This window comes from Octopus sinensis, linkage group LG5, assembly GCF_006345805.1.
Source record: "Octopus sinensis linkage group LG5, ASM634580v1, whole genome shotgun sequence".
In the NCBI taxonomy this organism is placed as follows: domain Eukaryota; kingdom Metazoa; phylum Mollusca; class Cephalopoda; order Octopoda; family Octopodidae; genus Octopus; species Octopus sinensis.
The window spans coordinates 26,461,271-26,533,359 of NC_043001.1; the positions used below are offsets into that span (position 1 = coordinate 26,461,271).

The window sequence follows — 72,089 nt, forward strand, 5'->3', positions numbered from 1 at the left end:
AGCAGGTATCGCAAAGCTTTTGGCAAAATTTGATGCAAATTCTTTGCTTAACTTTCTCTGTCAAGGTCAATGCGACCATCACACACTACATGCCTTCCTTCCAAGCACTACTGTAAACAGCAGAAGTGAGCTAGAATGTTAAAACTTAATGCGAATGCACAGTAGAGTTCAAGGTCAATCTGTGCCAAGCGACTTCACTCTGTGTGCTTCAGCTTCATTACTATAGTAACAGTCGGTCACAATCGGTTGGTGCTTTTTACATGTCACCAGCATGGGAGCCAGTGATTTTTTTCCTATGACATCCTAATTATATGTCCATAGTACCAAGGCTGTGACCTCTCAATTGGGGAATTAGTGACTTGACTTGGAGAGATTCCCTGATCTCCAAGTTATGCAACCTGTCAAGAAATGGTGCTTTAGAGACCCTTTGGAGGAATCCCCTTTTATGCTGATTGTACTTTCAATTTGGTTGTTACCCAGCATTCATGACCATAGGTGAGGAGAGGCACAAAAACCAAATTGAAGATAGTTAGTTTGGCTTTTTTAATCAACTCCTCCTCTTCTGAAGATCAAATAATGGAGCTAGAGCAACTAGAATTCTAGCATTCTTTTCAATTTCCTGTCTCCCATCATTTGTGAATTTGGGCCTGAGATACTTAACCCTTTTGTTACAATATTTATTTTGGGATGCTCTGTGTTTCTTTCAATTAATTTTAAATATGACTAAGAGTTTAGTAAAATAACTTAGTTATCATTAAGCTAATGTTAGGAACATAAATTGTGACTAAGGTTTGGTGGAAAATTTTAATTCAAAACTTATGAAAACAAGACATTTGTACTCAGAATCAGAGGCAATTTCAGCCAAGTTGATATCAAAAAGGTTAAACTTTTTCACCTTGTCTCAATGGTGTTCCACTCCAGTACATGCTAGAGATTATATTCTGATGAGCCAAGTAACACCATGTCGTCTGCAAATATCAGCTGACTGATCCTACACTCACTAGTTGTGATGCCATTTGCACAATGGCTGTGCATGACAATCCAGTTTATAAAAATTATGAAAAGGAGAAGTTACAATATACATTCCGGCTATAGTCCAACACCCATGTTGAAAGGTTTCAATATAGCACCATTTACCCAAACATAGACATCTGGGCATTCGTAAAGGGAATTCATGGCAACTAGAAGTTATCCATTAATCCCAAACTCCTGAAAACCCCTCCACAGCATGTTCCATAGCACGTGGTCATATGCCTCTTCAAGATCTACAAAGCAAGCATACACCTGTGGCAATATAGTTTATAGATGGCGAGCTGGCAGAAATGTTAGCATGCCAGGCAAAATGCTTAGCGGTATTTCATCAGTCTTTATAAGGCGGTGAGCTGGCAGAAACATTAGCACACTGGGCGAAATGCGTAGCTGTATTTCGTCTGTCGTTATGTTCTGAGTTCAAATTCCACCGAGGTCGACTTTGCCTTTCATCCTTTCGGAGTTGATAAATTAAGTACCAGTTACGCACTGGGGTCGATATAAGCGACTTAATCTGTTTGTCCTCTCTGTGTTTAGCCCCTTATGGGTAGTAAAGAAATAGGTATTTCATCTGTCTTTGTGTTCTAAGTTTAAATTTCACTGAGGTCAACTTTGCCTGTCATCCTTTTGGGGTCGATAAATTAAGTACCAGTTGCGTACTGGAGTCAATCTAATCGACTGACTCCCTCCCACAAAATTTCGGGCCTTGTGTCTAGAGTAGAAAAGAATATTCCTATGATTTCTCAAAGACCTGTCACAGAGCAAATATTTGGTCACTTATGTAATCTATGGAAACCAGGTTAAACTCTGGCTTTATGGATTCTAGAACTCACAACAGACCTCAGAATAATGGCACATATAGTCTGTTTACAGACCAGAAATAAGTGGTAATATCACCTATCTGTTACCATAACATAAACAGAACTTTAAATACCTTCTTTTAACCATATTTTAAGAATCTAACATAGTTTCTATTTCTGATTATGTGAAGGCTCATATCCTTGTGGCTAGGGTGTTGCCCTCATGACTACAAGATCATGGTTTCAATTCCTGGACTAAGTACTGCATTGCATTTTTCAGCAAAACACTTTATTTCCTGCTGCTCCACCCCACCCAGCTGTAAATGACTAACACTGTTCTGGACTGGTGTCCTGTACAGGGGGAATGTTGTAATCTCAATCAGTTATACACCATAGAAACCAGGTAAGTGACCCCATGATTCTTAGGACTCATGACAGTAATATCCAGGGGACTTACTACTACTGCTTCTAGTTTTGGTTGGTCAAATTAATTATTTGTCGTATGCTTTAAATCTGTTTCTATATCTTTTCTGGTACTCATTAAAGCAACTATAGTCTTTCTTCCTTTCAATCTCTCCCCCTCTTTTCTCTTATTCTCTCTATTTTATTCATTTTGTGGCTCACATTTTCATGTTTTTTTTCTATTTCATTTCTTCACCTTTTCTCTGCTTCTTTTGCTTTCTAGATACTTATTTGACTTTACCCAGACATAAACTAAGACTTAACTGACCTCCTGTTTATAGTATTACCTAGACATACAAACACATGTACACATACATATGTATATAATCACACTCATATATATACAGGGTGTCCCAAAATTAAGGCAACCAACTTGTTTCAATGTGGTCAATATTGTTATATTTTGGATCCGAGTGTTGCAATGCAATGGTAAAGGAAATACAATTATGACACTACCACATTTATTCAATATGACCACCTCTGTTTTGAATCACAGCCTTAAATCTAGGTGCAAATGTTTCACACACAGCATACAGTGATCCTGGTGCAATTTTGCCTTCAGAGCATTGAGCAAAGCATGAAGAGTGCTTGAGACCCTCGTCTTCAAAATGGAGCATACAGAAAAATCCAATGGTTTGAGATTAGGGCTTCTATGAACAATGGAATGTTTTTTTCTGAAACCAGTGGTTTGAGATCAGGGCTTCTATGAATGATGGAATGTTTTTCTGAAACCAGTGTTGTGTTGAAGCTGTGGGAAGGTGCTAAGTCCTGCTGGACGCTCCAAGGTGTGCCTTGAAAGTATTCATTCACCCATGGAAGCAGTTCAGCTTCCAGAATGTATCACTGGGTGTTAATTTTAACACCCAAGAGCACAAAAATGAAGGGAGACCTTCCAGTGGCTGTTACAGCTGCCCAAACCATAACTGACTGTGGATTTTGATGTCGATTTACAAGTCTACCCTCAATGGAGTCAGATACATTCCAAAATCAGTCATTCTGGTGGATTACTGTCTGTTCGATGTCAAATTTCTTTTCATCAGTGAACATCAGGTTGGGCAGCAATCTGACAAGGGATAAGATGGCTTCTCTCAAGTCTAATGACCATATAAACTTGTGTGAGCTCATGATGGAGGATCATCTTGCAGGGGTGGGTCCTGAGATCCTCTCTCAGCACTTGATATATAGATGTTCGGCCTACTTTTGCTGCGACAGCCAGTTTTCTGACAGAACGATGAGAATTTCGCTGTATCTTTCCACTGGTATTTTTGGTAAGCTGAGGGGTCCACACACTTTTTTTTGGCTACATCCAGGTCGATCAACAGTGGAATCAGTCTCTTTAAATTTCTTGACAATTTTCTATACTGTTGTTCATTTAATTTTAAGCTTTTTTGCTATAGCTGTATTACTTTTGCCTCCTTTATGGAAGGCTATGATTGTATTTCAGTCTATAGTCATTATTGAATTTATAAATCTGAATTTATTTAGTCTGAAACAAAAAGAAGACACACTAAGCTTTTATAATGATGTATAATTTTCATATTTTATCACATTTATTGATAGTTATGAAAGCTTGAAACTTCGGTTGCCTTAATTTCGGAACATCCTGTAATACTTACATATACATACATAAATATCAATGAAAAATAATAAATATATATTTCGTTTTTGGATTTGGCTTGCAAGATTCTTTATGTGAGTTCGTGTGTTGAAGCATATTCTGTTGTGTCTGGGGAGAGTCATTTTCTTTTTGTGCCTTAACACACACACAGGTAAAATTTCCACTTATTTCTTATTTTGGATCTTTTCGGTTTGAACGGCAGTTTTTTTCTAGCGGTGTCATATGAAATTGTCACCCATAATTATGACCCTAGTATCGATCTATTGCATTTCAATCTGTTTTAGAGTTAGGGTTAGGGGTGGGGGGAAGGGTATCTTTTTTTCTTCAGAAATGTAAATAAACCCAATCTGTTTCTTAAACGAGGGACATATTCATATGGCACAGAATGTTTTCACCTCAATAGTCGTCATTGATTGGTTGAAATTGCAGAAAAAACAACAACAAATATCTTACAAACTATAGAATTTTCTCAATAAAGCCAAGAGAAAAAGATATTTTATAAACACATTCTACCAATATACGAAGTTTAAAAGTGTTTAGTTACGTGGAAATTATTTTTAAAAATTGCCGGTCAAACCGAAAAGATCCGGATTTGGTTTGTAAGATTCTTTATGTGAGTTCGTGTGTTGAAGCATATTTGGGGAGAGTCGTTTTCTTTTTGTGTCTTATAATTTAACACACTAACCGGTAAAATTTCCACTTATTTTTATTTTCCTAAAATTTTCGTTGAGTCTTGCAACCTTTTCAATAAGGAAAATAAAAATAAGAAAGAAGTGGAAATTTTACCGGTGATTGTGTTAAATTATAAGGCACAAAAATAGAAAATGACTCTCCCCAGACACAACAGAATAAATATATATATGTTGACCAAAACAAAAATACATCCACATTCAGATGAACGTGATCAAAAACTCTACAATACAAACCTACCCAGATAAAAAGTCAAAAACTTAATACAAACAAAAGTTTATTTAAATAAAAGTAACCCTATCCCTCTTTTCTTCCCCTGCTTATTAGTTAACTCTTCACCACGACCTCTCGTTTTATACCTCCTACCACCTCACAAAGTTTTGATTACACTAACAACTCCTACTCCCACTACCATCTTTATCTTCTCCCTTTGCTGAAATTTTTCTTGCGCTTCGAAATGTAAGCGACATCAAATCCACTGTCATAATGTCTTTCCCTTTCGTTACCAACCCGGCCGTAGCCGGCCGTGATTTTCAGCACAAATCTCGTTAGTACATTCGTGAAAACACGTGATTTCACTTTGTAGCAGAAGAATTTCTCCGTTTTTGACGGGAATTTTTCAGATCTCTTTTCACAGTGCTGCTCTTGGAATGGACCTGGAGCATCTTTTTAACCCGCCCCATCTTCCTCTCTCCCGACCAATTTTGGTTGAATTTGTTGGCATGATGATTTTTTGGAGTACTTACGCACTTAAAACTTTTCTGTAAAAAAAAAGTAAATATTTTTAGACGATTAGGTGTATGTTTTAAGGGAGATTTGGCTGTTGTTTCTAGCATATCCCATGACCGATGTTTAGGGTTCATAAATATCAAATTTTCAAAAAAATTTTTTCGATAGCATAAATGAGTTTATGCTTATTAATGTGGAGAAAATATTGAAAAACATCAATTCTTGTCAGAGCGAGAAAGAAACGAGGAATGGAGTTGTGGGATATGCCAGAAAGAATAGCCAAATCTCCCTTTAGGCACACACCTTTTCATCTGATTTTTTTTTTTTACCGAAAAGGCTTCTAAAGTTTTAAGTGCGTAGTCCCCCACCAAAATCAGTTCAGAGAGGGAAAGATGGGGAAGGCAGTGTTGTTAAAAAAAGCCATGTGTCGAAAAAATTTTTTTTGTTAAAAAGGTGCTCCAGATCATTACCGTGAAAAAAAATTTGAAAAACATCAGTTGTCAAGTGGTGGTGAGGGAACAAACACACACACACACACATACATATGTGTGTGTGTGTGTGTGTGTGTGTCAGGCTTCTTTTAGTTTCCATCTGCTAAATCCACTCAGAAGGCTTTGGTCAGCTTGAGGCTATAGTAGAAAACGCTGGTCCAAGGTACTATGCAGTGGGACTGAACCTGGAATCATGTGGAAGGGAAGCAAGCTTCTTACCACAGCCACCCCTGCACCTATATGTCAATGAATAAAAAAGTTATAGTTGTTTTATGAAACCAGTCTAAATCTCTCTATATATAAAGGGTAAAATGTCTGTGTGTGTATCCTTTATACAAATCCACAATTTTTCAGTTAGAGGGCTCGCACTTTCTATGGTCATTCAAAACCGTCCAAGGGTGGTCGTGCACATCTTTACATTTCCCCAGTCACCCCGCAAAGCCATTAAAAAATCAATAGAAGTGACTCTTTTGTGAATTTTCTGTCCAAAACCCAATCAAAATGCCTGAAAAGTGATACACCAATTGAATTTCCTAGCTGTATGTGATTGGTCGGAGATTTGGACAGTACTCGTTCATGATTATTTTAGAATTTAATTGAAACTCATAAGGGGTGTATTTTAGTTAGAAATATAGTAATGGAAGGGTTATGCGATTCAAAATGGATATTACCATGGTTGCAAAGCAGTCAGTCCACAGACATATTACATATTACAGGTGTGGCTGTGTGGTAAGTAGCTTGTTTACCAACCACATAGTTCCAGGTTCAGTCTCACTGTGTAGCACCTTAGGCAAGTGTCTTCTATAGCCATAGACCGATCAAAACCTTGTGAGTGGATATGGTAGATGGAAACTGAAAGAAGCCTGTCATAGAGATTTAGGGATATCTTGACCGAGAAATTTGATGATAGGGAAGAGGAGCTAGTCCCATGACATAGAGGGCAGCTGGGAATTTCTGTGAGACAGCTTGCTGAGTGCCACAGACCAAATCTGTGGCTGGTGCAAAGTCTCTTCCAGACCCAGGGTAACATGGTGGTGGAACAATATTGTAGACAGGGCCATTAGAGCAAAGAAACAGGTCTGGAAGATTGGGGGTAGCAGGAGACTGTTTCAGAGGAAGCTAGGAGACAGATATATATAGCCAAGGCAGTAGCAGAAAAGAAGTTTGCCAATGTTCAGCGACATGAGGACCAAAGGACTGAAGTATTTCAGATTGCAAGACAGTGCGTGAGAGAAAACCATGATGTCATAGGAGAGAAATGTGTCCGCAAGAATGATGGTGCCCTTGCGTTTAATGATTCTGCTAAGAAAGAGGCTTGGAGATACCATTATGAAAGACTGCCAAATGTGGAGAATGAATGGGAGAAGGTCTGTTGAAGGTTGACCTAATTGAAGGACCAGCTACCCGAATCGACAGTACCCTGGTAGTTAAAGCAATTAAGGATATGAAGACAGGGAAAGCACATGGCCCTTCAGGAATCACTGCTAAGATGCTTAAAATATCGGGCGGTATGATCAAGCCAAAGATAAACCCCTATACTTGGCTTTTGTTGACTTGGAGAAAACCTTTGATAGGGTACCCTGATCCCTTATCTGGTGGTCAATGCAGAAACTGGGAATAGACGAGTGGTTGGTAAGAGCTGTACAAGCTCAGTACATGGATGCTGTCAGTAAGGTGAAAGTTGGCAACGAGTATAGTGTAGAATTCCAGGCAAAAGTAGGAGTGCACCAAGGATCAGTCCTCAGCCCCCTCTTATTCATTATAGTCCTCCAGACAATAACAGAGGAATTCAAGACAGGCTCTTTTATGCTGATGACCTTGTTCTAATACCCAAGTTACCTCCAGAACTAGAGATGAAGTTTAGGGTGTGGAAGCAAGGTCTAGAATTGAAGGGCCTTAGGGTTAACCTAGCAAAAACCAAAGTCTTAGTAAGTAGGAAAGCTGAAAAATCACAAACTCCTTCAGGTAGATGGCCACAACTACAATTTCCATTTGATTTTGATTTTGATGCACTTAACTCAACAGGTCCCCTCAAGCACAGCATGTTGCCCTATGATCCAAGGTACTTTTGAGTGGGCTGGTTATGTAACACTGGTGTAGGTTACAGCTGTGAACTCATTTTATTTGCCAGGTCTTCTCAGCCACAGCATATCTCCAGAGATCTAGATCTTTTGTCATTACCTCTGTGAGACCCAACATTTGAAGGTCATGCTACCCCACCTCATCCCATGTCTCCCTCTATCCCAGATTCCTTCAACTGCTTGGGAGTGGCACTTCTTCCTACAGCTCTCCTTATCCATCTATAGTACATGACCATACCAATGCAAGCGTCTCTCTTGCATGTCACATCTGATGCTTCTTATGTCCAACATTTTTCTCAGGGCGCTTACACTGTTGTGTGTGCACACTGACATTACACATCCAGCGGATTATGCTAGCTTCATTTCTTTCAAGCCTACACGTCTTCAGCAGTCACGGCCCATGTTTCACTGCTGTGAAGCATGGCAGTTTGCATACATGCATCATACAATCTACCTTTCACTCTGAGTGAGAGGCCCTTTGTCACCAGTAGGAGTAGAAGCTTTCTGAACTTTGCTCAGGCTATTCTTATTCTAGTGGTAACACTCTCTGAGTATCCACTCCCACAACAGACTTGGTCACCTAGATAGCGGAAGCTATCAACCACTTCTAGTTTCTCTCCCTGGTATGTGATGGAATCTGTTTTCTGAGCATCTGTGGTGTTTATTGCCCCTATGCATCTGCTGCGCACACAAAAGCTATTTTCTTGGTTAATCTTCCTTTGATGTTGCTGCACTTCTTGTGTGCATAGCTTACACTGGGTACATCTTATGGAGTTTCTACCTACACCTTTTCTACAGATCGAGCAGGGCCACCTACCTGAAAGGGTGTGTGATGTGTTTGTCTTCCTATTTACTAGAACTTTGGTCTTTGCAACATTGACTCTAAGGCCCTTTGATTCTAAACCTTGCTGAAATTTCTTCTCTAGTTCTGGTAGCAATTCTGCTGAGGGCCAGATCATCAGCATAGAGGAGCAACCTGTCTTGAATTACTCTTATTGCCTGGAGGACTATGAATAAAAGGGATCTGAGGGCTGATCCTTGGTGGACCCCTACTTCTACCTGAAATTCTTCACTATACTCATTGCCAAGCCTAACCTTACTAACAGCATCTCTGTATAGGGCCTGTACAGCCCTTATTAACCATTCATCCATCCCCAGTTTCTGTATCGCCTACCAGATAAGGGATCAGGGGACCCTGTCAAAAGCTTTCTCCAAGTCCACAAAAGCCAAGTATAGGGGTATATTTTTGGCTAGGTATTTCTCCTGCAGTTGCTGTACCAGGAATATAGCATCAGTGGTGCTTCTACCTGGCTCAAAACCAAACTGCATCTCATCTAAGCAGACTCTCTCCCTAATTAGTTGGGCTATGACCCTCTCCATAACCTTCATCATCTGATCCAGCAGTTTGATATCCCTGTATTTATTTCAATCTAAAGCATCACCTTTACCCTTGTAGCAGTTGACTATGGTGCTACTATGCCAGTCATTGGGTATGACTCCATCATGAAATACCTGGTTTACAATATGGGTGACTAGGCCATAGCTCACACCACCAGATGCTTTAAGCATTTCAGCAGTGATTCCTGATGGGCCGGGGGCTTTTCCTGGTTTTATACCTTTAATTGCATTATCTACCAGGGTACTGTCTATTCGGATAGCTGGTCCCTCTACTGGGTCAACATTTGGCAGGCTCTCCTCCTCCCATTCATTCTCCACGTTCAGCAGTCTTTCGTAATGGCTTCTCCAAGCCTCTTTCTTTTCTGAATCACTAAAAGCAAGTGCACCATAATCCATGCGGGCACATTTCTCTCCTGTGACATCACAATTTTCTCTCATATCTATTTTATTATTAATTTAATTTACAAATGGTAAAGAATAGAATTGTTGGCTACAAATATACAAAAAGCAACTGCATTTCATATACAGGAATGATCAGAGTACCTGTAATTCAATGCAGAACAAATATCTCAAGGGATTTAATTTACAAAGCACTGGACTGGTTTTTAGAAAAAAGTTTTCTCAATAATAAAGACAGGCGCAAAAGTGGCTGTGTGGTAAGTAGCTTGCTTACCAACTACATGGTTCCGGGTTCAGTCCCACTGCGTGGCACCTTGGGTAAGTGTCTTCTACTATAGCTTCGGGCTGACCAAAGCCTTGTGAGTGGATTTGGTAGACAGAAACTGAAAGAAGCCCGTCGTATATATCTATATATATGTGTGTGTGTTTGTCCCCCCAACTTTGCTTGACAACCGATGCTGGTGTGTTTACGTCCCCGTAACTTAGAGATTCAGCAAAAGAGACTAATAGAATGAGTTCTAGGCTTACAAAGAATAAGTCTTGAGGGTCGATTTCCTCGATTAAAGGCGGTAGTCTGGAATCACGTTTGTGATGCAAACTTCTTAATTATGGAACTATGTCAGTGCTTCATTTCATCTGTATTTTCCCTAAACTTGTTTTATATATATTCACATTAATGAATTATATATCAAATCTTAAAACATTAAATCACAATAACAGTAATGAGTAAAATTGATGTAGAAATAGAAAAATGTAATAGATGAATATTAAATAAACGCAAGCATCTTTTTAATTAAAACTGTGCTTTATTTTCAAAATCCTCCACAGCGAAAATTCATCATAAGATTCCAGAGGTTATATTGTTTCACAGTCCAGTTATCAATTTATAAAATGACAATGGATTAAAAAAAAAAAAAATTAATGTCTCTTATACTTTGGCCAGAATTTTCTTATTCTTATTACATCTGAGAAATGTTTCTTGAAACTATATACCCTTTTGAAGAAGCAGAAAGACTTGGAAGTAAATATTTAACAAAAGAAAAACTTCGTATCTCCTTTATGGCATTTTTTTGTCATTTCTGACAGAATTTTGACTTTGATTTATATTGGGAGAATGAATTTAACTGCATGAGTGTTTTCTTCTCTCATCAATTTTTAATTGGTAATGAACCCCAGAATTGACCAACTATCTGCTTACATATTACCATCTGGACGATATTCCCTTGTGAGGCTTTTTTTTTTTTCCTGATGAAATTTCTCTTTCTTTCTGTAGACAGGTACTTGCTCAGTTGTCTAAGAAATGGTTTTCACAAACCAACAATAATGTTGTTTCCAATCAGTGTGATTTGTAACTTTACTTTTTGCTTCCACCCCACAACCAACCTTTCATCAATTCACGAATACCACCAGTCTTTTGTTCAATCTTACCATCCAAGGACGGAAATGAAATATGATTGAGAGCCAGGTCAAAGAAAAGAGGTCTACAAGGAATGGGCTCAAATTCTGGGGGGAAGGTTACAAGTTTAGGATGTTTACTAACTAGTGATGGATCTTCAAAATACTGCTCAAGTCTCTCCATAAGAAGCTGTAAATAAATAGAGAACATAAAATTACAAAAATAAACTAGAAACTTTTGTTTATAATTTAAATAAAATTGTAGCAAATACATGCAATGTATTATATAGTACTGAATATTTGCACTGAAGTGATATTTCACCCATAATTATGGGTAATTTAACAAGGTTTTGCTAATTGTATTTCTGAGGTGAAGTGGTTTGATGGGTAAGGTGTAAAAAATATATTTATCATGCCTGTCAAAGCAGTAGGTATGGGGCTTGCTTTAATTAGTTATGTAATAAAAAATACATACATTTTATCTACAGAATATATTTTCTCAAATATAGAGTGTGGCATGTACTTTAGTAATACAAGCCAAATATTAATATCTTGCTTAGAAACCAGGACAAAAGTGAAAGAGAAGTAAAGTTACTTAGTAGATATGATATCTTATAAAAGTTGTTGCATTTAAATTGACAAAAAATGTTTTGTTGTGCATTGGGTATCTTTAATTACCCTTGTCTGTCTCAGTCCTAGCAATTGCAGAAAATAGTAACTTGATCCCTGAAAAATGTTTCTTGAGATCAAGGGATAGATTTACCATTCATCTGATTCAGTCCAAGAAACCTAAAGCAGAAACTGCAACTTAGAGGCCCCAAGGACTTGAAAACATTTCCTAGGAATAATATAGTTGTCTGGACAGCTATTCATCCATTTTTTTGAATAAGGATGGGGGAAATATTTAACATTTCTAATACCTAACATATAAAGGAGAGTAAAGAATATAATATAAATTACAGTTTGACATTAATGTTTCTGCTGTTAAAAAAGAGAGCTAGTGAATAGCATATATAGTATTTTGGCTGTCCTTGTTTGTCCCCTCTATGTTTAGCCCATTGTGGGCAATAAAGAAGTAAGAAACTGAGTAGGTTGCTTTGTAGACTCTAACAGATGGAATCCATGACATAGGGAGAATTTTCCATTTTATTTAGAGTGATACTATTAGTTTAGATAAAAAAGTTAACAAGAAGCCAACATAAAAGGCTTCAGAAAATATTGAAAAGAGTTGCAGTATAGCAAATAAATGAAATAACATTAACATATAGGCAAGGTGTGGCCATGAGCCAAGATCTAAACATCATAAGCAAACATAAAATCTGTAAAAGTGTGATCTGTATACATCCATTAAAGCTTTCAATGTGTATTATAAAATTACATTAATTTAGAGTTTATGTAAAAATAAGAATCATTCAGAAAACAATAGTGTAATAAATATACAGAAACTGAAAGTTTTAAAGATTTATACTGAATAATGAGGGAGAAAATATAGAAAAATCTAATGGCCGTTTTTACCTTCTTATTAGAGACAGCTTTCACTGGTTCAGTAATTCCAGTATTCCCAAGGATACTTGAAGCATGGCAAGAATCCCTCATACAAGATGCTTCTTTTTCCAACTCTTCAATGTTCATTTTTTCATTCTAATGAAGTAATATTGAAAATTTACAAATTTTTAAAAGCATGAGATGAAGATTTCAAAACTGTAAAAATTATACATGATCTGGAATTAAGTTTCATTGTTAAAGAGTGACTACAAGACTAACAAATGGAAAAACATAGTTTTGATTCTTCTCTTTTTAAATCTAATCATTATAAATGATGTGCTTCCAATGTTGATTTTTAGATAATGAACATCATATCTGTTTACTTCACCGCATAGAGAGCATTTTCAAAATTATATGTCTAAAATGAAACAAATAAATGATTGAAACAAATACTATTTGGAAGTGGTCTGGAGTTCCAGGAAATGGTTTTTGACCAGAAGTGTTACGTACTCGATCAGGAGACGACAAAATTTATGTAACACTAAAATGTGATATAAAAAATGGAATGCATAAGCTTAAAACCTAATTTAAAAGATGTGAATCAAAGCGGAATAGACAAAACAAGACAAGTTAACCCATTAGCATTCAGATTACTCTGTCAAATGTATTACTTACATTGTTTTGAATTGATCATGCATTATCTGCATAGTGTCAGGATTTTGACGATGTAATTGTTTTATTTTTAGAATAACGTTGTAGGATAGGTGTGACAGGTGGTATTTGGTGAGTTTGAATATAAAATAGGTAGAAGATTTTTGACTGGATATGGCTGGCTTAGATGCTAAAGGGTTAATCAGTTGTTACATCTAAAATGTAGAGTTAGTCATGCTATAGAGATAGTACATTCGAATCAAGTGTGTACAAAACCATGTGCTTGGATCACCAGAAGTAATAGTATCTATACCTAAGAGACTTAATAACCAGGGAAAATGTGGCTACAAATGGCTAAGGAAAAAAAATCAAGACCAAGTAAATAGAGATCTGAAACTAACACTAAACAACATTATAGTAGAAAATAAACTGTTGTTTGACTTACTTTTATATTTAAGAATATTCCAGAGCTTTGCAGTCCGTTATAACCATCTAAAGCAAGAGCAATGTAGTGAAGTACTTTTTCATATAATGCTATTGATTCCTTCCATTTCTTATCCATAGAGTATGAAAGAGCAATGTAGAAAGTCCTGAAATAAATGCATTAAATATGAAAAAGGACTCTAAAACTTGATTTTTGGCATTTTTGTGAGAGAAAAATTAATATGAAAATGAAATTGCTTTCTGATAAGAAAAAATTAACCATCACCAAGTGTAGAGAAGAGTGTGTGTGGCAGTAAATTCTTAGGGGGTCAGGTCTGAAATAGGTCACTAATGCACTCGTGAAAGACATAATTCAATGATTGTTTTTCATTTTCCTTCCTCTAAATTTTGACATGCCATGCTTGTGTAAGAAGTCAATGTTATATACATTCCCTATTGAAATGGTTAAGGTACTAAGTTTGGGATTCTGATTTTAACATTTCCACAAACATTTTTCTTAGACCAATCATTTGAAATGTCATCTAACCTGCTCTATTTTATGATATGAACAGAATAAAAAAGTTAAAATACATGCAAAATTGGAAAAAGATAGAAACACAAAAATCATCATCATAAATGTTTTACATCCATTTTCCATACAAGCATGGGTTGGATGGTTTTTCTGAGGCAGTATTTTATAGCCAAAAGTCTTTCCTACTACCAACCCTGTCAGTTGCTTCCTATTTCACACAGTGTACCTATTCTTAAAAAGTTTTAGAATAGGTACATACAAGATCTGCATATGACAAGCTTTTATACAGTTTCTTCCTATCAAATTTCACCTATAGACATTGGCTAATCCAAAGCTATAGTAGAAGACACTTGTCCAATGTGCTGCACAGTGGGACTGAATCTGGAAACAAATATTTGTGGAGCACACAGCCATGCTTATGTCTATAAATGAAGATTATGGTGGCCTTAATGTAGTTTTAACTCAAATTTTAAGAAGGTTGTAGAAGTGTTTCCTTTTGCTAGTTTCACATAGAGACACAAAAGCTTAAATTTTTTTAGACTGAAAATGGAATATGTGACATTCATGCATAAACAACATAAATGAAGTGAAAAAGTTTGTGTCAGGATTCAAAAGTAAGCGATGGACTTGGCTCACTAGCAACTTATCTTCTGCTCTAAGGCATAAATAACAAATAATTTCAATTTTATTCTTGTAAGGTCTTTCAAAACCTTATATGTGATATAATAAATTGCATAATTTTTCAAACAATACTAGTTTACTAAAGACAAATTGGAATTCTAATTGTACATGAATAATCTATTTTTAAAAAAAAACATTGGAACATTTAACAAAAAACAGAAATTACTTACCTAAAAGATTTGAAACTTTGAATTAATGTTTTAACTTCGTTAGATAATTTCATATCATCTTCAATTCCAGCTAGGTTAAAGATCTCATTTAAATTCTAAGAGGAAATATAAAAAATGTCATTAAAAGTTAAATTAAAAATTGAATTTTGCTATAACTGTTGATGCATAATAAATAAACAGAAGCTCTCAATACTCTTAATTAGTTCTAGTTTATTACTGAAAACTAGCAAAAATGCTGGCCATAGTATGGTTTGATTAATAATTATACTGGATAGTTCAGAAATACTGCATTAAAATATTAATAGTGTCAAAACTAAATCAAAGAAAAATTATTTTCATTTGAATGAAGGTGTACAGGAAGAAATTAGTGTGTATAGCCTCATGTATCAGTGATTTATTCATCACTGACCCAGGATAACATGGTATGCTCAATTGTGAACCATGTTACACTTATTACAGATAAACCTGTGATAACATGGGTCAGGGATCAGTCAGAGATTCTGGTTGTACTGCAGTTGTACTCCAGCAACCTACCCAAAATGCACTGACTATTGCTTGTATTTACATGACTAGACTATGAGGCTGCATCATCATCATCCTCCCATAACATCTGTTTTCCATGCTGGCATGGGTTGGATGGTTTGACTGGAGCTGGCAAGCTAGAGAACGACACCAGGTTCCAGTCTATGACTGGTTGCCTTTCCTAATGCCAACCACTTTACAATGTGAGTTGGGTGCTTTTAACAAGGCAGATTTATGTATTTGAACTCATCAATGTGGGACCAGTGAACAGGAAAAATATGAAGGCACCTGATTCTAACAAACAATGCAGATGAGTGCATTCTGTATAGGAAAAGGTAGGGATGGTTAAGAAAATATGAAACAGCGGAAGCTTCCTTGATTTTGATACCAATGAATCTACCATTTGTTTCATTTACAAAGTGCACAGAGATGATTCATTTATTGTGTTCGTTTTGGAACCAAGCCCCATATTAAACAAAGACAGATGTATATTAAGTGTAAATTGCATGAAAGAGACAAGAGAAGAAGAAAAGAAGAATACAGTAAACATGGTATGCACCCAATCCAATTGACAGTGAATTTTGCTGTCAAGAACTTGACTAGTAGATAACTTTTGAGGAAATAGTAAAAGGAAATTGACCAGAATATTTTGACCATTGATGACAGACAGAAGTACATGTTCAAATTAGAAACATAACTTTTATCAAGTTAATGATTTCAGGGCTTATAAAAATGTAACAACCTGACAAATAATATAAGATGCAAATCTATGTAATTTTTTTAACAAATGTTAATGAAACAGATAAATGATTTTAAGATAAAAATGGAAATAATTTTGTGGAACCAACCTGAATAATGATATCATAAAGCCGCACCAAATCTTGAGGTTTGGTAACTTTTTTCCCATCTGGTATGGTTTTGTTAGGAAGATATTGTTTGAAGTTTTCAATAAGGAGAAGATTTCGTTCAATTGTTTTAGTAAGCCTGATATAAGTGAGGTAGGAGTGCAAATAATGCTGATTAGAAATCCTCACTTCAATGGTTTGACCACGCAATGCTGCCTTGAAGTTCTATACAGAAAAATATAAGGTTAGTGAAGCAAGAAGGAAAAAAACTAAACAAAAATTTATTACATTTGTAAAAATCACACATCTTTGATGAGCTCTTAAGAAAACAAGCACAAATTGCTGGCAAATTTAGCTTGTAAATGGATGTTTAGGAAAAGCATGAATATCACAATACACATTGTATCTTTACCAAAACACTCAACCTGATTCCTAACATACTGATATTTTGTTGCTGAGAAGGTAGAAACAAGTATCAATACAATAAGGTTTATATCTGGAAATGAATATGCTTCAAAAGAAAACTTAATGCTTGCATGGTTCTGTCATATCTTCCATGGAGGCATTAGGTGCTTTTATGTGGTCACCCAAACCACTAGAAACAGCAGCCTACTCTTTTCTTCTTATTTCATTCATTTTCTATGTTGGTATGCATTGAATCATTTTTAAAATTACTATTTTATAGTCTAAAAGGAAGTTTGAAATGATGAGATGATTACAAGTGGAATGTTGATCATATATTTGCTCAATAGGGGTTGACCTAGGGTTAAGCAACAGCACTACCACCTGAGAATGAATATTTTGTCATTCTGAATTGTCTGCAACCTCTTTCCCAAAATCCTGGACCCCTTTCTCATCACTATGCCATATCTACTCCAATCCAAGTAATACATCCTATTTTTCTCTGAATATCCTGGTTCCTCGTGGGGAGCTTATCTGGATTGTTGTTATGTTGATTGTCCTTAAAAACTAATGTGCTGAAACACACCTCTACAATCCACAGGTATTTTAACAGGGACTTCAAAAACATCCTTCAATGAATTCATAAGTTTTCAGCAATACTACAAAATGCAATAACTAGGAAACATTCTGGTGACTCATCCTCTCTAGTTATGAATATAAGACAAGGCTTTTATAGATGCTATAAATGTTAGGCCTAACAATATTAATATAACATATGTGTTTCTAAAACCACATCTTAAAGAGTAGGCTTCCTTATCATAGAAAATACTAGTCAGCTTTATTTAATTGATGAATTTTCAAATCAGACTCATTTTGGAGTACTGTCCATAAATTTGAGACAGTCAGGATGTTATGTATACCATTCGAGCGTGACCATTACTAGCGTCGCCTTACTGGCACTTATGCATCCAGCTGTAGAAACTGCCAAATCAAGATTGGAGCCTAGTGCAGCCATCTGGTTTGCCAACCCTCAGTCAAAATCGTCCAACCCATGCTAGCATGGAAAGTGGATGTTAAACAATGAAAAGAGACTAGACTGCATCCAAAAGATTGGTAAAGATCTACTAAATAACATGCAACTAAGCAAATCTCAGACATACTGTTTTCTGTCCCTGCTTTGTCTACTTCAATTATCATGATCTCTGCTCCTCTGAACCAAACAGGTTTTTCAATCTTTCCACCCATATATTTTTCCAAAAGAAGTTCAAACTGAAGACCATCAACTGCATCCATCACACAAGTCTCATGCTGATGAGATTTCAAATTACACCTTACTGTCTTACAAAAGAAACTCACTGGACAATATAGGCTAAGGTACACCATGCATGAAAAATGTGGGGATGATCATGGTTGGAATACTCCTAGGTCTGCTTGATAAAGATTGATTTGAACATCTAATCAGTCTGGGAGAGCTTTGCTGCTCCTTCTTTGACTAACCCATAAAGAAATAAATATGTTTAAATGAATAGACTTTTACTAAACAAATATTAAACTGAAACAACTAAAATAAATTTGTAGATTATTTCCTTTTATGAGGAATGTTTACTAAGAGATAAATCAATATATTCTAAGCTATTCTTTGAAATTTAACGTTAAATGACAAAAAGTTTTCAAGTAAGTATTCAATTACCTGATCATCCTGTAATGCATCTCTGAGAACTTGTAAAGCATCTATACATTGTTTCAGTAAACTTTCAATAATAGACACTTTCCTATCAAAGCCTTCAGCTGTTTCTACTTGTTTAGAACTCTCTTGAAGGTTTAGCAAGAAAACTCGAACTTGCTCATTCTTCACAGGAACAGTGCGATTACGCCAAGTAACGTTAGAGAGAGTTGCAGCTTGTTTTTCACGAGTTTGAGAGAGAAGTTGCTGAAATAAAATAAAAAAGTAAAAAGCCAATTATCAAATATTTAAGAATTATTTTTCAATGATTTCTTAATCATTTGACAGTATCTGAAAGAAATGCTTAGAACAAAACTAAAGAAATACAAAATAATTAATACAAATATCATCAAAATGTGATTCAATGTCAGTATGAATTGATTGTTTTTACAATAAATTATTAATTAATTTGGTTAACCACTAAGGGCACTAAGGGCGAATATCATAAGGGCACAGAAAGTGTCTAAAGCCAGCTGGAGACGATGATCTCCTGGGGCTAAAAGCTTCAGTAACACCCACCCTTAGTGGTTAGCCATCTAGTATACTTTACGTTGTCGAGCGGTTACTGCTTACATCTCGTTTAGAGATTTATTATTGCTTTATTAATTAATTGTTCAATTAATAATTATTATTTAATCAAAGAAAACAAAATTGTATGATAAGAAATATTTAGACAAGTTGTGTATGGTTGAAGTCAGTAAGAGTATAAAAAAAATAAAAGTAATATTTAAAATTCATTCTGAAACAAACGACTTATAGCCTCATTAAGATAAATAGTTCAAAATACTAACATCAAGATGTGCGAGTTGTGCATCCTGCCCAGATTCAAGTCTCATCCGCATGAGGTCCTTGATGGCGGATTCATCACCAATTCGGAAGCTACAATAACGGATATTAGGTGCTACTTCAGACACCCGCTGAAGATACAGATCTTTTGTTTCATCTGTGAAGGCACTGGCCAACTTCGAGTAGATAGTCTCTGAATTAGTATAAAATTCAATAGCAGTTGCCCATCTTTCCAACTCAAATTCTAAAGTTCCTTTCATCCATGCTTGGTAACCCTAAAAGAAAAAAGCACATTAACATCAAAATTAAAAAACAAAACAAAACAAACAAATAAAACCATAAGATGATAAATATTTTTCTCTTTTTCATCTTAACTAAGATATATATTAAAATTTTAATATTGTTGTATAGTGAAACTGTACATTCCTCCTGGTAAAGAAGTGGTAGTAGCCAGCCATTATAAATAGACCAGTAGTAAGTTGACAGAAAAAGGTCGAGAGTACATGTACACTGTGTTGATAGTTGTATCTGTACTGATATAGTAATTATATTATGTTACTGAGTGGATGTTATAACAATCCAGCCTTTTGAGAATAATAATACTGTACGACTGGGGGTCATACAGTGCCAGACAGAAACATTCTGTTGATGGCTTCAGAATATAACAATATTTGTCAGAAGGACATATAAATATTTGTCAGAAAGACATATAACAGTGGCAAAAGACCACTTTACAACAAATATCAAAAATGTGACATGAAGTTAAAGACAATAATTCATATAAAAACAATAAATTCGTAATTCCTTTCTAGAAAGTATCAAATATAGTATAAATTATTTTCCTAGTCCCCAAATAAGTTAATTATTAGTGGAATAATAATACTATATACTAAATGAAAAATCCTGCTGTTGTTGTCATCTCTGCCCACTAAGCTCCAGGGCTTTGGTGTACCTAAGTCAGTAGGTGACCCCTTGACCTCACATAAATTTCTATTGCATGCATTATATAATTTGTACCTAACCCATAAGTATTTATACACGGTTGGTATGTTTGTAGATAATTCAGTTGTGATGGATAAATATCAAAAACAGTATCCATTTCTTTGCAAAGTGTAGTTTTGATCTACAGACTTCTGGGTTATGGGTCTAGCACACTTCTACTGCACCACTTTGGTTAACAAAAATTTTAGCAAATATATGATGGATTATTTCTCATATCTTTAGTTCTAGGTTACATTACTTGTATTACATCAGCAATCATATGTTATTTATTTATCATTTCTTTCTATGCATTTGACCATTTGAGATACACAAAATATAGTAACTATAATAACCAATCCTGCAACACTATGATGTTAACTGATTCAGTGAAAAGCGACATTTCAGTCTGCTGATATTCCAAGAGTCACATTTAACAAACTACATGCATAGATTGCTGTGCTGCAAATTTTTGTAGGTGTCACCTCATTTGCTATTTTCAAATCAGTCAGAAGCAAATCATCATCATCATCATTTAACGTCCGTTTTCCATGCTAGCATGGGTTGGACGATTTGACTGAGGTCTGGCAAACCAGATGGCTGCACCAAACTCCAATCTGATCTGGCAGAGTTTCTACAGCTGGATGCCCTTCCTGACGCCAACCACTCCGAGAGTGCAGTGGGTGCTTTTACGTGCCACGGGCACGAGGGCCAGTCAAGCGCAATTCTTTAAATGTTTCCTCAGTGCAGCATAGTAGGCAAACTTGCCAGTGCTTTAGAAAACAAGGGGGAAAGCTGACCTCTCCCTGAATTTAGATAGCACTATGAATCTTTAGGCATAACTTTAAATTTAGCAAACAAATATAAGCAAACTAAGAATAAGGAGATATAAATTTACACACCTGGGCTTCAAGTTTAGTTCGGGCATCACATTTAGTACTACCACAAAGTTTTGCTAAATCATCGGCGTGGTTTACAGCTTTTTTCAAACGAGACAACATATGAAACTGTTTCCTATGTTCTGTGTTAGCTTCAGCTTTCAGCTGCATGAAATAACCCCATGCTCTTTCAGCAGCGAAAAGAGGAAGATGTAGATATCTGGAAATAAAACGGATAAATATAAATGCCAAAAAGCTAAATATATATTAGTATCATTTACATAACAATACTCTTTATGGAGCACCACCTTTAGTCGAACAAATCGACCCCGGGACTTATTCTTTGTAAGCCCAGTACTCATTCTATTGCTCTCTTTTGCTGAACTGCTAAGTTATGGGGACGTAAACACACCACCATGCGGTTGTCAAGCAATGGTGGGGACACACAAACATACACACACACACACACATATATACAATGGGCTTCTTTCAGTTTCCGTCTACCAAATCCACTCACAAGGCTTTGGTCGGCCCGAGGCTATAGTAGAAGACACTTGCCCAAGAGGCCACGCAGTGGGACTGAACCCAGAACCATGTGGTTGGTAAGCAAGCTACTTACCACACAGCCACTCCTGTGCCTATAGATAAACAGTTTTACTATATCCGTCTCTGTCTGTATGCTGCACATCATCAGCATCAACTTTCTAAGTACTTACAAAACTCACAAATTTGAAGAACAAATATAAATAAAATATAACTCCACATAGTTTTTTTTAACTTGCTGGGATTGGATGAACAGGTAGTGCCCAGGGCCTCTGCAGGCCATTTTTGCTTTATTATTATTATCTATTTATTCTTTTTGGGGGAGGGGGCCAGTCGATTAGATCAACCTCAGTACGCAACTTGTACTTAATTTATCGATCCCAAAGGATGAAAGGCAAAGTCAACCTTAGTGGAATATAAAGACAAACGAAATATCACGAAGCATTTTGCCCAGTGTGCTGACGTTTCTGCCAGCTTGCTGCCTTACTATTACCTGTTTATTTCTAAACTATTTGTTTTCTTTATCATTATTGAATCAAATGAAACAGAAATACAATGACCATCTTGAATTTTATCTTTCAGATAATTATTTAACAATAGCGAGGTCGTTGCCAGTGCCGCTGGACTAGCTCCTGTGCAGGTGGCACATAAAAAGCACCATTTGAGTGTGGCCGCTACTAGTACCATTTGACTGGCCCTCGTGCCGGTGGCACATAAAAAGCACCCACTACACTCCCGGAGTGGTTGGCGTTAGGAAGGGCATCCAGCTATAGAAACTCTGCCAGATCAGATTGGAGTCTGGTGCAGCCATCTGGTTTGCCAGTCCTCAGTCAAATCGTCCAGCCCATGCTAGCATGGAAATCGGATGTTAAACGATAAACGATGATGTTTCAAAATTTAACTATAATTAACTATGTTTCTGTCTGTAAGACTGAAATCTATTGTATATATATTTTATGGTACTCAGCAGTTGTGAGATTAATGCATTGAATTACTAATGCAGCACTTAAAATATCAACATTTGAGAATATTTATTGCCAACATAGTAAACTAAGCATCAAGTACAAAAGGAAGTGATGGATAAATAACATAATGATGATAATATTTACCGGATATCAACCAACATATCATTGGTGATTTTTTTAGAAACAACTTTATGCTTGCTTCCCTGGGGAAAATGGAGAGACTTTCGTATGCGACGGAGTCGGCGGCTACAATAGCTCCTGTAAAGTAGAAGATAATTGAAACATCAATGACATGTACCATTTGAAAAAGAGATTTCTTCCTGAAACACAAAAATATGTTTTGTAAAAGGAATGTTATAACAAAGAATAAAGGTCAAACACAACATTATTTGAACTGAGAATCGAGGATGAAAAGTTGTAATATATTTAATAACATATCGTGGCCGTTCGCCAGCCTCATCTGGCACCTGTGTCGGTGGCACATAAAAACACCATCCGAGCGTGGCCGTCTGCCAGCCTCGTCTGGCACCTGTGTCGGTGTCACATAAAAAACACCATCCGAGCGTGGCCGTTCGCCAGCCTCGTCTGGCACCTGTGTCGGTGGCACATAAAATCACCCACTACACTCTCGGAGTGGTTGGCGTCAGGAAGGGCATCCAGCTGTAGAAACACTGCCAGATCTGACTGGCCTGGTGCAGCCTTCGGGCTCCCCAGACCCCAGTTGAACCGTCCAACCCATGCTAGCATGGAAAGCAGACGTTAAATGATGATGATGATGTTCTACAGTCCAGACCATCTCTATTATTCTTAAAAGAAATATTGATTTCTGATTTAGATAAAAGCTAGATTTTTGTAAGAGAGTGGACTGTAGTTAACTGCAATGTATCACTGGAAATAATAATTTTGATGAATGGGACTAAATACCGAAAAGTAAATTGTTTAGCGCTATTGCTTCTGCCAACTTGCATTAAAAACATACATAAATTTAAATCAAACATTTAACAATGATTTCAGCCAATGCTTTAATGTTGAATCTGTGCCTTTGGAATTTTTTAGATGTGAATCTAAGCTTTGTAAATTATGATTTAGTTTTAAAATATTTCTTTTCAATCAATACCATTTTATATTCATCAATTTGATGAAATTAAAATAACCATTTTCATAAGAACTCATCTTGGTTATATATACGACTAGCATGACTTTTTAAAAATCTTTTACTTGCTTCAGTCATTGAACTGTGGAGCCAAACTGGGGAACCACCTTCAAAGGTTTCATTGAACAAATCAACCCCAGTACTTATTTATCGAAATCGATCAACATCAATGGAAATTGTAGCTGTGATACCAGTGCCGGTGGTACGTAAGAGAACCATCCGAACGTGGCTGTTGCCAGCGCCACCCCGACTGGCCTCCGTGCCGGTGGCACGTAAAAAGCACCATCCGATTGTGGCCGTTGGCATGTAAAAAGCACCATCCGATTGTGACCGTTTGCTAGCCTCGTCTGACACATGTGCCGGTGGCACGTAAAAAGCACCCACTACACTCACGGAGTGGTTGGCGTTAAGAAGGGCATCCAGCCGTAGAAACATTGCCAGATCAGACTGGGCCTGGTGCAGCCTTCTGGCTTCCCAGACCCCAGTTGAACCATCCAACCCATGCTAGCATGGAAAGCGGACGCTAAACGATGATGATGATGATACTTATTCTATCAGTCTCTTTTGGAAAAGTACTAAGTTACAGAGACCTAGAAAAAACCCAACACCAGTAGCAGAGGGGTGTGTGTATGAACAAACCTATATACATACGTGTGTATGTATGTATACATTCACAATGAGCTTCCACTCAGCATCCGTCTACCAAATTCACTCACAAGGCATTGGCTAGACTGGGGCTATAATAGAAAGTGTCCAAGGTGCTGCACAGTGGAACTGAACCAGAAATCACATGGTTGTAAAGCAAGCTTCTTTACAGTCATGCCTGTGCTTATACAACTATATATTTTTTTATTCTTTTACTTAGTTTTAGTTATTGCACTGCAGCCATATATAAAATTAAATCTAAATTAGATCAATGTTTTGAATATAAGGAACTGGTATTTTTAAAACTGAGGATTTGGTGTAAAATTATATAATTTATACACTGAAAGTAGAAAGTGACTTCTGTAAATATATTTTGAGCCTATCTAGCAAAATAATGAAAATTAATTTTACCTATAACGTTGATAATCTCCATGTCTAAGGCCATGTTGCTGTTGGGCTTCTTTAATTATCTGTAAAACTGAAGATTAATATTCTCATAAGTAAAAGTTTGAAGTTACATGCACAGAATTTCAAGCAAAAAATATTTTCCAAAATGTCAATTTACATTATGAACATTCTATTTTGCAATACCTCTATATTCCTATCTGCTAACATTTTTATATGAATTTAAATATATAAATACGCATACACACATATGTATTAATGTGCTCGAGTTGTCAAAAGTGAGAATTGTATTAATCTTTTTGATACCAAACTACCTGAGACACCTTGATACTATGATACAAACACTATGTTTTAAAGCAGTCATGGGCAAATTGGCAGGTGGGACTTTCTGAATGGTATGCCAATGAAGAATCACCTTGATTATTTTTAGTAGCATGGCCCATCTGATGATAAGCCAAATCCCATGTGGAGCACTGCATCCTTCAAAACTTCCATGCTTCCTGAGATTCGCCAACACTACACCTGATTTTCCCCCCTCCATACACATGCAAGCATGTATCTGACTCATACACTGTTCACTTCCCAGACATTTGTACATCACTGCATATACTTTATATGCACTTTTGACAAGTTGTGGTGCACCTGAGCACTGTATACAATAATTTCATTATTATTATTATAAAACATTTCATGTTATGTTCCAAACACCAGCTTAATAATGACAAAATTATTTTATTAAATTCTTCATCATTTTCAAAATTAACCGAGACAAAGTCAGTGTCTTTTAACAGAAATATAAAAGCAAGAGGGTTAATTACAGAAAATGCATTCATAACATCCATAAACTTCTTGTCTGATGACTTTTAACTGTTTTTATTCATAGTAAAATATTAATATGTGATCTGAGTCAAAAGGCTGAGATCAATAATTTGTAAATGTGACGGAGCATGCTGTCCACAGAGAAGTGGTTAAGTCACAAAGGCACACAAGTACATAGGTAAGCGTGCTAGCGATAATTATGGATTTTTCATTGTTCTACTCAACAGCTGAATAGTAGTTATAAAAATGTAATTAATAAACAATTATAGGTGCAGATGTGGCTATGTGGTTGAGAAACTTGTTTCCCAAACATGTTGTCGTTTGTCCAGTCCCACTGCACAGCACTTTGAGCAAGTGTCTTCTACTTAAGCTCCAGGCTGAGTAAAGCCTTGGGAGTGGATTTGGTAGGTAGATTATGTATATATGTCCGTGTGTGTCCTTGTGATGGTTGCAAATGAATATCCCTGTCATACAAGTGGTGTTGTTCATTTCCAAAATATTATTTTGCGTGCGTGGAAACATGTGAGAGTAGATGACCAGGGCATCCAGTTGTTGAAAAAAATCTACCTCATCAAATTCTATCCGACCCATGCAAGCATGAAAAAGTGGACATTCATAATGATACTTTCTTTAAAAATATTAAGTTTCATAAAGATTTCCTTGATTTCATCATTATTTAATCTTCTTACTACCTCTCTACACATTGGTAATTATCACATAATTGTATTTATATACAGATCCATACTTTTTCTATATATAATTCAATTAAGTAATTTTAATTCTCATTTCAATGACTTGACTAATTGACTTTGTTTTGCTAATAAATTAGGTAGTTAAAAGTTTATTTAACTTGGTAATTCTTACCAATCTTTCAGTGAATATAAAACTCTCTGTTCTCAGTTGTAATACTAAAAGAGATATACTATTTCCTTGCTTTTCAATTTATCTTTTTGATTATGAATTTACTTGTATAGCTAATTAGATGAATGAAAATTTGAATCTATCTTCACAGATATTTCCAATTTCTTTTTGTTGACTTAATATTTCAGACGAATAAAAATTTTCCAAAATAGGCTGTCCATATGTAAAGAATATCCAATGATGGGTAACTAACTTGTTGGCAATTGATTGTTAAACGATATATTCATGGTCAAAATATTTACACACACATATATAGTGCATAGAAGGGATTATGATCTAAGTTGTGTCCTTGTGAAACACATCTACACATTCCAGTAACCAAATGTATACAACTGTTATGAATTTATCATTTTATCAATATTTATATTCTTAATGTATTTACTATATTGTAATGAAACGTGTGACATGGAATTAAAAATATACCAAATTTTCCAGTCTTTGTTTTAATACATATGTCTCTTATGATACTAAGTTTCACCAGGGAATGTACAGTGTATTCAGGCAAATTATGACATAACTTGACTGAAGACCCTGTACATCCATAGGAGAAACTCATGGTAGCAAGTGACTGACTTGACCAAAATAAAATATATTATTAATCTCTACCATGGTATCAAGTTCTCTTTATCTGACAGACAACACTAAATGGATTTATATATATATAAAATTTATAGAAAAACAAAAGACAAAGACAAGTGTATGAACAACAAGCAAGTGAATTAGTTTAACACTTTGGAAAATGAAGAAGTCTTTTACGTTTCAACCCTATGCACTTCAACAGAAAGGAATAAGAGAAAATGAAAAAAACTTGTAGATTTCAGTGGTCCAGCATATATAAAGAAGACAAGCTACAAAATAATATACAACAGCACACAAGAAAACTATAGACATTTAGAAATTATAGTTATAAACAATTAAGAATTATTGTTTGTTAGAAATGATTAACAACAGCTGGTATAGACAGACACTTCACAGATAAGATGGTAAATGATTAGACAATTTGCAGATGCTGATAAATACATGCTGTTATAGAAAAAGAAATGACAAGAGGATATAAGGTATGAAGAGATTCACAGTGACTGGAATAGAATATAGCTGAAACCAGCCATTAGTATGAAGAGCAGTGTACATTACTCTCCTAGATGAAAATAGTAATAAATTGAAAATGTTGCACCTGAAATTCTCTGATACAGAAAAATACTTTTGAAGCATGCTACTCATGTATATTGTTGGATACCTCATCAATTGCTGTTTTTCAGCTTTTTAGTATTAATCATCTTTAGAGCTTTTAATTATTTTGGAGTATGATAATTACAAGACTATTGATCACTTAATTCAAGACAACCAGCTTTGTGCTGAGTCCCTGAGAAATATATGTACAACACTACTTGTCTCACTATACCTGTCAGAATAATGGTTTTCTATCCTATTCATTGTTCAGTAATTAAAGGTGAGAAGAGCTGCTAGAGTAAATAATTGCTCCAAGTATAAAATTCGTCTTTCTTGAAACTGGTGCTGACTAGTAAGCTCAGCTTACAACTGAACAACTGACACACTAGCAACTTGTTTGATTTATGGTTGAAACTTTAATTTCAAATTTACAACACATCTTTTGATCACTGTGTAGCTTGACCTACCATTTTTCTCAACAAATACTAGGCTTTATAATATATAATCTTTTATAGTGATCATAAATTATAAGGATTAAGCTTCCTCTTTAGAGCTGTGCTATAAATCAGTCATACACAAAAAGCAGATTTGTCTCGCACTCAAATCCTGCTTTCAAATCATTATTGTTTAACATCCCTTTTCTGTGCTGGCATAAGTTGTATGGTTCAACAGGAACTGTCAAGCAAGAGGACTGCAGCAAGCCCCAGTGTCTGCTTTAGTATGGTTTCAACAGCTGAATGCCTTTCCTAACACAAACCATTTTATCAAGTATACTTGCTGGCACATCCTCCTTTTATCACTCCCATTATTGTGTATGAAACACTTCACCAAATGTTTCTTCACTAAAACTACTAGAACTATAATTCCGTTTCATTCCTGTTTTCTTTTTGACCAACGCTGCCTTGACCGGCAGCACGTAAAAAGCACCAACCAATCGTGGCCATTGCCAGCCTCCTCTGGCTCCTGTGCCGGTGGCACGTAAAAAGCACCCACTACACTCACAGAATGGTTGGCTTTAGAAAGGGTATCCAGCTGTAGAAACACTGCCAGATCAGACTGGAGCCTGGTGCAGCCTCCTGGCTTCCAAGACCCCGGTCGAACCGTCCAACCCATGCTAGCATGGAAAACGGACGTTAAACGATGTTGATGATGATGATGAACTTACTTGAAACTAAAGAAACTTAATTAAAATCTGACAAATTAAGAGGAAAGCATCAAAAATGTAAATGAAAAATTCAAAAGACATTTGTCCCTAAGTTTCAGATTTAGGGCTGTCAGTCAGTATGAAACAGTCATGGACAACTAGTGGCCTGTAGGACTTTCTGCATGGCATACACAATGAAATATTAACTTGGTTTCGTTTTTAGTAGTGTGGCTACCTGATGATGACCTATGTCTCATGTGGCCCATGTCTGCTATAAATTTAACAATAAATTTTAAAACATATGGATAAAAACTGGCAGTTTTATTATGCATGTAAAATGGTCTTCCTTATTTTATTTAAAATCAAGATTAGGAAAATGAAATCCAAACTAAAAATAAGCCAGAGTTAACTCTAAAATTAAGTGACAACTCATAAGAAAAAGCATACTTGTCATAGATTTTATTCATTGCTATTATATCTCTGTAACAGAGATATATTATAAAATAATAAAGAATGTATGCATAATATTGAATAATTTTGTTAGTTTAAAACTTTATGCATGTCAAGAAAATTATTTTCTTCATCTTACATAACACTGAAGTAGTTGATTTAAACATATGGATAAAATGAAAAGGAAATCTCTTTATGATAAAAACACCTGTGAAAGTGTGTGTGTCAGCACTAAACTTGCCCATGTCTAGATTCAAATTGAACCCAAGCCTTTTTAAATACCATCTAACATACTTGAAGAAAAATAGAATATGAAACAAAAAATGGTTTAATTTATTAACTTTTCAATTGTTCACTGTGTTTACTGTTTTAAAGCTGCAATTTCTATTTGTCATAAAACAACAGATTATATGGATAACATTTATTTTAAATACTAAGGGAAATTAAGTACAGTTAAATAAAACTACCAAATACAGAGGCCGTCTCATATTGATTTCTAACAGAGGAACAAAAGTCACATTTTTTTCAAGGAGTATTAAACAGTGAGATCGATTTCAGTACTTGACATATTTTATCGACCCTGAATAGATGAATGGTAAAATAGACCCCAGTAGGGTTTGTACTCACAGCATAAAAAGACCTAATTAAATAATACTGCAAGGTCATTTTATCCGGAATTTTACTGATTCTGCCGTATGCCACCCCGAAGGCTGTGTAAAATATCTTATATCGGCTTAGCAGGAGTAGGAGTAAATTAATTCAACACCGGTATGAGTAGGAGTAGAGTAAATTAATTCAATACCAATAAACAACTGGTACATATTTATCGATTGCGGAGAGATGAAAGACAAAGACTTCCCCTCGTATCTTCCATACATCAGAATTCTGATGTATGGAACTAAATAATACAAAGAGTGTGCTCTAGCGCTTTAAAATTTCTGAGTCTCCATCGCTATAATATTTTTTACAGTGGCACTAAGTCACATATTTGGAGTGGAGACGGAGTAGTCGATTCAATTGATTCTTGTGTTTAGTCACTTCGGCGGAATTTGAACTCAGAACACAATGTAATCAAAATAAAAATGCAAGACATTTTGTCTACTGCTTCTACAGATTCGGCTAACCACCATCCTCCCTTGTCACATTTCGATAAAACCTAAAACCAGACGCTTATTGTTCATTAGCACTATCCGAAAGATTTTTTACAAAAATGAAAAGAAATCTAAGAGAACAAAATTTAAACATTAAAAAAAATACTGAAAAGTGTAACAAAATCGAATATTTAAATACAACAGAACTTCAAAATATATAGTTAGATATCAAATTAAATTACTTTTACTCTGTTGGATTGTAAAGACTGTCAGATTACACTTTCCACGTGTTAGTAAATAGGTACGAGATAACAGATAACATATGGATAACACCCTGTTTTAAAACGAGATTAATTTCGGATCAAAGGGAATTTCTGAAGCCATGCTGGTTAGGACAGTTGGATCGATGTTATACATTTCTAAATCTGGATAAAGAACGATGAAATTAGCTGAAAAATTGCATAGCAGCAGATGAACGTCGATGCATAAATGAGCCAAAGTGCACGAGAGCTAAACATGATGTGTCATACGTAACTGACACGTATCTGGACATTAAAGCAACGAAAACACAATCGGCAGGTTTCGATTTCGAATTACAACTAGTCTGTAGTAAAAGTACAATGAAATGTAAAAATATTTTCATAAAAAATATTCCTAATGAATAAGAAAATGGTGCAAAATTCGAACCATTTCTGATGAGTGATAAGTAAGTACTAGTCTGGATGACATTAGCATTATGAACAAACAACACATAACGAAAAAAGATCAAGTAAATGATTATACTTTCAAGTGTAAAACTTGTTGAAGCCGATATATGATGATCCTTTCTCGATTCCGAATGTTCGTGTGAAGCATCGCCAGCCGCATTACTTGATTGAGCCATATTGAATGTCTTATTTGATGATCAGCGCCGCCTACCATACTTTAGAGAGTTATCTCCTCTTGCATATTCTTTGGAAATCAATGTTAAATCGCAATGGCAGAATAGTTAAGTGTTAGATTCTTGGAAGAAGAGTTGTAAGTTCGTATTTCGTATCTTTTCGCTTTGACCGGCAGATTTTTTAAATAATTTCTTTGTAACTAAACACTTTTAAACTTCGTATACTGGTAGAATGTGTTACATAAAGCATCTTTTTCTCTTGGCTTTCTTGAGAAAATTCTGTAGTTTGTAAGCTATTTGTTGTTTAATTTCTTGCATTTCGGCAATTTCAACCAATCAATGACGTCTATTGAGGTGAATACAATTTCTGCCGTAGTTTGTCAACACTACCAGCATACGAAGTTTAAAAGTGTTTAGTTACAAAGAAATTATTTTAAAAATCTACCGGTCAAAGCGAAAAGATCCTGTATTTCTATGCCCTCTGACAAACATCTCTTGTAACCTGTAGACTGGTTGTATAGCTGAGTGTTTGTGTGTATAGAAAGTATTTGAGAGATATGTTACTGAGTTCAACACAAACACAAAAACTAAACTGTATTAATATTGATTTTTTTTTTTTTACCCCGCTGCAAATTTCTAGGGAAAAAGTATAGTCAATTGAATCGATTCTTGCACATACTGTTATCAATTTTATTAACTCCAGAAAGAGGTAAGATGAAGTTTTCCTCAGTGGAATACAGAATGCTGAGGTTAAATTCTATAACACATTTAGCCAAAGGCTGTATAGAAATTAAAGGTACCAGATATAACAGTAGTAATTATACACATACATACATGATATCTGTCCATTCGTGGCTGATGAAGACCATAACTGACCATTGCCTACGTTAAGTGTCAGCAATGCCCTTGTATGAGGTTATTTCATCTATTGTCAGCTTCACCCAGGTTTGCGCCCATGACATCAATGCTTGGTGTGGGGCCCTCCTACTTGACCAGGCATTGGAAAGTCAGTGATTGCACACCCTAAAATTTTAGGTTCAATAAGGCTTTTACAACACCTCACAGATCCTCTCCACCCTATTGACATGATTTCATTTAAGCATACAATTTCTATGATTTTACAAAATTTTGTATACAAATTTAAATATTTTCAGTCCCTCAATTTCAGTTAAGCATTGTCTTAACCCTGACCTTCAAACACTCATTCTAAGTGCTTACACCAAACCCTAACCTTAAATCCTAAATGTAAGGCCTTATCTAAAAAAACTCTAACCATCAGCTGATCTCTAAATCCTAAACCCTAATAGTGACCAAAATCCTATTCCTAAATCCTAATGCCAATCCCTGATCCTAAGATTACTTTTTGTGTAGATTAGTAATCTGCTTCATTTAAAGCATACACTTTTGGGGAAAAAAATTGAAATTGAACATGTACCAACAGACATGTACTTTCAAATAAATGGAACAAAAATGATAGACACTTGCAATTTGGAAAAACCAAAATATATAAAATATGAAGAAAATTTTAGAAAAAGATATGGAAGTTATGTGGGACATTTATCAATATTTTGTGAAGCCATATTAAAGCGCCAGATATACTTAAGTTGTACTATTACACCAACATTGAACACTTAGGTTTTTGCAGAGAATAACTGAGGATCTTTTTTTCAGTATGTCTTTGATGTGACACTCCAGGTGTTTTCAGTCTGTTGTTGAGAAACTCACTGGATATATCAGTACACAATTTCAAAGACTGCAGCTGTTGATTCATCATGTCTTTAGTTTGGTCACAGGTATTTCAGGTAGTAAATAGTAAATATGCATGTTAATAGAGAGAGGGGGGAGAGGAGGGAGAGAGAGAGGTTAGGTGGTACAAATAGTAGAAATATATCTCAGAACATAAAAGCACAGTACAACACACACATTATTTAACTGTAGTGCTACATAAGTCAAACACACACACGCAGAAAAAAATATTTGCCAACATAATGTGGCAGTCCCGGTTGGGACGAATGTTACTGTAGCTTATCCCCAGGAAACATTATCTCCAGCTGGCTATATGACACACTATCTGTGTCCTTATATTTTCGAACAGGGGAGTTTAGTATCCCCACTCAACACAAAGCAATATCTGTGAACTGCAGTTTCTGGGTTATTTCACTTCCTCTGCACAGAATAACTTCTAAATTTGAACAGGAATTTAGCAGCGCCATCTCTAGCCAAGCAGTTATTCTGTGTGGAGGAAGAGAAATAACCCAGAAACTGCGGTCCACAGATATTGCTTTGTGCTGAGTGGGGATGCTAAACTCCCCTGTTTGAAAATATAAGGACACAGATAGTGTGTTGTATAGCCGGCTGGAGATGATGTTTCCTGGGGCTAAATAATAGTAACATTCGTCCCGACTGGGACTGTCACATTATGTTGGCAAATAGTCTTTACTTTAGAGTACTGTTACTGAATGTCATTGAGAGATTTAGAAATAATGTTTCTATTTATATATGTATGTATATATATATATATATATATATATAACTCAAGAAAATGGACAGGACCCTTCCCACATCAGGTAAATGGCCCTGCTTGATATGTAGAAAAGGTGTAGGCAGGAATTCTATATGGGGTACCAAGTGCAAGCTATGGACACGCAATAGGTACAATGGAATAATAGGATGGTTATCAGAAGGTTATAGTATTTGTATGTGAAAGATGCACAGGAAACATAAAACTACAGATACTTGGGAAATTGATTTTCTCAAATGCTCCAGAGGCTCTTTAGAGGTAGTGGATAATTTCTGCTCCCTGAGGGATCTAATTAGCTGTAGGGGAAGATGTATGAAAAGTGTAATCATTAGAATAAGAACAAAATGGAGAAAATTCAGAGAGCTTTTACCTCTGCTGGCAACCAAATTCATTCTCTTTGAATGAAAGGAAGATGGTATGATGTATGTATACAAATAGCAATGCTACATGGTAGTGAAATGTAGTCCCTGTATGCAGAAGACATGTGAACGCTAGAGAGGAATGAAGCTGGATCTGCAATGTCAGTGTACATGTGTGACAGAGTGCTGGTGTATTAAGGGAAAAGTTGGGCATAAGTGGAATTAGATGCAGTATGCAAGAGAGGACTGCACAGGTTTGGTCATGTGATGTGTATGAATGTACACAGTTGTATACAGAAGTGCTGATCACTTAAAGAGAATGGAACTTGTGGAAGAAGGAGCCCCAGAAAAACATGGGATGATGTATTGAAGGCTGATCTCAAGACACTAAGCCTTATAAAGGAAATGACTAAGGACTGAGATGTCTGGTGTGCTGCTGTACTCAAGAAAACCCATCCTCCACAGCAGAATTGATACCAGAGCTGGTGCCACATTAAAAGCACCCAGTGAACAGTGGAGTTGTTGGCATTAGGAAGGGCATCCAGCCATAGAAACTATGCCAGAACAGAAAATGGATCCTGTTGTGGTCCTTGGCTTAACCAGCTCAAACTGTCCAACCTATGCTATGGAAAATGAATGTTAAATGATGATAATGATAATATATATATATATATATATATAAATATCTTATAAGCAAGGGCTAAAGAAAGTTTTTCTAAAGCCAATATACTGAAATCCACGTTTAATCTACTTGCTACAGAAAGTTGAACTGAAATTCGGGCAACTATACCTTTGGAACATTTAAATTTCGTTATCTCAATATTGAATCAATTTCAGAATTAAAACCATGAGTGTTTGTTCGTCTTCAGTTAAGCTTACGAGAGAATATAAGTGAGATACTCACACGTGCCCCTGGAAAACAGCGGAAGCGAATAACACAAGCACATCTGAGTAACCCCGTTATATCCAAAAATAAAGGTTCTTAGGTTAAGTCTCAGAACAACCTGTTGACTTGCCACCGCTACATATTGTAGTAGTTACAAGTCCCCCTGCAGCAAGCAGTAATTAGTTTACTACTATTAAAAGGGATGTAGCCTTTTTCTCTACAGAAAAAACTCCAAAAAGGCTACATCCCTTTTAATAGTAGTATATATATATATATATATATATATATATATATATATATATATATCAGGTAGATGACTGCTCGATCTGGAGAAAAGGTGTAGGTAGAAACTCCATAAGGTGTACCCAGTGTAAGCTATGGATGCATAAGAGGTGCAGCAACATCAGAGGTAGGTTAACTGGGAAGATAGCTTTTGTGTACGGCAGATGCACAGAGGCAATAAACACCACAGATGCTCAGAAAACTGATTCCATCACATGCTAGGGGGAGAAACTAGAAATAGTTGATAGCTTCCGCTATCAAGGTGACTAAGTCTGCAGTGGGGATGGATGCTTGGAGAATGTTGCCATAAGAATAAGGATAGCCTGGGCAAAGTTCAGAAAGCTATCTCTACTTTATAATTCCCAAAGTGCAATGCAATAGTATGTTGTTTATGCTACTGACTGCTAATTTTTGGTGCCAATATTGCTCTTTGACGTAAGTATGGTTTTATTGGTGGTTTTGAAATTTGGAAATATTTTTGCTATTATTAGTTCATCCGCTGATGAAACTAATGCACTAATTAGAAATGTATCTAGACAATTATTTCTATCAAGAGTTACCCAGCCTCCAACCCCCCTCGTTTAACGTCCGTTTTCCATGCTAGCATGGGTTGGACGGTTCAACTGGGATCTGGGAAGCCAGAAGGCTGCACCAGGCTCCAGTCTGATCTGGCAGTGTTTCTACAGCTGGATGCCCTTCCTAATGCCAACCACTCCGTGAGTGTAGTGGGTGCTTTTTACGTGCCACTGGCACAGGTGCCAGGTGAGGCTGGCAACGGCCACGATCAGTTGGTGCTTTTTACGTGCCACCGGCACGGAAGCCAGTCAAGGCAGCGCTGGCATCGGCCATGTTCGGATGGTGCTTTTTATGTGCCACCGGCACAGGGATCCTAGTTTTAATTTATTTTGAACAAATTTTTCAGACAAACCATCACTCAGAAGTGTAAATCTTATATTCTTAGTTAGGCTCATTCATGTTATATGCCTCTACAAATATGATGATTTCAAGCAAGCTACTGACTCATCCACTTTAGTACCCTTTGGTATTACAGGCAAAGTCTAGTGAAAGTCTCTGGTTAGTACAGTGGTAACTCCACCTATCAATACTTCAGAATTTCTTAAATCGTGCAAGCTTTTATTCAGTGCTTCCAAAAACATGTTGTTTGCTATGGTGCACTCATCTCAAACGAGATGATAATGATACCTCCTTAGTACCTGTTCCATACCAAATGTTTTATTAATATTACAAATTGGTATATTGTTGTCAGCTAAATTTAAGGGTAATCTGAAAGTGGAGTGAGCTGTTTGTCCTCTTGGAAGTAGCTTAGCACCAAACCTGTAGAAGTAAAACAGCCAAAGCTATATTTTTCTGATGGACTTCAGTCAGTAACATATCTTTTTTCCAGTTCCTATTGAAGCATCAAGAAAAAAAAGCCCCCACCCCTTCAGTAAAACATCCCCTTTTGAGTATAGCATTCCAAAATACTTTATGTTCATCCAATGATTTGGGTTTGTTTTCGCAAACATATTTTGACAGGTCTTCAATGTTGTAAGCAGTTTCTTTTCATAGTTCTGTTTTTAAACTCTTCAGAACGATTGTTTTGAGGAAGAACATACTCATGCAATTCATTTCCTATAATAGAAATAACTTTATCTTCAATTGCAATTAATGCTGTATTATAAATTTCATCAGTGTACTCTATGCCAGGACATTGCAAATAAATGAGGTAGTTATAACCTAATAGATGATTTCTGTATTTTAGCCATATTAATACTGGATCACCTAAATCACAGTTTTGCAATTAGATCATGTCTATTGGTATAGAATTGCCCTGGAAAAAGCTCTGCTTTGATTTTGTCCCATTTAGAACTGCAAGTGAAAATGAAGAAAAGATCAGGATGTACATAAGTGATAGCATCCTGTGTCCTCTCTTGCATATATCTTGTGCTTCCTGTAAAACTGGAAGAATATAAAGTTTTCCAAGCTCTGATCCTACAGTATGGCTATTAACGATAAATGTTGTTTATCATACAGCTACATGTGAAAGGGAGGGAGAGTGGGAAGACAGGAGGAAAGAGCAAGAAGAATGACAAAGAGAGGAGGAAGCATAGTGAGAGAGAATGAGATGCAAATAGGAAAACAGAGGAGTTTAAAAGAGAAATGTAGGAGAGAAAAACATACTTTTTTAAAGGGTGTGTGTGTGTGTATTTATTCCATCTTATCCAACGTGTCCTCTCATTTGTAAAATGTTAGCTTGTGACATTGTAGAAGATTTGGCTGTTATTTCCTGCAGGTCAAGCAACCACACAGATTCTCACATTTTCTCACACAAAAATACACATACACATACCTACATATATGCACATGCATGCACACACACGCGTTACTTTTTAATCGTTGATTTCAGTTTACTTGTTAAGTGGTTGCACCTGTTTTTTTTGGCAAAAGAAGGGAGAGGAAGAGGGAGAGAGAAAGAGAGAAAAGTGGGGTAAAGATAACGGAGAGAGTGGTGGTGTGTTGATGATCTGAATGATAGCTTATGTAAACTTACCACCTCCTTATCACTGCATACCAATTTCTTACATTCGTTGCTATCTTTGTAGCCCTCAAATATTCTAGCGCTTCCATCTGGGTTTTACATGTGTATGTGTGTGTGTGTGTGTGTATGTGTGTGTGTGTGTGTGTGTGATGGACACCTCCTTTTTCCTTCCTTAGCTTTCTAAAAGTTACATATATGTATATGCATGTATTGGTGTTGGCGTATGTGTGTGTGTGTATGTATGTATGTATGTATGTATGTATGTGTGTATGTATGCTTGCATGCATGTATGTATGTATGTATTTGTGTATGTACGTAAGTATGTATGTATGTCTCTTCTGAGGAAGGAGCCAGTTTCCAACAAAGATACAAGGCTCCATCTTTGGGATGTAGCTAATACAGATAGATTCACATTTGGGACCAATTGAGGCACTTGGTGTTGAATCGATGTGTTTTTTCCATTTTTCTATTTTTGTTTCCTTTTTCTTTATCTTTCTTTATTCCTCTTTTTCCCTTTTTTCCCTCCCAGTTTTGAATTTGTATTTTTAATGTGGTTTTGTATTATATATGTATTGTATACATACATCTTATATCCCAATAAAAGGTACTCAAAGAGTAACTTTTATTCATATGACATAGCGATTTCTATCTTGATTTCTTTTTCTTTTAAGAATCCAATATCCAGTCATAAATGATGTGTTCAGAATCACGCAATATTTTGCATATTTTTTTTCTGAATGATGCCATGAGCCTAAATTCATGAAACTCCAATCCCACCAGTGATCAGCAATATACGGGATGATTGTATGAACCTGAAAATGTGTCTTATTATATATTATCCTGATTGATATATATGTAAAGTCATAAAATAATCAGAAGGCTGTGTGTTTGAATCACATTGGGGTTACCAAAATTGAAGAAGGCAGCTCTTTAAGTCAAACGTAACGATTTCTGTCTATTGATCTGTGACAAAATTAGTATAAATGTTTTAGAAGGCATGCAATTCTTTAGTCAGGGGTCACCAAAATGTAATGCCATTATAATTCATATTAGATAAATGTCAACTTTATAATTAATTAATTGTTCTTCATTCATTCATTTCTCCGATGCATCTTCACATTCAATCATCATCATTACATTTTGGTGACCGCTGACTCAAGCACAACAGCCTTTGTTACACACACACACACACACACACACACACAACTCAATTCAATTCCATGTGATAACTCAACATTAGAAGAAACTTTCAAGTCCATTTTTACCAAATTACAAAATATTTGGATCAGTTGAGTTGGTCACTTGTTTCATCATCATCATCATCATCATTTAGCGTCCGCTTTCCATGCTAGCATGGGTTGGACGGTTCAACTGGGGTCTGGGAAGCCAGAAGGCTGCACCAGGCCCAGTCTGATCTGGCAATGTTTCTACGGCTGGATGCCCTTCCTAACGCCAACCACTCCATGAGTGTAGTGGGTGCTTTTTACGTGCCATGGACAGATGGTGCTTTTTACATGCCACCGGCACGAGGGCCAGGTGAGGCTGGCAACGGCATGGACGGATGGTGCTTTTTACATGCCACTGGCATAGAGGCCAGTCGGGGCAGCGCTGGCAACGGCCACGGTTGGGTGGTGCTTTTTACGTGCCACCGGGGCCAGGCAAGGCTGGCAATGGCCACGATCGGATGGTGCTTTTTACGTGCCACCGGCACGGAGCGGAGAAATTGACATATAGACATCAAATTATTGGAACATATGCAATTCTGAACAATATTAAACTCAATTTCACCTACATCCCTTTTAAAAGGATTTATGCCCTTGATTTAATCATATATATATATATATATATATATATATATATATATATATATATATATAGGAATAATAAATCTCTATGCGAGATGTAAACAGTAGCAGCATGACATATCATGAAGTATATTTGCCACCTAAATGTGGCTGACCCATATGGGACGATGCTACTGTTGTTTATAACCCCTAGGAAGACAGCTCCTCCAGCTGACTAACGACAAACTGTCTGTGTCTGATCAGTATTTGCGAAGGGAAATCATCCTTCCCATCTCTAGCCTTACGTGATACACACGAACCCGGGTTTCTGAGTAATAACCTACCATCAGCGTGTGACAGTCACCAGCTTGGGATGAGAACTGATTCCAAACGCAAAATACTATATGCTTTTTCGAGTGACAAATCGTTGCTGATCTCGAAAAAGGAGATATCTTAATTCATATTCCATACATTATTAATTGAAATACAGCATCAGGGTAGACAAAAAGAAGGGACATAATTCTTACAATATTGGATGAGTTACTTCCCGTGAAAGTTTTGTTTATTTTAATCCTATTTGTTTTTAGCTAAAAGTTATATAAAGGAATAAATGTTTTACTTTTTCTTTCAATCAAACATAAGTTTGATTCATAGTGCTATTATTTCTGAAATTTACAGTATTTGCCTCTAATTAATCTCCAGAAGAATTTTATCAGTAGGCCTACAAGTTTTCAGTATATTAACTAATCATCATCATTACTATCAGCATCACCCTCAATTTAACATCTACTTTTCCATCTTTGGATGGGTTGTATGGAGTTTACTGAGGCAGATTTTCTACAGCTGGATTCCCTTCCTGTTGCTAACCTTTACCTGTTCCCAAGCATCGTAATATTATCCATTTACAGTTATCACATAATATCTAGACAAGGACACAAACACTAGTGTGTGCACGCAGGCACTCACACACACACACATTATCTATTCTTAAATATCAAACAACAACAGTTCTATCAGTTCGATTTAAATATTTATTCATGAAAGTAAAATTCACTTAGTCAAAGGATCTTTTTCTTTTCTTTTTCATGTTCTTGTTCTTTTCCCTTCTTGCAAGTTATTTGTTGACCCCACTAGTGCCACTGACACAAGAATAGCATCCAGTATACACTGTAAAGTGGAGGTGCAATGGCCCAGTGGTTAGAGCAGTGGACTCCCGGTTGAAGGATCGCGGTTTCAATTGTGTGTGTTTATTGAGTGAAAACATCTAAAAGCTCCACGAGGCTCCAGCAGGGGGTGGTGGTGACCCCTGTTGTACAATTTGGCCACAACTTTCTCTCACTCTCCCTTCCTGTTTCTTGAGTAATGCTGCAATAGACTGGCGTCCCGTCTGGCTGGGGGGAACACATATGCCACAGAAACCGGGCCTATGAGCCTGGCTAGGCTTGAAAAGGGTGACGTTTATCGTTTTTATACACTGTAAAGTAGTTGGTATTAGGAAGGACATCCAGTGATAGAAAACTTGTCAAAGCTGACATTGGTGTTTGATGCAGTTTTCTGGTTCACCAGCTTCTGTCAAACTATCCAAACCATGCCAGCATGCAAAATGAACATTAATTGAAATTTGATAAATGATGATGATGATAACAAAGATTAAAGCCTAAAAATATATCTAATATTTACTAATTACATTAGTACAAGGCTGTACGTTCTAATCTAAATACATTATGAGTTCAAATCCTGCTGAGGTCAAGTTTGTTTTTTGAGACCTATTGAGTCAAGTACATCAACACCAACATCGAAATAAAAATCAAATGGAAATTGTAATTAAGATATCCGTGCCGGTGACACGTTAAAAGCACCATCCGAACGTGGCTGATGCCAGCGCTGCCTTGACTGGCTTCTGTGTTGGTGACACGTAAAAAGCACCAACCGATCGTGGCTGCTTGCCAGCATCCTCTGGCCCCTGTGCTGGTGGCACGTAAAAAGTACCCACTACACTCGCAGAGTGGTTGGCATTAGGAAGGGCATCCAGCTGTAGAAACACTGCCAGATCAGACTGGAGCCTGGCGCAGCCTCCTGGCTTCCCAGACCCCGGTCGAACCGTCCAACCCATACTAGCATGGAAAACGGACGTTAAACGATGATGATGATGATGATGATTTTCCTGAGGTTAATAAAATGATTTGATTATGTCCCTTGTCAAAATTTGTGGCAATGAGACAATGTCAGAAACTTATAATAGGTTTAGATTGAATGTAAGTATTATTTAATTAAGTTTCAATGTGTGAAGTTTGCTATTACTAACTACTTCCACTACTCTGAACTAGCAAACTGCATACCTCCTTCACCTAGTTCATTTATTTCTCCACTTTTCATCACTCATTTCTACTGTATCTCTCCCCAACATTTCATACTCAGGTTCTACACTAAAAATTCTCTCTTAGAGCTGTAATCCTCTGGAATTACTCACTAACCATGTTTTCCCCAGAGACATCAATATCAGTCTTATTAGTAACGATGGGGGTAGGGATGGAATGGAGGTTTAAAAAGTTTATGGATGCTATTCTTTCTCTGCTGCACAATTTAATTACAAAAGAAAACCTACCATGTGATTTTGTAAATATGGAATTTAAACTCTTATTGTGTTGTCAGAAGCCACACTACTTTATTAGCATCATCATCGTCGTCGCCATCATCATCATCATCATCATCATCATTTCCACTGCTACTGCCGCTGCCACTGCCATGGTCACCTGAGATTAGTGCAGCATGTTTCCTGTCATAATTTGCACAACAATAGATCTGATAGCAAAGTTGTGATAAGCAATTTGCTATTTATCAAGTCATGTTCCAATGTTTACTTTGCATTAATGATTTCATTTCTTATCTAATTAAAGCAATTTTGACATTTTTTTATAAAGAAGTGCAGATATTTCCTGTATTAAAGTGCACTGTCCAAGCAATGGCTGAAGCAAATTGTTACTTAATTCAGTTTTCTTTCCAAGTCTTTTACTTCAGAACTACATTATCCAATGTGCCCTTCAATTTTTAAGAGAGTGTGGTTTGAGGGAGATTTGGCTGCTATTTTTAGCAAGTCGAGTGACAGCCTAGTATCCTTTAACTATGCAAAGAATTACCACAGCTCTCTGCAAGACACAACTATAGCATCTAAAATCACTACAATCTGTTGTGAGATATCACAGCAAACATACATAACATTACTAAAACTGCTTCCCTGGGCTAATGCATTTTCTTATGCCGATAGCGGCCTACTGCATTTTCCAATGTTGGAGGATCTCCCTTCCAGTACCATTCAACTGTCCACTGCCGGCCATCGAACACAGCCTGAAAATCCTTGTCTGTAATGGTGTGTGCAGCATTTTTTTCTTCGCAGCTCTCACCACTCTCCTGTCATGGACTCATGGCGCATAGCGACCCTGCATCGCTGAACATTGCACAGGCTTCATTGACTGTGACACCTCCCAAACGGACAATAGCATCCATCCCCATCACCACAACAACTCCGTCCACGACGTGGTCGATCACGGTCACGTGCAATCTCAATCCCTTTCTTTGTGTCCCCATATCCACATGGTTACTTCCTCTGCATTCAACTTCCGTACTGTCAACAGCCCTTACACTACTCACTCCACTCTGTTCTTCTACCACCTCTGGAGTTATTAGAGTTGTTGAACAGCCCGTGTCCATGAGGGCTCATGACACCTTTCCTTTCACATGACATCTATTACTGGCAGTGACCATATATGTGCCTCTATTCTTTTGATGGGACAACTACCGGTGTAGTAGTCTCCCATAGACCGTTTCCCTGAATGCATTCACTAGCAATGTGGCCTGTTTGTCTGCATCGATAGCAAATTACTCCAGGCCTGGGTTCCTTGCAGTCTCTCACCATGTGCGAACCCTGACACTGAAAACATTGCCCTTTGAAGGGTTGCACACATTCCTTGTTTGATCCCTCTCTGCTGATCTTTGTTTGACCCCCTCCCAGTGTTGCAGTTGCTGCTAAAGGTGTCATCCTGCAACATAAGATGATGACTCTGGCCTGAGATATTACCTCTCCCATTGCCATGGAGTGAATATTTGGCAGCTTTTGCAGTTTGCCTGACATGTGGTCAGGAAATCCTGTCACAAATGATAATTTAACAGTTTGTTCCAATGCATCATCCCCGTATCCTGCAAGTCTGGTCAATTTCCTGATTTCGTTGGCAAACACATTGACCTGTTCATCCATTCACTTCACTTTCCCCAGTTGACCATATGCCATAAATGACCCTTCTGTAAAAGCCTCCATCAGCCAGATTTCTATTTTTCTGTGCTTAAACTGGTCCTTCTCCTCCATTTTCAGGTATAGTGCCAATGCTGATTCATTGAGGTACAACAGTATGAAACTCACTAGGTCATCTATATCATGGAGTCTTGCCGCCAACTTAATTTTTTGCAACCAAGCGGTGACACTTCCCTTATCACAAAATGGCCTAATCATCTCATTTGAAACACTGACCATACCCATTACTTTTTTTTTTGAGCCGAAATAGTGTGTCATGTGAAGGAAGAAAAAGACAGAAGCAAAGAGAGAATTGTAGTAGTCTTACCTGTTGATCTGGAAGGTCACTCACAACGTCCATGTGCTCTGTCTCAATCTGGAAGGCTCACTCACAAAGTCCACATGCTCTATCTGCTGCTGTACTGTCTAACACATCTGTTCTCATATGCTGTCAACTGCCAGCTGGCTGCTCATGCCTTGCCGACCCCACATACCCACTGCAGCCCTTCCGGTGGGACCTACATATGTACTACCTCACTTCCGGTCCTTCCCTACAACACAGCCTGGCTAATAATACCACGCTAACAGAACAAGCCAACCCATTTTTGAACAAAGATGGCTCTTCAAATATCATTGATAAAGCTATCATATTTGCTATAGATTTTATTTCCAAATCTTCACTATGCACACTCAACAAAACTCTTCCCAAATTCTCCTACATCTATCTGACTGTTTCATCACTATCTACACTTAGTTGACAAATGTGAAAAATTCTTTAAACACAGCAACAAGATGTCTGATTCCAATGTTGACCCTTCTATTGCTCTCAAACAATACTTAGAATTGGTTCCACTTCTTACCAAAACTCTTTAATTTATCTCTTACTTTACTCTTCACCTGAGTTTCCATTCCTAAGAAGAACAGCTTTTCTGAACCTGCTAATTACCAAACTATCATCATCCCTTCAAACATTTCAAAGGGTTTAGAAACAATTGTAATAAGCATTTCATTCTACACATTGAGTCTCACACACTTCTCAGTTATTACCAATATGATTTATATATGCTTAAATCTATCAGAGCCTTACTAAATAAGATAACTTACCAGTAGACATTTACTTTGAGAACATAGGTGAAAGCAGTTCTATTGTTGTTGACTTCAAAGACTATGATTGTTTCTGCATTAAAATTTCTGCTTAATTACCCACACATGGCAAAATTGTGCTCTCATCTCTTAGATTAGAATTTTCCTGCCTGACCATTCTATCAGGACATATGTCAAGGGAACTTTGTCAGATGTATATTCTATCAATTCCGTTGCAGTTATGTTTCCCAATCATTTTCTACATTAATGTATGCTTACTGTTATACTCCCACTAGCACTATGACCCAGTGTTGCCAGGTCATAGTGCTAGTGCATGTATATACAGCTGCATGCGTGCACACATACACACGAGTACTGTCTAAATCTCCGACCAATCAAATACAGCTAGCTGGCATTCAATTGGCGTATCAAGTTTCAGGCATTTTGATTGGGTTTTGGATAGAAAATTCACAAAAAAGTCTCTTCTATTGATTTTTTAATGGCTTTGTGGGGTGACTGGGGGAAATGTAAAGATGTGCACGACCACCCTTGGACGGTTTTGAATGACCATAGAAAGTGCGAGCCCTCTAACTGAAAAATTGTGGATTTGTATAAAGGACATGCACACACACACACACAGACAGACATTTTGCCGTTTATATATAGAGAGATTATACACACACTCCTCTTATGATTTGAATGTTATGTACATAAGCATCATCCACATGCAATAATCTAGACTCCACTTGCTTCTACATGCACCAGAGACTTTCAGATTTCTCCATCCATTTTAGAAGCTTTCTTCTTACTAGCAAGAATTGTATATCATTTATATTTTAAGGATATTTCTACAGATTTTCTATGGAAATTATAGCCAATGCTGATTTGTTGTGACGTTTTGTATCTGAATACAATTAATGTAAACAATCCGATTGAAGATGGAAAAATATTTTTCCATCTTCAATCACATTGTTTACATTATATTTTCTCTGGCTTTTCTACAATTACTATAACTACTGTTGCTTCTCTGAACTAACTAACTGCATACTATCCAATCCTTGGCACCCATTTCTCCTCTTCTAGTGAGTCTCACTCCATCTTTTTCTTGCCTTGATAAATTAAAAATAAATCTCTCTCAGTCATTTATTTTAGTGATGTTATAAAAGTGGAATTTAAACTATTATTGTATCACAATAGGACTCAAGGCTCTATTTACATTTTATTATACCTCGTCACCAGCAGCAACAGCAGCAGCAGCATAGATACAGCATGTTTTCTGTCACAATTTCAATAACAATGAATTTGATAACAATGTTGTGATAAGCAATATGTTATTAGCTGAGTCATGTTTGAATAACTAATGTAAAATAAACACTGACTTTAGTTTAATTCTGATGGTGTTCATCTTTCTTCTAGCTGAATATAATTTAATATTATCTATTAAATAATATCTATTTCACCTCTCCACTCACAAAAGACATTGTACTGGGTGGCTTAAATGCATACAACTCATTTGACCACTCTTACAATTTCTGTAGCAAAACTATCTGCAACATTATCTGCATCCCTGAGCAACACTGTAACTCTTTAAACAACCTTTGTCGCTTTGTTATCTACAAACTCACAATAATTTCTGTCTTAGAATTTTCAAACCATTCCTGATGAAGGCATCCATCCGAATTTGGTCCTCTTGAGTCCTCTGGTATTTAACCTGTCATAAATCTGTTAAATGTGTGTCACCCTTAATGTATCTGAGACAGCTAAATGCACAACTAAAATCACCTTATTTGGAGGTATAACCTCCACCATGCATGCTACAAAATTCCTAAAACACCCTCAGTGTTTCACTGTTGCCAATCAGGCAAAGCATGCTGGAGAAAATCAGCACCAACTAGGAGACATTTTCCACCACCATAGCATAAGAAAGACGGCTACCAGGACAGCATTGTTATTCAATACATTGTTATGCAAGCTTTACAGGAAACACGTTACAAATTATGTATGATAGCAGACATTGATTACTGCTGCAGCTAATGGTGGTGGCGGTAGAGATAAAATAAAATGTAACGAGTATAATGAGTACTATTATAGCAAAATAACAGTTTAAATTTTCCATTAAAAAATAACTACCTTTGTGCATTTCATTGCTGGCAAGTTATATTTCCTCTCAAATTGCAGGCAGATATTTAATTTTTATAAATGTTGCAGAATCCTCCTAAATTCTCATGCTCAAACACATTTATCTTACAACCCTGTGCACAGACACTAAATTTGTAGTGGAGCTTTACGTGCTCATTTAATGTAAGAAATAGCAGTCAAATTTTTCTTAAATAATAATAATAATAATAATAATAATAATAATGAAATTATTGTATACAGTACTCAGGTGCACCACAACTTGTCAAAAGTGCATATAACGTATATGCAGTAATGTACAAATGTCTGGAAAGCGAACAGTGTATGAGTCAGATACATGCTAGCGTGTGTATGGAGGGGAGAAAATCAGGTGTAGTGTTGGCGAATCTCAGGAAGCATGGAAGTTTTGAAGGATGCAGTGCTCCGACAACTAACAACTGATGCTGGCAGTCTGTTCCATGCTTCAGCAACTCTTAGCGTGAAAAAATGTTTCCGAAAGTCATGGGAGCTGTGCTGTTTTCTGACTTTGTAAACACTCTACCATCTTAATAATATATCTATGATTGCAATGGATAATGCAGTTTAGAAACACAACGTCTGAAAATAAAAAAATAAAAAGGGGATGGTTATGGTTTAAAAATGTCTGATAACAGTTTATTTAATTAGGGTTGATCTGGATTTAAACAACCACATCTCTTGTTTCTGTCCAACAAGATAATGATTTCAATTCCTCCTACATCCTCTCAGGAAGATTTGTCTCTCATTTGCATAACACTATGGCAACTAGAGATAACCATACTGGTTTCAAATTTTGGCACAAAGCCAGCAATTTCAGTTGAGAGGGCTAGTTAATTACATCGACCCCAGAGTTCAACTGGTACTTATTTTATTGCCTCCCAGTGGAATTTCAGCTCAGAATATAAAGACAGACAAAATACCATTAAGCATTTTGCCTGGCATGTTACTGGTTTAGCCAGCTCACTGCCTACTGGCTCTATACATATTGGTTTCAAATTTTGGCACGAGGTCAGCAATTTCAGAGGAGGGGGTAATTTCTGTAGAGGGGTCTTGCCAATTACCCCAATGCTTAACTGGTACTTATTTCATCGACCCCTAAAGGATGAAAGTCAATGTGATCCTTAGCGGAATTTGAACTCAGAACGTAAAGATGGACGAAATGTTGCTTAGCATTTTGCCCGGCATGCTAACGGATCTGCCAGATCGCCACCCTGCTACGTTTGTACATATCAACAATTCAGAAAAAGGATCAGCTATAGTACAACAGTTAATGTTTAAATTAAGAGGGAAAAGATTTATAGATCAGTTACTCCTTTCAGAAATTGCATGAAGGTCAGCATTACATTTCAGAAGTTTGCGACACAAATCACTCCCTTCTCTCTTAGACAAGAGAAATTAGCTAACATGACGATGGGGTTCCCTCCTCATATGAAAAGGACAAGATGGTCATGCCTGCAATACTTTTGGTCTGCTCAATCATGGCAAACCTGAGAATAAACGTTAAACAACAACAAAAACTACTACTACTACTCTTTAATTTTTTTCACAGGACCTATTATTTTCTGATATTTGTTTCTTCTCCTCGTCATGCAGTCTCTGTAGATTGGCTGAATGAATTGTCCAATAATATCTATTTCTTTACTACCCACAAGAGGGTAAACACAGAGAGGACAAACAAGGAGAGACAAACGGATTAAGTCGATTATATCGACTCCAGTGCGTAACTGGGACTTATTTAATTGACCCCAAAAGGATAAAAGGCGAAGTCGACCTCGGCAGAATTTGAACTCAGAACGTAGCTGCAGACGAAATACCTATTTCTTTATTACCCACAAGGGGCTAACCCTAACATAGAGGAGTCAAACAAGGACAGACATAGGTATTAATTCGATTACATCGACCCCTAAAAGATGAAAGGCAAAGTCGACCTCGGCGGAATTTGAACTCAGAACGTAACAGCAGACGAAATACGGCTACGCATTTCGCCCGGCGTGCTTCTGCCAGCTCGCCGGACGAAATACGGCTACGCATTTCGCCCGGCGTGCTTCTGCCAGCTCGCCGCCACTGCTATAATGCTATAATGACAGACTTTTATCAAACAAGGATACCAGCTGATCACTAATCGGTTCGTGTGCGCGTTTGTCAAGGGAACAAACTCTAAAACAACTAACGAACTTTGATACTAGCTCAGTTGATAGTTTATGTCACATGTTCTAGCAGCATTATTCAAAAGGAAAAGATATGTATATATAACATATAAATGACTCTCTCAACAGTCTTATGATATTTAAAAACGCGACACGACAGCACATATATTTCGCTTGACTTTCTTTTCGCTATAGCTGCTTTTTTCTCTTCAAACATCATTTTGATGACAGTGTATAAAAATGATGACTAGAGTTTTCTGTATTTTTCTTAGCTTTCTACTGGTCGTAGGGAACCAAGCCTACCCTTTTCATTCACAGTCTTGCGGTTATGAGGTAAGAATAAATAACTTCGAAATATTTTTGTGTCTACTTTATTAAGATGCCGTGTAATTGAAGTAAATTAGATTCTAGCCAGCCAATTACACAAACTGGTTTTGAGATTCCGGGTTTGTTTTCGTCAGTGCAGTTGAAGAAATTTTGAGTTGTTATTGTGCGGAAGAAAATAAAGAAATAACGAAAAAAAAAAAAGTGACGCTAGTTCTGATTTACCATTCATTTGAAAATTAAACAAGTTTTGCTTTACATTGATCTATACAGTTGCTAGGAAGCCTTTACGTAATTTTTCTTAGCTATAGCAGTCAGTCTCTTCTCGCAAATTCCATGCCTTAAGAGTTAGGATACATTAAATAATATAATGCAAGATATTTCTAAAATATCTAAAGGATAATCAACAATAAAATAACTCGGAAAGACTTCCGCTTTCCAATAACGACGACGATAACACGGTTGAATTGATGTTTCCTATTTTTTCTTTGTTTTCCATTTTTTTTTGCTCATGTTTATGTTTACTTCGGTTCTGGGTTTGTATTTTAATGTAGAATATATATTTAATTAGATACGCTGTAACAGTTGTGTAAAATAAAAAAATAAATTTAATTTTCCGTTAAAAGAAAGAAAATGAAACATGTAAACAAGCCAACAGGATTCCTCTCTTTAAAAACAAAACAAAAACATTGGCCAATGTAGTCATACACATATATACATACATACATACATACACACACACACACACACATACATATATATATATATATAATATATATATATATATGTGTGTATAAAAAATATATATAAAAATACAAAATGGGACAAGAACGCAAAACACACAAAGAGACGACACAAAAAAACGGACGGGTCATTCGAAGCCTCTAATCTTCAGTCAAGAACCGGATCATCCTCGCAATTTCGGCTGATTAATCTTGAGATCGCTCCGATCCGGCCAGCCCCAAGGAAAAACTAAGCTACGAGCATTAGATTCCTTGGAAAAAAGGATCGAATGTATACGAAACAAGGACAGAAAAACGGACGATGCCACACGAATATAAATACAAAAAACAATAATAGTAATAACAGTAATATAATAGTAATATATATATATATATTATATATATATATATATATATATAATATATATATATATATATATATATATGTTTATGGCTTAACTTCTGGGGAAAGTGTTTTAGGAGGGCGTGGGATCAGGAATTTCGGAGAATTCACCGGCGTCCAATTTAATTCGTCCTAAGTTTGAAGAGGAAGTTGTTTTACACCTATTAGACTACTTTTTTTTTTGTTTTTATGACCGGGTCAGACGCTTTAGTTTGACCTTTTGGTTATATATATATATAAGGCTGCAGGACTTATGTGTAGCTAAGCATAGCATACAAAGAAAATAAAAAAATGTCTTGAATAATTTTGAAGTGATAAATACGAAAGATCAAAGCACTTACCCCTTCCTTTAAAAAAATATATTTATTAGATAAACGGAAATGATATATTAAGGAAAATAGTTTAAAACTTATATATTTTGCTGAATTTATGTAGATTCAGTTTTGATGAATTTTCTTCTTTTTTTTTTTGTTTTTGTTGCTAAAGCGTTTTATAAGTTGTTTCATTAATAAAAAAAAAAAAAAATTCAGATGATTAAAATTTCTTTAAATTGAGATGGATTTAGAAGTACCTTCGATATTTTGAATTTGTCATTTTAAATTAAGAAATCTTTATAAGGTTAAATTGTAAAAAGAATTATCTAACTCTTTGGTAGGAAGCCTCCACATTCGACTTGCTAGCTATAGCAGCTAAGCCTCTTCTCACAAATTCCATGTCTTAAAGGGTAGGATACATAAGATAATATAATCCAAGATATTTCAAAAATATCTAAAGGATGATCAACAATGAAATAGCTACAACAATAACAACAACGACACTGTTCAAAAAGGGTCCAGTAAATCGACCCCAGGACTTATTCTTTGTAAGCCTAGTACTTATTCTATCGCTTTCTTTTGCTGAACCGCTACGTTACGGGGATGTAAACGCACCAGCATCGATTGTCAAGCGATGTTGGGGGACAAACACATATACATACATGCATGCATGCATGCATGCATACATACATACATGCATGCATGCATGCATACATACATACACACACACACACACACACACACACACAGACAGACCAAACATGAAAACACAAAGAGAAAACACAACAATGCAAGGACGTGGAACAAGTATAGTGTTATTGGATGCTCAGGAAAGAAGGAGGGTTTAACGTTTCGAGCAGAGCTCTTCGTCAGAAAAATAGGAAAAGGAAAGATCCAAAGAAGGGAAGATGGAGGAAAAAAAATCGCCAACGGTACACACGCGGTCACATTTTGAATATATATTATTAATTCAGCTATGCAGTCCATTTACTACTGGCAGATTGCAATACAGCCCTGGCAAGCATCTGTATAATTATGTAAATATTGTGATGTATCATCATCATCATCATCGTTTAACGTCCGCTTTCCATGCTAGCATGGGTTGGATGGTTCAACTGGGGTCTGGGAAGCCCGAAGGCTGCACCAGGCCAGTCAGATCTGGCAGTGTTTCTACAGCTGGCTGCCCTTCCTAACGCCAACCACTCCATGAGTGTAGTGGGTGCTTTTTATGTGCCACCGATACAGGTGCCAGACGAGGCTGGCGAACGGCCACGCTCGAATGGTGTTTTTTATGTGCCACCGACACAGGTGCCAGACGAGGCTGGCGAACGGCCATGCTCGGATGGTGTTTTTTACATGCCACCGGCACGGAGGCCAGGCGAAGATGGCACGGCACATATATAAATAAATGTTTATCGAACATTCTTTGGAGTTGGTTTTATTATGGGACAACATACAGCCTGAATTTCATATGCATTAAACAAGAACCATCTGGCCAGTCTGACATGAAATTTTTATCTTTATTTCAAATTATTCCCTCTCCTTGTTTCTTGTCACTTTAAGGCTCTATTGCAGGTCTGTAGTCTCTGGTCCTTTTCGTCAGTTGATGTTCTCCTGGTCTCGAATTTAGAGATTGCATTGGTCATCTGGAACAGTGCATGTAACATCAAGCTTTCAGATATGAAGTCAAATGAAATTTTTGTCTTGTGTTTACTTCATATCAGTATGTGTGTATTTAAAATCTACTTATTCGTGAACCTTTGATGTTCAAGCTGAAGGAAGACAGTAGAAAATTATTACAACCCTCAATTCCGTACCAGTGGCATGTAAAAGGCACCATTCGAGCGTGATCGTTACCAGCATTGCCTTACTGGCACCTGTGCCGGTGTCATGTGTAAAAAGATTCGAGCGAGGTCGTTGTCAGTACCGCCTGACTGCGTACCTTGCTGGTGACATGTAAAAGCACCCACTACACTCTCAGAGTGGTTGGCATCAGGAAGGGCATCCAGCTGTAGAAACTCTGCCAGATCAAGATTGGAGCCTGGTCCAGCCATCTGGTTCGCCAGCCTTCCGTCAAAATCGTCCAACCCATCCTAGCATGGAAAGTGGACATTAAAAGATGATGATGATGAATTTGTACAGGGTACATAGAAATGCAAATTTATAAGGTTACCATGCAGGTAGAGTTTATGTGGTTATTTGGTCACTTAGAAATAGCAGCCAAATCTTTCCATAAAATCATACCCTACGGTCGTAAATAAAAGCATACAGTGGACAGTGTAATCCCAAATATACAAAATGACTGAATTGTCACAGTGGGTCTGTTCAATCTGTATAGAACAGCAACTAGTGCCATGCTCTGACTGAGTCCACTACCACCAGAACCTACATGTATACTGATTGAACCAATGGAAGAGCTTCTCTGCAGTGGTTTGACCTGCTAGAAAAAGCCACCAAACATCCTCAAACCACACCCTACCATCTTACAAAAAGGATGCACATCATACCCACGATAATTTGGTTTAGATATACCTTTGACTAAAGTGAGATGGTCATGGCATGAATGCCTTTAATCATGGGTTTGTTCAATCAAAGCTAAACAACATCTATATAAGAGGTTAATCCAATGATGGAGCTACTATGTAGTCATTTGACCTGCTGTAAAACCTTTTGTTAATCACACACTACCATTTTTATAAAAAGAGAAAGGACTCCTTGGATAATAATCAGTTTTTAATTTTAATATGCCACTTCCTTTTGTTAAACTTTAGCTTGTATCAGTTTGGTTCTGCAAAGAATTTTTGTTTATTTACACTGTCCTACAGCTAGTTTATTTGTCATAGGGGATACTTTTGGATGCAGTTAAGAATTACTTTTTGGCTGCTATGACAACAAAAGTAGAAGAGTGGTCATAACAAATAATAAAAAAAAAGATAAGTGGTCTTGATTGTAGTTGAAAAGCTTTTAGCAATGATTTTAATATTACCTTCAGCGAAAGCATACATTTGTGGTTTCTCGGTTAAATTTATCTTAGAAAATCTTTTCACACACAATATATAATTGCACAGATGGTGGAAATACTTTCAAAGTAATTACGAGCTTTAAACATTGGAAGATATGGTCTGTTCTTTGCACTTGTTACATGAATGAATGACACAAACATGTTTTGACAACAACAACAACAACACAAAAGATAATTCTAAGTTATGCCAAAAATATCTCTTATAACAAACAAGCTGACTGCTGGACAGCATAGTTATTTTTGTGTTGATAATTTTTGTACTTTTGTTGAATTATTCCTCATGTTAAAGATAGGTATGTGTGATTGTATCAGAGTATTTAGAATAGTGTAAAAATGTAAATATGAACAACATCAATACACAAATAAAGGACAATAGCAAAATAATGATCACCTAAAAAGGTCATTCTCATTTGCACCAAAAATACTCTCTATGATAAACAAATCAAATGCAGTTCAACATAAATAAAAAAAATATAAAATCCCAAAATAATGATTTGGTATTGTTGTTTTAATGAAAGAACCACTAATATGGTGGAAAATATTGGGTTGTCTGGAAAGTTTGTGCCGATTTTTAAAGGAAAGAAAAAGGTCAATAAATACTTGCCATTACATCTTTAATCAACCAAATATGAACCATTTTGTTGCACAATGCATCTCCATCTTTCCTTTAACTTGAAAATACCCTCTTCCCAGAATTGAGGTGGTTTCATGGCAAAGAATTCATCAAGGAATTGAAATTTTAACCATTAAGACTATTCTGCAGAGACCTGAATAAGTGGAAATTCGAAGGAGCAATATCTGGTGAATATGGAGGATGGGGTAACACATCCCAGCCGAGCTGCAGCAATTTTTGTCTGGTTCCCAAAGCATCAAGTGCCGAAAATGAACTTTCTTATCTTCCATTTTAAAGCGTTACAAAATTAACACAGGTTATAGGAACATAAACCTTCTTCCACAAAAAGATAGCTTAAACTGTGCTCTAAATGGAGGTGTAGTCAAATCTTATTTTTAAAATAATATAAAAAGGAAAAACAAAACAATTTGTATTAGTTTTACTTATTGAACATAAAATTCAACACAGTAAAACTGAATATCTTCTAATTAAAAATTAATGCAACCTTGTTTTGTACATTGTATTTAATTGATATAAACAGTTTAAACTTTATTTTAGTCGACTTGTAGTTTCCTCTCTTTATTATATTTTTATTAAAAAATTTTTTTTTCCCAGAGTTGTAATCCTGTGAAAGATGGCATGATCAATGTTCATTTAGTGCCTCACACTCATGATGATGTTGGTTGGCTAAAAACAGTTGACCAATATTTTTATGGAGGTAAGTAATAAATTTGTGGGAAATTTCTCAGGGATGTTTTCTACATGAACAATTTGTAGTTAAATGCAAGATAACGATCTACTTAAGTAGTGAGCCAAAAATAATTTTGGATTTATTTAACCCTTTAGTGTTTAAACCGGCCACATCCGGCCCAAAATATTCAACATGTTTTATATTTGAACTGGCCATATCTAGCCTCTCACACCTAACCTACATTGACATTCTAAAAATAACCAATCACATCATTGAAACCTCAAAGCTATAAGATAATGCATGATTAATTCAAAACAATTTGAGTGAAAAAGTAATACATTTAACAGAATAATCTGAACACTAAAGGGTTAAATTAAACTTGTATTGAGAAGGAAAATCATTAGAATTAATGAGTTCTTGTCAAGGGAGAGAATTCTGAAATTTAAATTGATAAAAAATTAAACAGAGACATACAGTGAGGAGAGAGATCTTTGGTAGTTACAGTGACAACACATTTTTTGGTCTTTTTAAACCTCTTCAATGAAGCATAGTCTAACACAGTGGTTCCCAAACTTTTTCAGGCTGCAACCCACTTAGCACTGAGGCCACATTCCTAGCACTCCACCCTCACTACCACAAACATAGACCACTTTCTGCAACAAATTCAAAACAAATGTAGTTCACTGATAAAACTTAACCTAATTAACCAATTATTTTGTTTACTTTTTTCATCCATCACCTCCCTTTTGGCCACCCTGTTATCACCCCATTTTTCTTCAACACCTCCATGAGGGGGTAGGAGTACAGCCCACTTTGGGAACCATTAGTCTAACATGTAACTACCACTTTCAGTGTTTGTAACTACCACTTTTAGAGTTTATAATTATTTGTGTAAAAATTATATACTAACTAGGTAATTTGAAGTAACAACATTGAGGAATTTTCCAGGGCTGCATAATCACTTTAAATTTTCGAATTTTCCTTCTTGCTCATTTTGACAAAAATTACCATAATTTTCTTTTCATTATATATTTAATTTTAATTGGTTAAAAATTCTTTTTGCTTCACTACATTATGATTCCATGCTTAACCTTTAGTACACTGCATTTTCTCTAGAATTGTTTCCCCTGCCATTGCCCTGTTACTACAGGGGAGAAAACTCATATGGTGATATTATGCACCTGCAGAGTGCTAAAGGTTAATAATAAATTTGATATACAATTGTGATCAACAAAAAAGCAAGTGTGTTTCCATTGTTATTGTTGGTTATGCTTAAATTGTTTGTATTCTGGCAGATACTTAAAGGTACATAAACTAAAACATGAGTTCTAGTTTATTTGAGTTCATTAACCTTTTGGAAAGGTAGTGCATTTGGTTGGTTTATGATGATTTAAAATTCATAGCACAGACTTAAAGGTAGTTATACTAACTTTTGACAGAGCTGACATATGTAATTTTATATTGAAAACTGGCCACCTAGAAAGGTATTTATGGTTGGATCTGATAAGGTTGTAATAGTTATCTTGTAGTCCCAAGAATAGTTCTGTTACGATTATGCAGAGGACCTAGTCAACAGTCTATCAGTTTATTTGTGAAATGATTTATTTGTTCTATGGCTTCCGTGCCAGTGGCACGTAAAAAGCACCAACTGTTCGTTGTTGTCATTGCCAGCCTACCCTGGCACCTGCGCCGGTGGCACGTAAAAAGCACCATCTGTACGTGGCCGATGCCAGTGCCACCTTGACTGGCTTCCGTGCCGGTGACACATAAAAAGCATGAACCGATCGTGACCGTTGCCAGCCTCCCCTGGCATCTGTGCTGGTGGCACGTAAAAAGCACCCACTACACTCACGGAGTGGTTGGTGTTAGGAAGGGCATCCAGCTGTAGAAACACTGCCAGATCAGACTGGAGCCTGATGCAGCCTTCTGGCTTCCCAGACCGCGGTCGAACTGTCCAACCCAAGCTAGCATGGAAAACGGATGTTAAACAATGATGATGATGAAGAAGCCTTGGCTATGACTTAGGCTTTTAACTTTCTCTAGCTTAAGCTTTCTTAGGCATTTAACTTTCTCTAGCTTAAAATTAGTACCTTAAAGAAATGTAACTCACTTCTATCAACACTAGGGGCACTGGTAACTGATGTTTGTTTTCACTGCAGTACTGAAACATCAATTAATCAGTATCAAATCTACTTCATTGTAATGTCACCATTGGATGTCAGTGATAAACTCTTCTACATTGCAGTACCATCTGCTGTTATCAGAGATAAGATTTATACTGTGCAGTACCACCTGGTGATGTCTGATAAAGTCTGCTATAATTTTTTCTACTCTAGGCACAAGGTCCAAAATTTTTGGGGAGGGGGCCAGTCGATTAGATCGACCCCAGTACACAACTGGTACTTAATTTATCACCCCTGAAAGGATGAAAGACAAAGTTGACTTCGGCAGAATTTGAACTCAGAATGTAAAGACAAACGAAATACCTCTAAGCATTTCGCCCAGCATGCTAACGTTTCTGCCAGCTTGCTGCCTTGATAAAGTCTACTATTTATAGTACTATTTGCTGATACTAGAGATAAGCTTCACCCATTGCAATACTACATGCTGATGTCAGTGGTTAATTAGAGAAAGAATCTTTTATCGTTTGTTTCAGTAATTAAACTGCGGCCATGCTGGTGGCACTACCTTGAAGAGTTTCTTTAGTTGAATGAATAAAAATAAGTACCTTAGTACTTGTTTTTATTTTTTTAAGCCCAGTACTTATTCTATCTGTCTTTTTCTGCCAAACTGCAAAGTTGCAAGGATGTAAATAAATGAACACTGGTTGTCAAGCTATGGCGGTGGGACACACACACACACACACACACACGACTGGCTTCTTTCAGCTTCTGTTTACCAAATCTACTCACAAGGCTTTGGTTGGCTTGAGGTTATAGTAGAAAATGCTTGCCCAAGATGCCACACAGTGAGACTGAACCTAAAACCATGTGGTTAGGAAGCAAACATCTTACCACACAGCTGTGGTAAGAAGTTTGAAATAAATATGATAATTATGCTAATGTAGATATAATCTTTCCTACTCTAGACACAAGGCCTGAAATTTTGGGGGAGGGGGGACAGTTGATTAGATCGACCCCAGTATGCAACTGGTACTTAATTTATTGACCCCCAAAAAGACGAAAGGCAAAGTCGACCTCAGCAGAATTTGAACTCAGAACATAAAGACAGACGAAATATCACTAAGTATTTTGCCCGGTATGCTAATGTTTCTGTCAGCTAGCTGCCTTCTAATGTAGATATAATGATTCTCACATTGAAATGAATTTCTAAAGTGGGGTGTACGTAATGAAGTCAACTTCATTACATACCTGGTTTATCAACCTTCTGGTTGATAAAGATACCCCCTCCCCCCAAAGCAATGTCAACCCAAGTGCTAAAATAAAGATACCGATAGAATAAGTACTAGGCTTACAAAGAATAAGTCCTGGGGTCGATTTGCTTGACTAAAAGGTGGTGCTCTAGCATGGCCGCAGTCAAATGACTGAAACAAGTAAAAGAGTAACCAGAAGAAATACCATCAGGCATTTGTCCAATGCTATAATAATTTTGCCAATTTACCATCCTAAATTGTTTCTAACATTGACACAAGATCTGAAATTTGGGGGAAGGGTATTCAATTATATTGTACTCAGTGTTTGACTGGTAGTTTATTTTGTCAACTCTGGTGGGATGAAAGACAAAATAAAACTATAGTCATATTTGAACTCAGAATGTCACGACTGGTAAGTAAACACTTGCAAAACATTTTGTGCAGCACTATTATAATTCTGCTTACCCACTACCCTAATTTAATATAAATATTATGACTTCTATTTGTTACAGCCAAAACCAAAATTCAAAATGCAGGAGTACAATATATCTTGGATTCAGTAATTCAAGAGCTTTTGAAAGATCCTTCCAGGCGCTTTATATATGTAGAAATGGCCTTCTTTTGGCGCTGGTGGCACCAACAGCATGATCATACACGTCACATTGTACAGAAACTTGTTAAAGAAGGTAATTATTATAAGTTGATAAATGTCCCAAAATATGTGTTTTTGTGCTAATGTTGTATAAATATCTCATTATTCAAGTATTTTTTAAATTCTTTTTTCAAAACATTTTGATGTAGATTAGATGATTAGGTTAGTCAAAAATTGCTGATGTTGGGAGAAGGATTTGGAGAAACTGTTTAGTGTGGGATCTGGGAGGAAGGTACAGTGAAAGTAACAAAAGGAGGAGAGACAATTGTGTCAGATAAGCTTGAGAGGAAGCAGTGTACAGCTATGAGATCAGAGAAGCAGGAACCATTGCAATAATTATAGAAGGAGCAGAGAGGAGAAACACCACATCTATGAGTTTATGGTTGTAGAGTTTGTTCAATGAGTTTTTTTCTCAACATTTGGATGGCATGGTTCTTGGATACTATCTAGGATATTTCTGTATGTAACTGGAGCACTGTCTCAGATATGTGAACACTGCTCCTATGTGGATTTTATTTGATTTTTGTACATGATCAGCTACTTGGGCCTTGAATATTTTTGGATATTATTTTGGCAATATTATCTAAGTAAGATTCCATGATAGATCATCATAGATTGTGAGGCCAACTGTTTGTAGTGAATTTGATAGTTGCTATTTTAAGTAATCTTCAAAAGGTGAAGTATCTTTTCATTGAGTTAATTCAGATAAAACAATAAAATATGGCTTTCTTATGTCCTGCTGAATTAGTTTTTATAATTTGTTATCTGGTCTACATTATTGCAACAGAAAATAGAAGTGTTTCCTATCCCTCTGATACCAGTACATTGGTTTCTTTTCATAAACTTTACTTATTTAATAGTATCATTATTTAAATGTTCTTCTCTTCTATCACTTATAACTATAATTAAAGAGGTAATCTAAACATATTCCTGCTCGTATGTTCTTCTAGTGTCAGTCTTCAAATGCTCAAACTGTAAAAAGCATTGGTGATGGTGCTACATAAAAAAAGCATCCAGTACACACTGTAAAGAGGTTGACATTAAGAAGGGCATCCAGCCATAGAAACCGAACCAAAACTGGCTATAGAACCTGGTGCAGCCCTGGTCTTACCAGTTCCTGTCAATCTGTCCAACCCATGCCAGCATAGAAAACGAACATTAAATGATGATGATAATAATTATGATCATTAATTACAGTATCTTCTAAATGTCCTAGTAGTGTCTTTTACATTACTCTCAAGATTTGTACTCTGAGCTGTTTTCTGTCATCTCCAAACATTTCAATCTTTTGCTCAAACTATGGAGAAAGATGACTGTGCCTCATCTCAAACTGAAGAATTTTTCTTATCTTACCAACTACTGACCTATGCCTTCCTTTCTAGCCTATCCTGGGTGAAGAAGACATAAAAAACAAACACAAAATCTTTATCAATTTGATCCCTTTTTGTTCTTAGTAACTATCATTATGGTTTCCAAAGAATCAGATTTTCCAGTGATGTTGCAGTTGACATCAGCCAATGCCTTTAACGTTGGCAGGAGAATCTTTTTGATAAGTTGCTTACCATTGAACTTCATCCGTTTGCTGTCACACTCTCTCTTACCTCGCTACATTAAGTTTCTCACACAAATTATTCCACACTTCACAAGCCAATGATGAAACCTCTACGTGGTTGCATGACTTGCAAGAAATAGCAACCAAATTTCCTTCAGTCCACATCCTACCATCCTTTAAAAAGACATATTGTCCAGGTACAACTATTCCACAAGAAAAGCTGGTGTGTTCTTTGGAATGTTCTTTGAACATGGATCTATCTGCACTACACAGAACTGATTGGAGGAAAAACAACAAAAACAGCTATAACAATATTCCATACTTCTCTGTCCTTTAATCTTTTCTCATATTAGTATCCTCCACATGCAACCCAGACCCCATTTGCTAGATATGTATTAATTCTCTAATTAAAGACCTCTGATAACAATACGACAATACTTACTTGTTTCAACGGTACTTAAATGTCAATTGTTACACAGATAAAAAAAAAACAAAACACAATACTACAATCCCCCCCATCATGAACAATTCACTGATAAAGCTTTCAGACATGTTACAAATGCTAGCCCTCACAATATTTGATGATCTCCTATAGCAATTATACAGCTCTGACATTGCAAAAACTATATATACATCAAACGTGCTGATCAGTTGTTGGCTCTCAAAAAAATTCAGTTAGAATCTTCATTCACATATCTAGGACAATGTAGCTTTGAGTCTCTATTTGCTGTCCGGCAATGTTTATTCAGATGCATTTTGTGATGTTGGGCATGAAAATACCTTAAGCTAAGCCTGAAAGCAATGAAGTCATAAAAGAATGTTCCATTACTTGCAGTAAGCAACATTTATTAAATGTTATTACTCATGCGTTTGCACATAGATATGCAGTGAATGTACCCAAATGAACACCATCTAGCTAATTGGCAAAGCTTCACTGACTAACAAACTACAATCACTAGTTCACAGATGAAGCTTTTCCACTCACAATCCCTAATTTAGTGCACTGATCTCTTACACTGAGCATTTAACTAATCCTTAATTAACAAGTGTTACATGAGATAGCAGTACCAGCTTAGTATCCAGAATCTGAAAAAGACACAGAAAATTATTCCTAACATGAAGACAGTCTTCACTGGTCCCTCAGTATTCAAATAAATTACAGAACATTACTTCTTTACTTTAACCCTTTCGTGACTGTATTTATTTTGAGATGCTCTGTGTTTCTTTCAATTACTTTAAATATAACAAAGAATTTAGTAAAATAACTTAGTTATCATTAAGCTAGTGTTAGGAACATAAATTGTAAATGAGGGTTGGTGGAAGATTTTAATTCAGAACATATGAAAACAAGACATTTGTACTCAGAGCCAGAGCCGGTTTCAGCCTGGTTGGTAACAAAAGGGTTAAATGTATTTGCTTTATACTAAAATGTTTTGGTATAAAATCAGGTTGATCGTATGTAGTTAACATATAGTGCTTTAAAGATATAAAATTTTCTTTTAACAAGACTGATTTGAATTTATTTTCAATTTATATAGGACGCTTGGAATTCATACTTGGAGGCTGGACCATGAATGATGAAGCCGCAACACACTATAGTGCAATCATTGACCAACATACTCTTGGTTTTGAATTTCTATCAAAGACCTTTGGTGAATGTGGCCGGCCAAGAGTAGCCTGGCAGATTGACCCATTTGGTCACTCAAAAGAAATGGCATCTTTATTTGCTGGAGTAAGGAGTTAACTGGTTTCATTTGTTATAACTAATTATATATGTGGTTGTTGTTGTTTAGCCCCAGTCCAGTCCTGACTGAGTGGACTTGTGATCAAAAGCAATCAAGTTGTGACCATCCCATCCTTTTTCAGGTACTGTGTAGTTCAAACTACATTATCCAATAAGTTTTTTTTTTAAGATTGAAGGTATGATTTTTAAGGAGATTTGGTTGTCTTCTTGTCTTGTCTTGAGACAGTATTCAGCTGGGGTGGGTTGAGCTGGCTTCATTCATCCTCAATGCCAAATGAAGCCAGCTCAACCCACCCCGGGTGATTTTAAGGAGATTTGGTTGCTTCTCCTTGTAGGTCAAGTGATAAAATGGAAGTTCTTTTTTTGCTTTATTATATTTAATTTTGTAGGAAATCAGTATTTTAAGTGCTCCAAATGTATGTGAGCAGCTAAATGTTAATTTTAGAAGTTTAAATGTGAAGCAAGAAATTAGTCAAAAATTAGTGACAACTAAGCATGATTAAAGTGGTAAGAATCTTACATATCTGGAAATTGGTGAAAACCTAATGCCGCATAGATAGTGCAACTAAAAAAGTAAACAATTTCGTAATATATTCTATTGATGGGAAAACATCAGACAAGGATACCTTTTAGAAAGAAAGCAATGGAATTTTATGTTCTGTTGTGATCATGTTGGCTTTTCAGACATTATATTCTTTTAATTCCAGGGAGAATATTTTATATAACTCATTAAATGATTGTTTAAATTCAGCTATTGTGCTGCTGAGTAAATTTTCTATATTCAGTATGTATTTGTTCTATCAGTAATCTTCCTTGAAAACAAATATTTTCATTATTTGCTACATATAATTCTTTACCAAGTGGGTGTTGGTGACATGTAAAAGGTACTGATCGATCGTGGCCGTTTGCCAGCCTCCTCTGGCTCCTGTACTGGTGGCACGTAAAAAGCACCCTCTACACTCACGGAGTGGTTAGCGTTAGGAAGGGCATCCAGCTATAGAAACACTGCCAGATCAGACTGGAGCCTGGCGCAGCCTCCTGGCTTCCCAGACCCCGGTCAAACCGTCCAACCCATGCTAGAATGGAAAACGGACGTTAAACGATGATGATGATGATGAGTCCATTAAAGACATCACTGAAAACTCCATCTTTATATTATGTACTTTGGTCAAGGAAGTTTAGCAGAGAGCAGTTTTCTCTAAGTTATTTCCACAGAAAGGGTTGGAATAGCATTACAAACTTTGTAGAAACACTAGTCAGGTGCATCTACTTGGCTATTTAAATTGCTAGAAGTAGCAACTAAATCTCCCCTTAAATCACCCCTGGCTATCTTAAATAAGGAAAAGACACATTGGTTAATGTAGTTGTAGATATTCTAGAACAGCAAGGTGTTTATTGATGGATAGTCTTTCGTCATAAGTCTACTCAACCAGGGTTCACTTGGAGATAAGCAACAATTACTATAACAATAATGCTGTTTAGAGTGGTGAGATCTTATCTTGAATATATTTAGTACTTATTTATAGTTAAATGGTCCAGGACTACTTGATAGTTAAGTGGCTTTGTCACTGGCACTACAAAGTACTGGTGGCAGAATGCAGATTGCCAGTTTCTCATTTCCCACCTCTCTTTGTATTTATTGTTTGTCTGCAATATTAATTATTTATTTTGTTTTGTAGATGGGCTTTGATGGATTATTTTTTGGACGGGCTGACTACCAAGATATAGTAAAACGTGTGCTTAATAAAGATATGGAAATGGTTTGGAAAGCAAACCAAAACATTGGTACGCTCTTATATCTTTCCTTGTTATTTTGAAACTTTTGTTAACATTTGAAATAAAAACTTAATTGATTTTCAAATTAAAATCTATTTTTAAGTGTTCTATAGACAAAGTTTTAATTTTTTACTTTAGAAACATTTTAATATTTAGGCCCAGGCATGGTCATGTGGATAAGAAGCTCGCTTTGCAACCTCATGGTTTTGGGTTCAGTCCCACTGTGCAGAACCTTTAGCAAGTGTCTTCTGCTATTACCTCAGGCTGACCAATGCCTTTGAATGAATTTGGTGGATGAAAACTACATGGACGCCTGTTATATATATATATACATGTATAAATGTACATATATGTGTCTTTGTCTCCCAGCACCATTTGTCAACTGGTGTTGGTTTATTTATATCCCTGTAACTTAGTGGTTCAACAAAAGAAATTGATTGCATAAAATAAGTACTGGGGTTGATTTGTTTGGTTAAATCCTTCAAGGTACTGTCCCAGCATGGCTTCAGTTTAATGAATGAAACAAATAAAAGATAAAAGATTTAAAATTGGAGTTTTGAATACATTATGCAATTCCACATTTAGAAAGCACTTTTCTTTTTCTTTTTTTTGCCTTTTATAATTCAAGATTTTCTAGAAACTTTAATGCAGGTACAACATTGATTTTTTTGGAGCCTTTAGTTCCAAAGCTTTTCTAGATTATGGGACCATTACCTTGGTCAACACACTCTAAATTAAACAAATATTAAATTTAGTTAAATAATTAAATGAAATACAGATACCTGTATATTTATGTAGATTATAAGCGGTTCTAGACCATCAGTCTCTGGAAAATTAGTGTTGTACCTTTATAGGTACAAATGAGTGTTGTACCTGTACCTGGCTTAGGTATATTTTGGAAAAACATATGTTCTCTGGCTCTAACATTGCGGCATTGGATGAAAACCTGAGTATCACCACCTGTAACACAGAGGAGTGGAAGATAAGCGAATATAGGATTCTGACCGGCCACTATCAGTTTGCGCTGGTTGCAATCAAGACCTTAGATCAGTGGTTCCCAACCTGTGGTCCGCAGACCCCTGGTGGTTTGCAAAGGTATTATTGGGGTTCTGTGAACATCTTAAGCTGACAGTTCTTTCAATATCCTGGAATCCGTGGGAAAACTCATTTAAACAAAAGGGGTCCTTGATGGTGAAAAAGTTGGGGACTACTACCTTAGGTGTTCTTGGACCCTGCACTGCCAATTTCCTCTGCAAAACTGGGATAACTGTGGCCTATTTGAGAAACGAGCCTTGTAAGGAGGGGTGACTATTGCAGTGAGTGTTGCTAGCCATTCTCTGCGACAACATTTTTAGAATCATGTCTGTGAAGTGCAACTGAACATACCATTTGGTCTGGAGTGTACAACCTGTTACTCCCCACTTCTCATCTGTTGCTTACCCTCCCCATTTTTTTTTATTTTCCTTTGTTTCCTTGGTGAGGTAGTTCTGGGGTTCGTTTCTCTTGATTTGATTTTTTAAATACTTTTAATTATAGATTTTTTCTTTCTTTTCTTCTTGTAAAAATGTGTTGCTAAATAAAAATGTATTTTATATGTAAAAAATTAAAAAAATTATAAATTGAATTACTCTTTCCAATTTTTGATTTGGAAATGTAATTGTAGGTGAGGAAGCAGATTTATTCACTGGAATACTACTAAATGGCTATAATCCACCCCCTGGATTTTGTTTTGATGAACTGTGTCAGGATGATCCCATTATGGTAAATCTTTTTGAAATAAATTTTTTTTCATTTTTCATTACCCTGTGCATGTAAGTAAAAGCAGGGTATTGTAGTCACTCATCTTCGTCTGTTTGTCTGTGTTTGCAAAATGACTGGAAAAAAGCTGAATGGATTTTCACCAAATTTGGCAGAAATATTCATTGGGTGAGAGGTTCAGAGTCATTAAATTTTGGTTTGATTAACTTCAAAAGTGGTGGACAGGTGAATCAAAATGTTTTTTCTCTGTTACATATGCACAAACGATTAGCAGGAGAAATAACTCTTGATGTAATTTTGTTGAAATAATTACAGAGGTATCAAGTTGTTGGATCAGGTAATGAAGGTCACAGAGAGGGTCATAGCCCAACTAATTAGGGAGAGAGTCGGTTTAGATGAGATGCAGTTTGGGTTCGTACCAGGTTAAAGCACCACTGATGCTATATTTCTGGTAAGACAACTGCAGGAGAAATACCTAGCCAAAGATAAACCTCTGTACCTGGCTTTTGTTGACATGGAGAGAGCCTTTGACAGGGTCCCCCGTTCCCTTATCTGGTGGTCAATGAGGAAACTAGGAATAGATGAATGGTTAGTGAGAGCTGTGCAAGCCATGTACAGGGATGCTGTTAGTAAGGTGAGGGTTGGTGAAATCAAAATCAAATTCGATGACTGGCATCCGTGTTAGTGGAGCACTAGGAGCACCATTTGAGCGTGATCGTTGCCAGAGCAGCTGACTGGCTTCCATGTTGGTTGGCATGTAAAAGCAACATTTGAAAGTGATTGTTACCAGCGTAGCCTTACAGGCACGTGAAAAAATACTCGAGCGAGGTCGTTGCCAATGCCATTGGACTGGCTCCGATTGGTAGGTAGCATGTAAAAGGCACGTAAGAAGCACCATTTGAGCGTGGCTGTTGTCAGTACCGCCTGACTGGCCCTCGTGCCGGTGGCACGTAAAAGCACCCACTACACCCTCAGAGTGGTTGGTGTTAGGAAGGGCATCCAGCTGTAGAAACTCTGCCAAATCAGATTGGAGTCTGGTGCAGCCATCTGGTTCGTCAGTCCTCAGTCAAATCATCCAGCCCATGCCAGCATGGAAAGCGGACGTTAAACAATGATCATGATGATTAAGTCTGAGAATATATTTATTGAATTAAATTTTATTCTATCTTTGTATGCATGCAGGGTATGCATTATCTCTCAATAATGCCTTTCTTTCATTTATAGAGCAATACTCATGATAGCCATATAACACAGTCTCGTGCTGGACATCAATGACAAAATACTAACAACAGTGTGTTCTTATGATGATAGTATTAAGTTAATTCTAGAGTTGATCATTGTGTGTGATTTATAATTGCTTATAAATATGTTTGACACTTTTTTTTTCAAAAATTCTCTTGTTGACTGGAAAACTTATGACTTATAACAGTTATGTTATTTTGAATTATATTTAGATGGGGAGAACAGATGTTATATTTATGATCTACAAAATATCTGGAAATACATTTTTCTGCAGTTAATGTATTTTTATGTATTATATTGTCTTTTGATCTTTCATTTAAGGATGACCCACGACTCAAAGAGAACAACCTGAATGAAAAGCTGATTTTGTTCTCTACCTGGGTTATGATGAAGGTAAGATATGGTATTTCTTTTATGGATTAGAGGGGAGGTAAGGGCTGCAGCCATAACCTTCACATGTCCTCTGAGATTAGTGAAAATGATGTGGTTTATGTTTAACTTGAACATCTGTAATGGAGAGGAAAGATGCAGGCAAGAAGGAAATTTCAGGATTTGAATTCAGGATTGGGTACAGTGGTTAGTGGGGAGCCTGGATATTGTGACACAATTGGGGTGGGTAAGTGAATGTGTTGAGTGTGCCTGGGCAGAAATGGTGATATACAACTAACTAGTTCGGAGGATGGTGATTAAATAGGCAGAAAGACGAGACAATACAGTAAAGGACCAGAGACTGTGTTGATGAGTGAGTTAATGCTAATCAGTCACACAACCTTCTTTTGGGTGTAGTCTAGAATTGACATCTTTTGGATGTGGTTTATAGCAGCTGCAACTTTCCAAAAGGGCAGCAAGCTGGCAGAAGCGTTAGCACAGCGGGCGAAATGCTTTGTGGTATTTTGTCTGCCGTTATGTTCTGAGTTCAAATTCCGCTGAGGTTGACTTTACCTTTCATCCTTTCGGGGTTGATAAATTAAGTACCAGTTACGCACTGGGGTCAATGTAATCGACTTAATCGGTTTGTCTGTCCTCTCTGTGTTTAGCCCCTTGTGGGTAGTAAAGAAATAGGTATTTCATCCGCTGCTGCATTCTGAGTTCAAATTCTGCCGAGGTCGACTTTGTCTTTCATTCTTTTGGGGTTGATTAAATAAGTACCAGTTACGCACTGGGGTTGATGTAATCGACTTAATCCATGTGTCTGTTCTTGTTTGTCCCTTCTATGTTTAGCCCCTTGTGGGTAGTAAAGAAATAAAGAGTAGGAACAGTGCTCCTATTTGCACCTTATAGCTCAAACCTTCAGGTCAAGTACAAAATTGCTTGTTTGAGAGGAGCAGTGATTGTTTTTTGTGATGTTGAATGAGCTTAGATTGATATATCTTCATTCAATGATGTTTTGAGATCTCCATTCATGAAGGCTGTGCAAATTTAGCTTGTGGTGTGTAAATTGTATGTGGATAAGGCTTGGCGTGGCCGTGTGGTAAGTAGCTTGCTTACAAACCACTTATGGTTCTGGGTTCAGTCCCACTGCATGGCACCTTGGGCAAGTGTCTTCTACTATAGCTTCAGGCTGACTAAAGCCTTGTGAGTGGATTTGGTAGACGGAAACTGAAAGAAGCCCGCCATATATATGTATATATATGTATGTGTGTGTATATGTTTGTGTGTCTGTGTTTGTCCCCCCAACATCGCTTGACAACCAATGCTGGTGTGTTTACGTCCCCGTAACTTAGTGGTTTGGCAAAAGAGACTGATAGAATAAGTACTAGGCTAACAAAGAATAAGTCCTGGGATCGATTTGCTTGACTAAATGTGGTGCTCCAGCATGGCCACAGTCACATGGCTGAAACAAGTAAAAGAATAAAAGAATATGTTATTTATTTCACTCTGGTATTGCCATTTTAATGTTTTTCTTAAATAGTAAAACAGCAACACTTAATTTTTGAACATTTGAGAAGTTTTCTTTTTAAGTTTTGTCTTTAGTAAGTTTATCATTTTTTAATTATATTTGCTTAGTTAGAAATTTTGTACTTTTTTTTTCCATTATTTAACTTTGTTATTTTCCCAACTGTTGTGAAATATTTCTGCCGTTCTGTTTATTATCTCGATATCTTATTTGTTTCTAACTCTCAAATTTCATTTATATATATAATTTTTTCTACTCTTATTTTTTTTAGTCTTTAACTCTGAGAACCAAACACATTATGCTAACAATGGGTTCGGACTTTCAGTACAGTAATGCCAACACTTGGTACAAGAATCTAGACAAACTTATTAAGCACATCAATGCCAAAGTAAGTTGTACTTTTATATATATCTTTTTAATTCATACTTCTTTTTCAATGTGTTTATAGCTATTGCAGGTTCTTTGATGGAACAAAGAGTTATATTTTTGAAATATTTTTGAAAATTCTTTCCTACATATTTATCAAAAACATTTCTGCATCAATTTCTTCAAATCTAGACAAGAGATTCTACTATGTACAAAATAATTTATTTTTATGTTCTGCCAGCAAATACTAACTTGGTTGGAAAAACAAAAAAGACAGTGTAGAGAATTGCTGGGTGTTACTTATAGGCAAGCTGTTATGGAAGTGAACTAAGCAGAAAGCTACAGGTATATCCATACAAGAAAGAAGTGGACAGTTAGAGATTTTTCTTTCATTTTATGGTTTGATCAGGAAGAGAACACAATACTGATGACCTTCGCAGGTCTTCTTACCAAGACTTATGTGATTGATGTGACTGATGCAATTGATGCTTACTTTGGATATCTATAAAATGATGTCTGCAAGAAAAAAAAATTTTGGAAAGGGAGTTTCCGAGGGGTAATATTCTAGGGAGGAAGGATTAATACAGTGCTGGGCGAGGTGTGGGTTAAGATGCATTATGGGTGATAACAGAAGAGACAAGTAGGTCTATGTGCATAGTAAACAATTATAGTAAACAATTATCCAAGCGTGATTGTTACCAGAGCGGCTATCTGGCCTCCGTGTCGGTGGCACGTAAGAAACACCATTTGAGCGTGATCGTTACTAGCATCGCCTTACTGGCATCCGCGCCGGTGGCATGTGTAAAAGATTCGAGCGAGGTCGTTGCCAGTGCCGCCTGACTGGCCCCATGCCAGTGACACGTAAAGGCACCCACTACACTCTCGGAGTGGTTGGCGTTAGGAAGGGCATCCAACTGTAGAAACTCTGGCAGGTCAGATTGGAGCCTGGTGCAGCCATCTGGTTTGCCAGCCCTCAGTCACACGTCCAACCCATGCTAGCATGGAAAGCGGACGTTAAACGATGATGATGATGAATTAGTTGAGTTTGAATAAGTACAGTGAAGGGACAACATATTTGTCACGTTTGTGGGTTAGTTGGTTGCAGTGAGTTGGTGAATGAGAAGTAGTCTTTGCCAATCAGTTTAATGGTTTTCTTTTGGATATAGTCTAGGATGTTTATGTATGTAGCAGCAGTAGCATTATCCCAGATGTAAGAACACTATTCCATTGTGAGCCATAATTGAGCTTTGCAGTGAATCATCATCAGCGTTTCAGAGTTAAAGTATCTGCAGTTGATCTTTAATATTAAGAGCATGAGGAATTTGGCCATGTTTCAGATGATGCTTTAGTGGTTTAGGATGAATCAAGATGTCTGTCAGAAATGATGTGAGCAAACCTGTCTTCAGTGACAATGAAATGAAAGGGATTAAAAGAAAAAAAAATGTTACTACAGGCTATTGTTGACTCTACTCTCTTAATGTAAACCAATATAAAAGAGTGTTTTAAGTCTTAATTTTGTCTTAGTGGATTTGTCAAGCTCAAGATTATTAAAAAAAAGGTTCAAATCTCATGCTTTTTAGATATGCTGGCATATCAACTTTGTTTTTGATAGATTTTTCAAAATTAACCCCTTCTCTGGCAACTTTTTTTGGAGAAAACATTTGATTTTCAAACGAATTTTTTTTTAGCAGTTGAGCTTGCACTCTCATCTGATGTATCCAAGCTTCTAATAGAAGGTTCATACTCCTTGTCATCTTCTGAGCTTGACATCTGGGCATAATTTGTAAAAGAAAAGCAGATAAAAACTGAGAAATGCCAAGAATTGACGTATAAACTCATCTGTGTCTGTTTTTGAAATTATGTTTTGGATAAGTTTACTCATTGCTCTCCAAAAAAGACAAATTAGGTGAAGACAAGTTAACTTGTCTTTGCCAGGTAATGGGTTAAACTGCTGAGTTTTATGCCTTAATCCTTTCATTACCAACCTGGCTCAAATCTTCCACCAAACCTTAATCACAATTTATGTTCCTAACACTAGCTGAATGATAACTAAGTTATTTTACTAAATTCTTTGTTATATTTAAAGTAATTGAAAGAAACACAGAGCATCTCAAAATAAATACAGTAACGAAAGGGTTAATGTGGTGTCTAGTATAAATTTTGACAGAAAAAAGGTTTAGATAATTTCTACCACTTTGTTGGATGTAGGATAACCCGTATGAGTCAGAATTCTAAATAGTAATGAA

The 72,089-nt window shown here is 36.5% G+C and overlaps 2 protein-coding genes across 2 annotated transcripts in view; one reads left to right on the top strand and one right to left on the bottom strand.

The window, feature by feature from the left end:
• Positions 1-10,848: 10,848 nt before the first annotated feature.
• Positions 10,849-31,415, bottom strand: LOC115211955 (signal recognition particle subunit SRP68). Its single transcript, XM_029780720.2, has 11 exons — positions 31,258-31,415; positions 24,886-24,952; positions 22,821-22,934; positions 21,193-21,388; positions 19,318-19,587; positions 18,494-18,733; positions 16,405-16,626; positions 15,035-15,129; positions 13,674-13,818; positions 12,608-12,733; positions 10,849-11,282 (listed from the first exon to the last, which is right to left on the bottom strand). The coding sequence occupies exons 1-11, from the start codon at positions 31,355-31,357 to the stop codon at positions 11,052-11,054; spliced, it is 1,806 nt and encodes a 601-aa protein (XP_029636580.1). The 5' UTR covers positions 31,358-31,415; the 3' UTR covers positions 10,849-11,051.
• Positions 31,416-49,379: 17,964 nt separating this feature from the next.
• LOC115211875 (lysosomal alpha-mannosidase) overlaps positions 49,380-72,089 on the top strand; it is a 61,133-nt gene continuing 38,423 nt past the window's right edge. The window contains exons 1-8 of the mRNA XM_029780613.2: positions 49,380-49,727; positions 55,408-55,510; positions 59,369-59,542; positions 62,599-62,792; positions 64,484-64,589; positions 66,244-66,341; positions 67,902-67,973; positions 69,749-69,865. Coding sequence (XP_029636473.1) covers positions 49,635-49,727; positions 55,408-55,510; positions 59,369-59,542; positions 62,599-62,792; positions 64,484-64,589; positions 66,244-66,341; positions 67,902-67,973; positions 69,749-69,865 — 957 coding nt within the window. The 5' untranslated portion in view covers positions 49,380-49,634. The remainder of the gene's footprint in view (positions 49,728-55,407; positions 55,511-59,368; positions 59,543-62,598; positions 62,793-64,483; positions 64,590-66,243; positions 66,342-67,901; positions 67,974-69,748; positions 69,866-72,089) is intronic.

What these genes read in the sequence shown, in the direction of transcription:
- LOC115211955 (XM_029780720.2), bottom strand. Translation starts at nt 31,357, where the DNA reads ATGGCTCAATCAAGTAATGCGGCTGGCGATGCTTCACACGAACATTCG. An exon ending in GATATGTTGGTTGATATCCG is followed by an intron (nt 21,389 to 22,820) that starts GTAAATATTATC and finishes TTTTATTTCCAG; the next exon opens with ATATCTACATCTTCCTCTTT. An exon ending in CACAACTCGCACATCTTGAT is followed by an intron (nt 18,734 to 19,317) that starts GTTAGTATTTTG and finishes ATTTTATTTCAG; the next exon opens with CAACTTCTCTCTCAAACTCG.